Genomic DNA, 59645 nt, shown 5'->3' with positions numbered 1-59645 from the left:
TGACAACGATGATGAAGGATCTGGAGCACCATAAGAAAGTTTGGAATCCATGAAAAATTGACGAATGGAGGGGTAGAATGCACAATTCAGAACCCCCCTTTATTTAGGGTGGGCCTCATTTGCTTATTTGGATTTGCATGCCACCTAGGGATGACACTTCATTACTATAAATTAAATATTGTTCTAGTATATTATTAGTTCTCACAATAAGATCAGAAAAAGTAAGAATACTATCTTGACATGATTTATATATTTCAATCTAGCCATAATAATAAAGAGAATGATAAAAATAAAAAAGAAAATATAAGAAGGGAGGAAAAACCTAAACCAAGCCATACACATCCTTAGTTGGGACCACAAACCTCAATGACTCCAGGATCTTTGGCAACTTCTAAAACATCCACACAAATTAATAACTTCGAAGATGAAGCTAGTGCAGGAGTAAGACTGCGGAAGTGATCCTTGAGCGAGCCAATGTGATCAAACTGTGAGGCTTCCGCAGCCAACCTGATGCTAGGGGTGCACCAAGCCATACAAGCCATGAACCCCGACTTCCAGAAGCATCACAGCCTCTAGAAGTCATGAAGCAAAGATTCTGTAGTGCTAAAACTGCAATGTTTATGAGTTGAACCACCATTAAACTATCTTTCACAAGACTTTGCTATCTTACTGTTTTTTATTAATTTAAACATTAGTGATAAAAAACGTGAGAGAAAAGTTTAAGAACAGAAAATCACAACCGTTGGATTGAAAAATATTCTAAAATATACTTATGATCTTCATTTGACGTGTTTAACATCTAGGCCTATGCACGTTTTAGAGCTCTAGTTCTAGAATTCTCTTACTATTGCTCTATTCAGAGGAAAGGTCACCACTACTGGAAAGCTGTATTAAGGTCTTGGCTTTATTTCAATACTCCCTGATTGATTAATCGATAACTTTATCTGTGTACTATCCTCTATTCAGTACCATTCCAAACTAGTAAATTGATTTCTATTTATTCCTTAGTTTATCTAAAGTTTTTGACAGAAGCAATAGCATTTGTCAATGTCATACACCATCATGACACTACTACCAGGACCACAGAAGTACATGAGAACATACAGCCCACCTTCGGCAAGCACAATCCTGGGACTTGTAACCTGGACGTGCAATGGATTATACATTACACGCCTTCCACGTTAAGAGAATACCCTTTGTCCTCGATTGGCAACTCCCCTTTGGACAAGAAAAGGTAGACGATCCGAGACCCAGCCATGACGTGCCAGGCTTCACATCAGGCTCGTCAAGCATGACAAAGAGCTTGGTCAACGGGTTGACTTTGATGCGGGAATCATAGGAGACGAACTCAAGAGGTGTGACCGTAGCTATCATATTCTTCGCCCACTGGAAAGGGCTAATCCTGCGCCTTCATATGCTTAAGAATAATTGGCCTCGAATCCTATAAAGGCAATTATAGGATTGCCTTTAATTGCCTTTAAACAGGCTGTTTCTCTGGTGCCCTAGAACAGTTTGACCCTTTGTTGTTTGTAAGATCTAAATAGACGGCTGTGATGAGCGTAGAGATGTCTCACGGTTGCGATGATCGCCGCCAGAAAATTGTGCCGTTGGAGCTTTTGTATACATCCGCTGTGAAGAGCCCTAAAATCACTCTCGAAGCGACTCAAAGCAAGTGATTGTCCAGCGATCTCGGGAAGACGCAAAGCGATTCATCGGCCAGTGTTTCGATTGGTTTGATTGCGTGCATTCTTGTAGAGCTTAGATCTCTCCTCTCTCGTCGGTAGGGTTTGTTGTGTTCTGTTTTGCAGGAAAATGGCCGCCCTGATCAGCTCCAACGGCGGCAAAGATCCGGCTGCAACGCCCGCAAAGAAGCTGCCACAGATCGATCGATTCATTCCGGATCGCAGCGCCATGAATTTCGACGTCGCCAACATGCTTGTTCTTGGAAAGGAGAATTCGCAGCTCCAGCAGCAGCCGCTTCGATCCGACTGCTCCCAGGAAGAGTACAAGAAGCAACTGGCCGAGAATCTCTTGCGCGACGCCAATATTTTCCAGAAGAAGAGCCGGATCCTCGCCTTCAAGAGCAAGCCGCCGCCGCCACCAGAGGGGTTTGAGAGAGAATCGAGGCTGCTCTACTCCGAGAACACTGCTCCAGGCGCGTCCAAGCCCCGGAGGATGTTTAGACAGATCCCTCAGGTAAGCTTCCATCGATTTCTTTGTTCGATCGTTTCTTTTTTTCCGCTGATCCAATTACCCTTTCCAGGCTCCCGAGAGAACTCTCGATGCGCCAGAGATTCTAGACGACTATTATCTCAACCTTTTGGACTGGGGAACGAACAACATACTCGCTGTTGCTTTGGGACACACTGTCTATCTCTGGAACGCTACCACCGGTGGTATCGAAGAGCTCATGCAAGTAAGCGAGGATGATGGTCCCGTCACCAGCGTTTCCTGGGCGCCGGATGGCAAGCACATCTCGGTCGGGTTAAACAATGCGGACGTTCAACTCTGGGATGCGTTTTCTCTACGCCAGGTACTTTTCGTTGCTCGTTTCCTGTAGATCTTTGCCTTCTTTACTTGCGTGTGATTGATTCACGTATAGAGTGGAAGCATTTGTACTCACCAAACGGTTTGTTCATGCAGGTGAGATCTCTCAAGGCTCATACCGCCCGAGTTGGAAGTCTTGCTTGGAACGGACCCATCCTCAGCACCGGCGGTCGCGACAACGTCATCTTCAACCACGACGTGAGGATTCGCGAGCATGTCACTGGCAAGATGGCGGCACACCAGCAGGAGGTTTGCGGTCTTAAGTGGTCACCCTCCGGACAGCAGCTAGCGAGCGGTGGCAACGACAACCTTCTCTACGTCTGGGATGCCGCCGCGGCCGCCTCACGAGGAAACAGCACTTATCTCCACCGTCTCGACGAGCATCAGGCAGCGGTGAAAGCGCTGGCGTGGTGTCCCTTCCAGAGCAATCTCTTGGCTTCCGGAGGAGGTACCGCGGACCGGTGCATCAAGTTCTGGAACACGCACACTGGAGCTTGCATCCAAAGCGTGGACACGGCCTCTCAGGTGTGCGCATTGCAGTGGAGCAAGCACGAGAGGGAGCTTCTGAGCTCTCACGGCTTCAGCCAGAACCAGCTCATTCTCTGGAAGTACCCGTCGATGGTGAAGATGGCGGAGCTGACCGGGCACACCTCGAGGGTCCTGCATATGGCACAGGTCTGCTCCCTAGTTTTTCTTTCTTTCTTAGGAAAGTGCTTGAGACATACCTTTGTATTTGCAGAGTCCCGATGGTTATACTGTGGCATCGGCCGCTGGCGACGAGACTTTGCGCTTCTGGCAGGTGTTCGGGACACCCGACACAACAAAGGCAACAGCAGTCAGGACGAAAGCCTCATCCAGTGCGCTAAACAGCCGCTGCATTCGGTAACTCTTGATTGATTTCTTTTTTCTTTTTAGTTTTTGTGCATGCGGTCCATGCTCTGGCGCGGTAAGGCCCAGATCATGGGCCAAAATAAAGCGGCGCTGGCCGCCGGGTACTAACAGCCGTGTGCAAGTGTTTGCTTTGCAGGTTGAAGGAGTTCCACCCTCCCAGGCCCCCCCCACAATCACAGGTCCCAAGTTTTCGTTCAGAGCTCTTTTTTACTTTCTTTGAGTTTCATCCTGTTAAGATCTTGTCTTGCCTCTTGGCAGGGATGGCTATGGCAATTCTGGAAAAAGTGCTCGTCGATCCTGGTAGCTCGCTTTCGAAGAAGGAGATTCACGGGGAGAATTCTCACAGATACGCTCCCTCCAACAAAAGCTCAAGAAGGAAAGAAGGACGCGATCAAGGGCGAAGTGTTTAACACTCTGAGAAATACTCGCTTTGAAAAGAAAATAATTTGTTTTCTTTCATACATTTTGTCCTTTTCATTGAATTTCAAAGCACGTAAAACTTTCACTTTTTAATTTTTCGTTCGCCATGTCCATAGTGCTTGTATAGCTCATTGATGCCTGTTTTCCATCCGGCGCTATAAACATATGCTCTGGAGACGTCGAGGGATTAGTCACGAGCATTCTGTGGTTATCTCCGGTGAGCCAATTGAAGAGAAACTGTGCACAGCCAGTGAGCAATGGATATGCCTTGCTGCGAAGACACTCCTGAAGCAAATAGAGCCAAGCTAATAGTTCTACAAATCCAAGACGAAAATGAAAAGTTTAAAAATTGCAACCTTGTCCAGAGAGAATCAATAGTGCTCCCATAAATGGAAGCATTCCTGCTGCATCTTCAAACAAAGCTCTACCCATGGGAAAGAGAGCATAGATAGGATCACCACCAATTGGTGCTGTTTGCACCCATATATCTCAGTGACCGCACCAGGTTTACCCTCATTGTGGATGCTGCGTTCAAGGATACTGTCAACTTGAAGCAACTCTTCCAAGTAAGTGCCCTTCCTCTTCCTTTTCTTCTTCTTTTGGTTTTGGTTTGTTTGTTGCCAGTGCTGGCTGACTTGATGATTCTAATGCAAGATCCGTGTGTAGGTCGCTTGTTCTATAGAGCCAAGCTACAGCCCTTTGATTGGAGACGTGGTGAACTCTCTGATCGTGTTGGTGGTGCTTTGAGGGCGATTGATCCGGCAGGAGCCACTAGCGTGTAAAACACAGGATGCATGCGTCATTCAAATAACGAATGTTCTGAAATAAATTCAGGTTAGGGCTTCCGTCTTTCACAAGATCGTCACCGTCGATCAAACGCGATTCCAGCCGTCGATTTGTACCCGTTAGCGAGAAGCTGTGTCAAAAAATTGGCGAGCGATGGTGGCGTGCGAGTTTGGGGAGGACGACTGTGGTGAGCTCCTCAAGCTGTACAGGCGGGGCGAGAAGTTGGGATCTGGCAGCGAAGGGCAGGTCTATTTGTTGAGTGCTCGTCGTAGGGCTGGCAAGAAGTATGCGGGAAATTGATTGAATCGATGTGGAATGCCGAGAATGAAGCTCGGCTCATGTCCAAGCTTCACGTCTGCCCTATAGTCGTCGCCTTTGAGGATTTTGTGAGGGAGAGAGAGGCCGGGAGGTGCTATGGGACCATCATGGTGGAGCTTTGCAGCCCTAGTTTGGCAGAGTGATTGATCGAGGGTGGGGTAGTGACTGAGGAAGAAGCAGCCAAGACTATTAAATCACTAGCAGAGACACTCAAGTGGATGCACTCGAGAGGGGTTGTTGACCGCGATCTCAAGCCTCACAACATTTTTGAGAGGCTCAACGCCACTGCAGTGGATGAAGTGGTGATTGGAGATTTTGGCATGGCCACGGACAAGCAGTGGGATATGCAGCAGTATTGTGGAACAGCAAAGTACATGGCACCCGAGGTGGTAATGGTGAAGAGTAATGGAGCCCAAGGATGAGTGAATTACATGGTGGCCGTGGATGTGTGGGGGCTGGGAGTCGTTGCGTATGAGCTGCTGAGAGGGTATCAATCGAGAGTTGAACTTGATTTTCTAAGAGCCAGAGCATTCCCGAGTGGTTTTGCGTCTTGTGAAGCAGAGGATCTCATCCAGGGAATGCTAGCTGTGGAGCAGAGCAAGAGGGTGACTCTAGATGCCATGCTTGCACATCCTTGGATTGTTAAGCATTGTGGTAATGGGACAACGATGGCACACAGGAGGAGTCATTATGGAGTGAAGAGAAGATATTCTGGCATTGGTGGGGACTTTGATTGCGAAAAATATTCTCATGCTTTTTTATTTTACCATTTAATGGTTGATATGCAATAAAATTAATCTTGTATTTAAACATGCTTATAATTATAATAACTTTATTTGATCAATTGGATTAACAAGTAGAAATAACACTACTATTAAGCAAACCAACCGTTGCTACTTGCAACACATAGCAAATTATTAGTACAGTTTTTTAAATATGCTATGAATATTCTTTTTTAATAAATTAATATTCAAAAAAATTTCCTCATTATAACTATATATTAAATAATGTAATTACTACAACTATACTTTATATAGTAACTATAAACTATGATATAAATAGCACTTGCTTCCTATTAGTAAATACTATTTTGAATGTCATAGTTATAATACAAACTTCTCAAGACCATTTTTGGAACTGGAATTAGAGTATTTTAGAATTTCTTTTAGAAAACATGGAGCAAGAATCAAACTCAACAAGAAATTAGTGGAGGTAAAAATATTTAATATAAAACCTCCTTATATAGTATGTTGATGGTGAAAGTAAAAGGACTCAAAGGGAATAATTACCCTTGGAGTGACTTTACTACCTAGTCTTATTCGTGAAGTGCATCTTGATAAAGCCACATAAAGCTGGCTATGGGTGAAAATTGGATATGGTTAAATGTATTCTAACTTGCTCAAATGTTTGGCCTTGACACTGGCAATGCCCTAAACACATTAGAAATTGCCTTCTGGACATTTTTAAATGAATTTTCTATGTTTGAAGGTGTGATTGTGATTTGAGGGATACAATATCATGTACTTTTGAATTAACCTAATATAATTTCATAGTCTAGAACTGTTGGTAATGCATATTTAAGTATGAGATATGTACCATGACATAGTCCAGCCAATGCATATATATTCCTTAATAGAATATGGATAACACCTTGTTTAAGCAAGAGTTTATATGGTGGAAGACCAAAAAATAATGGAATTTAGGAATTCAACTGGAAAATCTTCTGAGTGTTTAGCATCAACAAAATCAACACTTTTATGAATATATATATCACTAAGTAAAGAAGAAACCATAGCATTATTAATGGGAATATTATTATTATTAAGTGGGGTAAGTATGACTCTATTAGACAATATAGAGGTTTAAAATATCCTATAAAGATGAGAAAAAAAAATCAACAATAAAGGACATTATTATTTATGTGTAAAGTAATATAATAGATTCTAAAAACAATGTTGATAAATATAGAAGTAGAAGTTTCATATGAGGTGTGAAAGTCATGTGTGATGTTTAACTATTATATAGTAAAGTGCTTGCAATACTTGTTTAGGCTATATTAATTACATTTTTGTTTAAAAGTTAAAATGTATATATAAGAGTGTTAAGGAGAAAGTTTTACCAGTATCAGTAGGACCATCAATGAAAATATATAGATTTTTCTTGGTTGGGTTGTTAATTGTGTTGAGGATATCATAATATAGAACTTGTTGTTCATTATTAAATTGAAGTAATTTTTTTAAACATAATGATTAAATTGTGTCAAATTAATATAACTATTTGTATCAAAATTTATAAAAGATAAAGAAAATAAATACGTTTGATTGGATTTTCCATATAGACTGAATTTGCTATTTATATCATATAAAGCATGTTCAAAATAAAGTAATGCATCTGTTAACACAAAATATTTAGAAAAATAGTTTTTTAAATTTTCCCATAAGGAATAAGGATATTTTAGACTATAAAAGACACATTAAAACACAAATAATTTTTTAATTATAATGGCATTTTGAAAGAGTAAGCATCTTTTAAATATTTTTCCTATTTTGTATCATCTACAAAAAGACCCATAATGAATGTATTAAATTGGAATGTTTTGAAATAAGTATTATAAATTATTTTAAATCATTAACAAAAGTAGCCCCTCTTCTGTGAAGCATTATAAAGCATAAATGATAAAGTTGAATATTAAATGGGGACACATAATACATTTGTGAGATAATATTTTGTCGATGTTTAATCTGCCAATGATGAGTGTGTTTATTATATGTATAATATAAAGGAATTCAGGATATGTATATTATCTTGCAATTGGATTATATATATTTAATTCAAACTATTTTGTCAACATAATACTATTTTGAGTAGCTCTTTAAAGTGAAATTTGCTCATTACCTTTGATAAAATAAATATTTTATATATTTTCTAGATAAATAAGAAAACAGATTATTAGTGTTGAACGGAGAAGCATTTTTAATTGAAAAAGTCTCCATATAGCTTTTGGAGCAGAAACATAATAAGTATTTGAAAACCTTGAAACTTCATCCCAATATAAACTATTATCATATTGTTGAGTTGCTGAATGAATTTCAATAATGACACAATCATACCATTTGGAAAAATATTGAGATAGATATTTAATACTTTTTATAGTTGTACATATCTTAATATTTATATAAGATTTATATTTTTACAAAGGTAATCCATATGACAACCATTTTTAAAAATTATATATCCATTGTCTGGTTTATAATAATTTAGATATGCATTAACAGAAAATATAGTTTCATAATTAAAGTTTTTTGGAAAACCTTTCAAGAATTATTAGGATAAAAGAGTCCATATGGTCCATGAATCAAATGCAATTTAACTATTTCAAAGAGTTAGAGTTTAAGGATCTAGTAATCCAGCCATGATATATTGATTAATTTTACCATGATGTCTAATTTTATTTTCATGGGCTAAAATTCCTAGAAAATGACAATATCAGAGACCTCCTTTTTGGAACTCAATTATATATATATATATATATATATATATATATATATATATATATATATATATAGACACACATACACTATACTATATATTTTCTAAATATATGTCTTTTTTGTTATGTCATTCAAAAATTCTTTAGTTTACCAAATTAGGACAGTCTTTTGGGCCCTCATTTGGATATAAATTTTCTATAATTTCTGGCCATTTATCATTGTAAGTGAAAGTAATAAAAATATCCAGTTTTGAGTAATGAACAACAATTGTCATTACATCTTGATAATTTTATTGCATTGCTCAGGTCCACCATCAAAATTTGAAGGTAGTATAACAATCTTACTAAGGTTCATATTTTCATTTGAAGCATGATTTGCACCATAATCCATAAGACCAGTATACATTTCTATTCATAATTGTTTTGGTGGGTATAATAAGAATATAAGTTATTACTCTCAACTTTAATATAGGCATTAACATTGTATTGTTGAGGAAGCTTACCAGCATGTAAGATTTGGTTGAAACCTAATTGCAATGTGTCTCTTTTAGATAAACAATATGTATAATATAGAAATAATGTACTTCAATGTTATCATATATTCAAAATATTTGCGTGCCATCCTTTATCACTAAAAGGAAATATCAAAGGATAAACATCAAGAGTTAAAATCTTTCTAGAAAGATTTGCCATAGGATATATATAAATTTCATGTCTATGTGGGGGTTTTCCATTGTCATTAACAAGAATAATAGCAACATAATTTTTTTACTGTATATTATAGAATCGATTATCAATTTTTTCATTACTTAATAACATATAAACACCACATAAAGGACAGCCTGTAACTACTACTTTATAAAGTTCTTTTCGTTCCATTTCATACATCATTCTATAAGTCTGTGCATATGGATTAATATGACTGAAGAGTATATCAAGATGTAATAATAAATCTCACTTACAATTTGTATTAAATGGGTTTTGATGCTTTATACTTGTGGCTCCTTGTATATCTGGTATATAATGTTGCCCATAAGATGGATTTTGATCACCAGAAAAGTGTGATGACATAATATTATGGTAAATCTATCCATGAATTCTAAAGTAGTAAAGACTGTTACCCCTTAAAGTGTCAATGTTAGTAGCTATTGATGCAAATGCAAGGGCACTATTGTAGTGTCTAATATTAGTTCTGAAATTAGAGTATTTGTTTTTCTTGTAAAGTGTAAGTAAGTTAGTGCAGTTGGGGTTCTAGTGAATCCAGTGGCTCTTCTTGTAGTTTAAGAAGGAGATGTAAGTTTTAAACAGCACAAAGTATCACTGAAGAAAGGGATTTTGTGGGGAGTGAGCAAGAAGATGATGGTGGCCTTGTAGTACCCCAAGTATGGCAAAGCCCATTAGACTTATCTCTGGAGGAAATAAGTTCTCTGTAGTGTGCTTCAGGTTGGCTGTGAACTGCGAGTTTGGCTCCTGGAGTGTTTGAGAATTCACACGAACTCAAAGCTGGAGACAATGAAGGATTTTATGAAGGTATGAACTTACAGCTGCAGCCAAAGAAGTAGCACTGCTTAGAAAAGAAATTGAATTGTAAAACTTTTCACCTTTTCACTTTTTAAGTTTTCGTTCAAGATTATACAAGAAAATAGATAATCTGTTTAAAACGAAAAGACTCAAGACTATAAATAATTAAAGATTGGAATAGATTCTTAACATGGAGAGATTTCAGATACTTATAATGATTGCAATAGTTCTAACATCTTCTTGGTGTCCCGTGACGCATTACTTACATGAAGAGCATGATCAACAAGACGACTATAACAACAGCTAACTACAACTTCCAGCCAGGAGGCACACAACAAATCCAAGAGTGTAGAGATCCAAACAAACAAAACGCTATCGCTCGGTGGCTCAATGTGGAGTTTCAAGAATGGGAAATCAAAGATCCAACTCCAAGCACAAGCTTCTTTGAAGAGAGCCTCCAGTGCTTTCAAGTTGTATCTTTCAATGGGTTCGCTTCCTTCAAAACCAGTGGATGGTACGGGTGGAGGTATTGGGTTTTCACTGGAAACTTCAAGCAATCTATAGATCATGTTATCTTGAGTTCTCTTAAATCGTACCTCTTAAAAACGCTTGATTTCCTGAAGAGATAATAGAAACTAGTTTCCAGTTTATTATCTGGACGCAAAACCAATCAAATTATTGGAAAGAATCAACTTAGCTCTCTTCACAAATGCTTGCTTCCGCCACGCCTAGAGGAGCCAGAGCCCGGGAAAAGTTTCATTATCCAGCCCAGTACACGATCAACAACCTGGGGAAATAGGGGAGGAAACAAAACAAAAAGAGAGACTTTAGAAGATGAACTTTGTGTGTGTAAAGCTCTCACCTCGTCTCCCTCGTCAATGTAATCCAGTTCCTCGTTACTTTGGTGAGAAGCTATAGGCGACACCAAAGGTGCAGAGCGAGCCATGCTTTGGGCCACTGCGAGCTCCAGTTGCTGCGTTTGGCTCTCTAATTTTTGCATCAACTCGGCGTTCTCAACCTGCAGCACCAGCACCGATTTTGATTAGACAGCAAGAAACAGTATCCACTAGTTACACCTTTAGTTGAGTGACCGCATTCGATTCATTCCTGAGTAATCTTAAGAGTGCCTCCTTTTCTTCTCCCAACTATTAAAAAGAAAAAGAAACCATGTTTTACCAGCGAGGAGAAATCTTTTTGGCGTACCTCTGTTACTAGAGCATTGATACTTTCTATAATTCCCAACTGGTCTTCAGGCAGTGAGGTTGGATACGCGAAGACGGACGGCTCTTGATCTGAATCCGATGCCTGAGGCTCGCGCTCTATAACTGCAAAAAGAAACAATCGGAGACAATATACTAGCCAAATCTTGCAGAAATAATTACCGAGATCGTCGGTTGAGGTTGAAGCGTCTTCTGTGGATGCTGACTTGATAGGATACGTTTTATCTGCCGCTTCACGAATGCGAGACAGCAGGAGCTTCTTTTCTGAAATATAGCCAGTCAGCCATCACACAAGTAACACGTGATCGAGACAAACCTTCCTGCAATGCGTCATTCAAAGAAATGGCATTAAGGCGATCCTTTTCTATTGATAGAATCTGCCTTCTGCAAAAATTAGAGTATTTTGATCAAAACAAAGGAACTGAAATGCAATTGCAAAGCTGACCTGCATGATTCAACTTCCGCACGTAAAGACTGGACTTCTTTTTGCGACTTTAGCTCTTGCGATCGAGTTTTCAAAATCTGTACAACAAGATGACTGACGATCAGAATCCAAATGAAACATGTAAACGAGCTGACCTTCTCTTCAAGGCCAACAATCTCTGCAGCGAAACCTCGAGAACGTTCAATTGCTGAGGTGCTCTCCTGAACTGCTCTGTCCCTCTCCGCCTTTAGATTTTTAAGCACGGCCTGCAACAATAACACAGGGTGTGTAACTTTGCTCACATGTGTTCGGTGCATGCATACCTCTTGCGAGCGAAACTCTTGCTGAAATCTTGCAAGTTCATCTTTCAATTCGTTTACTTTGGCACCCTGCAAAGCACTGAACCGACACTATTATCACACTGGATAGCAAACAGCTGATCTCGATGCAGCAAGATAAAATCAAGAATAGCTGTTTGAGGATGATTGAAACAACCTGCTGATTATAATCCTCCGTGAGAGCAGAGTTGGCTTGAGTCAGTGTCTCCACCAACGCCTTAGCCTTGTCTAGACCGCGTAGCAAAGAAAACTTCTCCTGCGTCAAGTCCTCAATGTGCTGTAAAAAAAATGCATTTCAGTCAATAGCAATCGCGGAAGAACCATATCTCTTACCTGTTCCAATGCAGCGAAGTCATCTTTGCGGGAGGAACTCAAAGGTGTCTCATCATTCGCAAAAGGCGCTAGTGGTCTCTGTGCCTCGTACCGTGGCTCGTCTATGTGATGTCTTGTCACTGGCGTGGACTTGACAGCCGCATCACCATTCGTTACTTCGGGCACAGCAGCACGAAGAGGTCGAAAGAGAGAGTCCGAGGAGTGCGAACGAGGTGGCTTTTGTTTCGCAGCGGCAAAATTTGACGACGGTTGGAATAGAGTTGCTGGCCGTTGTTCACTCCCGGCAATGTTCGTTCCCGGCTTTTCCTTTCCCAAGTGGTCACCGGAAAAAGTTTTCTTATACCTCGAGTCTTCTTCACCCTCCAGTGGAAGAGCAATGGTGGAGTGTGGGAGAGGATCGGTCGTTGGGTGTGGAAGTTGGTCGATGGTGGCGTGTCGAGCATCCACGATCGAGTGTACAAGGTCAGTGGAGTGGAAGTTGGAATTCCCAAAGGTGGTGGCATAGCTCGGTGGGTCGGAGTTCTCAGCTGGAGGTGGCTCGAATTGATCTGGAGGAAGAACGCTCGGAAAATCCGTTTGGACGCTCGGAAAAATCTGAGAGTGTTGATCCTGGCCAGCCGCCGGTGGAAAAGCCGCGGTGTAGATATCCCCATTTGAATCGACCGGTTCTAGAGCTTCGAAAGTGGAAGGCTGTTCTTCAGAAGCTTGCTTGGTAGCTTTCTCACGCTTGTTCTTCTTGAATTGCTCAAGCTGAGAGAAGAAACAAAGATCAAAACTTCCGCAAGAAATTTGGAGGAATCACTCACCCGGCGCCTCCCGGCGGCGTGCAAATCTTGCTTTTTGTTAGATCTTGCCGACATCGCGGAAGCTCTGGCAGGGGCGTCTTGAAGCGCGATCGCCATAGAGGGCATCACGGCAGCCATTCCAACGCTCGCGGCCGTGATTCCATGGCTCACTTCAACCTGGTGCGAAGGATTACGACGCTGGCATTCCACTGGATCGTCGAATTCCTGCTCTCCGCCATGATTTCCTACCCTAAAGCGTCAGATCGAGCGAACGCAGCGCTGGATCAGCGCCCTAGCCCCGCCCCCGGCGCCGCCGAGCGTGATCTGTTACCTGGATCGCTGCCCGGCCATATGATCCTTGGGAAATGGAGCTCCTTTTCTTCCAGTCGTGTGTTTCTTCTACTGGCCGCTTGCCCGTCAAAATGCAAAGGCCAGCCGTCAACCAAACCCGTCAGCGTCCAACGGCTAGGATCTGCCTGCTATGTCATTGCGTTTTTCTCAGCCGTCGATCCTGTCCGGCCGAAATGCCTTCGTGTGTTCGATTCGAGTTCTATACTTTATTGTAAGCCCTAAAACTATTTACCATTTCTCCAATGAAGCGAGGGCTGCTCGTGGCGGGATTCTTCTCGCTGCTCGTCTTGATCGCTTCGCTGCGATCGCTTCCGAGATCCAGGATGTAAGTGAAATGCGCATTCTTCGTGAGGGAGAAATCTTTTGATCTCTTGCTTGTCAGCGGAGTGTCCTACAATCAGATCTGGTGGAGTGATCCGAGAGCTAGGCGTGATTTCGAACAATGCTCGTGGTGGAATGATCGGCAGCATGGTAGGATTGTGAGATTGTGCAAGTTTGGTTGAATGGATGGATTTTTCTTGCAGCTCTTCCCGGTGTGAGCAATGGCTACATTATTGTGGATTGCAATGGGGGCCTCAATCAAATGCGAAGGGATGTAAGTGTCACAGTTTCAATGCGTGTTGAGAGCTCACGAGTTTCGTGCAGTTTTGTGATGGTGTTGGAGTTGCGCGTCTTCTAAACGCGACACTGCTGCTACCTCAATTTGAAGGAACTCCGTATTGGAACGATTCAAGGTGTGTATGCTACTCAAAGCAACGAAGACTCATAGTTTTTCTAGAGTTTCTCTCTTTCAGACAATCAATCTCTGACTGTGTGATGGTTTAGTGGCTTTTCAGACATTTTCGATGCGGATTTTTTTATCGAAACTATGAAGGGTTACGTTCGCTTTGTAAAGGAGCTTCCTCCCTCTTACGCTTCCAAGAAACCGGTGCTGATCGACTGCCAGAAAAAGAAGCTCTTTGATTACGTTGAGGCTGTTTTGCCCGTGTTACTCAAAGAGAAAGTAGTAATCATTCGACCCGCGGCAAGCCAAAGATCGGACAGGTGAGTGGTTTTCTCTTTTATTTCTTCTCGAGAGGCTTCAACTGCTTCCCGTATATGCATGCAGGTATCCACTATGGGCCAAAGCGTCACGGTGTCAAGCTTGCTATAAAGCTCTCCGTCTCGTGCAGCGTCTTGAGAACACAGCTCAAACGGTCTTGGACGCGATTCCCCGTCCGTTTCTAGCACTCCATTTGAGATTTGAGCCGGACATGATCGCGTACAGCAGGTGCACGTATTCCAACCTCTCGAAGGCCTCGCTAGACGCCATCGAAGCCGCTCGCGACAACAAAGCACCTTTCACCGGCAGCCTCGCGGAATCGTGGAGAAACAGGGGAAAGTGTCCGCTTACTCCCGGAGAAGCTGCGTTCGTCCTCCAGGCACTCAGGGTTCCCACCACCATGCCAATCTATCTCGCCTCCGGCTCCGGCCTCCTCGAGGAGACGGCCTTTTACAGAGTATACCCCAACATATATCGGAAGCTCGCCATCCTCGGCCCCGACGCCCTGAAAGGCTTGCACGGCAACAGCAAAGCGGCAGTGGACTACTACGTAGCCGTCCACAGCGACATTTACGTGGCTACTTACTTCGGAAACATGGACAAGATGGTGGTGGCAATGCGAGCAATGCACGGCAGTGGCAAGACGCTGGTACTCAACAGGCAAGCTTTCGCAACCTCAGTATCGTCGGGACTTAGCGGTGCCGAGCTCGCTCAGCGAATGTGGGAAGTTCACAGCTCAAGCCTCTTCACCGGGAGAAATCTACCGTTACCGGATTGCTTCTGCCGTAGTACGGGAAGGACAAGAACAAAGAACAGCGACTAGCTAATCATCGGCAAGGAGAAGTCTGGCCACTCTCTTCGCAGCGAAAGATCATCTGGTACAGTGGGCGGCGAAGTTTTTGGCGACACAAAGTAAAGGAGGAAAAGGACGAGATTCTTTTGAGTGGCAACAGCACTATCAGCGCGGGCAAATGCATCGGCGAGCACAACTTTAGACGAGTCGGCTTTCCGCAGTGACGATCTCTTCGTGTTTGAGGATGGCGACAGCAAAACCGTCTAGAGCTTTGGCGCTGCGAGCGAAGGAAATGAAAAGATGGTCCTCGAGCTCGTGGACGGCATCGGGCCGTCGAGCTCCGGGGGATCCGACGGTGGGCTGGCCGGCTACGTGGTCTCTCTATACGTGCGTGGTTTAGATTGGCCGCGCGACGTGGCCGGTTCTGTGATCTTCACCGTCTCGGCCGGTGCCGGCCGGTTGCTGCCGCGTGGGTGAGTTCGACGCAGTCGCGGGTGACCGGGTGGAACCGGGGCCGCCGGTGAAAGACAGCTTATAGTCACGTGAAATATCTTTCTCTCTTGGCGGAGAAGCTGAAAGCGGTCCAAGAGCTTTCGGTGTCCGGATCGAGCTAGTGCTTGGGGGAGGCGGTGAATTTTGGTTCCATCGCAATGCGGTGACTCGGGGGTGTGAGGAGTATCTATTCAGTCATGCGATCGGCGTCCGCGGTGAAGAGGCCGGTTGCGAGTTTCAATCCCGGCAGGGTGGAGAATTTGTCGCGGAAGAAAGGCTCGATTGGCGGTGAAGCAGCGGAGAATGCCGAGGTCGTGGATGATTTGAGCAGCCTCAAAGGTGAGTAGAAGTTTAGATTTTTTTATTCGTTTCTTGATCCTGATGAGAGCTCTTCTTCCGTGTTTTGGTTTCTTCAGCTGAGTGTGATATCGAGTCTGTTGGATACGAGAGCCAGGCGGCGGCCAGCATTGCGAATTTCGGCTGCAAGTCGTTTGCAGGGGCTTGGAAGCCCGTCATCGACGGAAAAATCCAACCTTTGGAGCCACCAAACAGCGCCACCAACAGCATCACCTGGAATTGGACGAGCGAGTCCAACAGGACGAATTCGTCATCGAGGCATGGATCAGACAGGCCCTCTGTTTCGAACATCTCCGGCTCATCGGATATGAAGAAAGACGGTGCGTGACTGTTGGTCTTTCGTTTTCTTTCTCCTGTTGCTCGCTTGTTTACTCGCGATCGATTGAATATTGCAGACGAAGGCAACGATAGCGACTCGGACATCAGACGAGTGCCCGAGCTGCCAGAGAAGAGCAGCAAAGGTCGCTCTCAGAAGCTTGTCGGTGGAAGCTCGTCGTCGAGAAGGCGATCCGGAGGCTCTTCCAATGACAAGGAAGGCAAGCGACTAAAGAGGTAATTTTCCTTTTTAGAAGTTCCAGAAATGTCCATATTAAGAAAAATATCTCTTTTTTTTTTTCTTTTTTTTCTGGTGGTTTGAACAGGTTGCTGAGGAATCGCGTGTCGGCACAACAGGCCCGAGAGCGCAAAAAGGCTTACTTGGTCGAGCTGGAGCAAAAGGCCAAGGATCTGGAAACTAGAAACGCTGAGCTGGAGGAGAAAAACGCGACGCTTCAAAGAGAAAACTACATGCTCCGACAGGTACGCTACGCAATCTCTTCTTCTTCTTCGGATGCCAATGTTTTTGCATGACTAGATTTCTTGTCGACAATAGATACGTATTGACGTGTAATTCTTTTCTCCAGATTGTCAAGAACACTACCATCCGGGGCGGTGGCGATTGATAATCCAAATCTTCCAAGACGAAAGAAACAGGAGTAAACAAGATCTTTGGCCATTTTACAACATACATTGGCTATATAACAAGAGAAGTTATGGTGTTACAACAAAAATAATTTAGCTATGACTAAGATAGGAGGAAGAAGATCGCTCACTATGCACTGAGCAGCTGGACGAGGCTGGCGGCCTTTCGCGCCGCGCGGCACTCCCCATTCAGTCCGCGCGCCATCTCCCCCGCCACCGCGGCGGCCCCGGCGTCGCGCGCAATGGCCGTCCACGTAGCGTCCTCGCAGCACACGGCATACAGCACGGCGGCGCAGCTCTCCCGCGCCCTCAGTGGTACCGCCGAGTCACCAGCGGCGCCTATCACCCTCACCAACGCGGGCACCACGCCCCGCCGGAGCCTCATCTCCGCCCTCCCTTCCGGACACGTGGCAAGCACGTCGAGCAGCGCCAGCACGGCCTCGCCCTCGGGCGGTGCCGCAAGGTGTGCCGCGCAGTACCGCGCGTCGCTCTCGACTGCCGTCAGCAGCACGGACACGACGCCGGCGGATACCGCGCGGCGCCGGTTGTCGGGCAGCATGCACAGGCTGTAGAGCGCGATGGCCGCGTCCTTCTTACCGCGCGGACTGCCCGAGCTAAGCAGCCGGACCAGGCCCGGCATTGCGCCCGGGTGCCGCCCAATGATAGCCTTGTTCACGTCCACCATGGCGAGGCTGGTGATTGCGAGCGCGGCGCTGGCCCTGGTGTCGATGGATGCCTGGTGGTGGTGGCGCGAGAGGATGTGGAGGATGGCGTCCACCGCGCCCTCGGCGACGAGGCCGACCTTGTTCTCGTCGTCGGCGCAGAGATTGAGGAGCGCCACCACCGCGTTCTCCTCAATCTCGTTCTGGAGGTCGGGAAAGGCTGGCCGGGATTTGCCGAGGAGGAGGTCGAGGAGCTTGGCGACGCCGCCGGCCTCGCAGATCATCGCGCGCTGGGTCCTGCTCTCCTTGGCCAGAATCCGGAGCTCGCGGACCGAGTCCCGGATCAAGGACGCGGGATTGGCGGCCAGGATCCCCCTGACCAGCGCCTCCACGGCCTCCTTCCTTGCGCGATTGGAGGAGGAATCGCTGCTGCAAATGCTGCTCTTCTTGCTCTTGCTACCGCCGCCACCCCCGCCGCCGCCACTGGCGAGCTCCACCGAATTCGCCGCCGCCCAGCTCTGGATCAAGCTCCGCAGCGCGTAGTTGGGAATGAGGCGTGTGTCGTCGTGGAGCTCCTGCTTCGTCTTGGGGCACGTCGTGTGGCCGGAGTCGAGCCATCGCTGGATCGACTGCCGATCATACGTCTGCCCCGTCCACAAGATCACCGGCTCGGCCATCACCTCCAGCGATATCGGGCACCGAAAATCCTCCGGAGGAGCTGGAATCCCCTGACTGCTCGTCTCCATCGCCAGGAACTCGACCTGCGATTCCCTGGCCCTCACTCGCGCCTGCATTCCACGGATTCAACCAAGATCCATCGAAAATCCCCGCTACTCACGAAATCTCGCCGCGGCGATGGCGCATCGCCAGCTCGTCGTCCTCCTCGTCACTCGACGAACAGCCTCTCCTTCCAGGAAGAGCGCCATCGTATAGGGTAGTCTTCTCTCGCGGTATATCTCACGCGAATATTCGCCGCCACTGACGTGTCCACTAGCCGTACACTGTACCGCAGCGCGTGGAGGGGTGCGGAAGCTCGATGTGGGCCGTCGGATCACACACGTGAATCTTACGCTCCACATTCAAACCAAACTGGCGTTTGTATGTACACAAAAGCTCCAAATCAAACCATAGAAAAAACTCGTTTTTTTTCGCCTTCGTTTCCGTTCTTCTTTCGCGTTCGAGCGCACCAAACTCTAATGCCTGTAAGTCTTCACAATCTGCTCGATCCGACGCCGACACAATGGGCAATTTTGCAGCTGAGCGGAGCAGGATATGCAACAACACATGTGACCGCATCTGCGAACAATCCAGGACACGCGAATCAGTCACAAGTTCTTCCAAGAAAACTTCACTTTCCCCCGTTTGAGAGAAGAGAAAGCAAAAAAAAAAAAAAAAGATCTTTAGGTGCGACAGAACTTACGGGACAAAGACAGCGTTGTATTCTTGCTCCAGACAAATCACGCATAGGTCGGGTAGGCGCCCGTCTCGTTTTGTTGCGGTTTCCACCTTGGCAAACTCGCCAACTTCTGATAACAGACAAGAAAGCAAACGAATCAGTGCAAAGAAAAAGAAAAAAACAAAATAGAGGACGGGCTTTGCCTTCGTGCTCTTTCCGTTCACGCCTTCGTGCAGCAGCTTCCATTACTCTGGCAAGAAACTAATTTTGTTAGTCCGGCAAGCGAGAAAGGTTGTGAGTTTAGAGGAATACCTTCTGTTCAAGGCCGCTCTTCTCCGCTTCTCCATGACATATCTGATGGTATGTGAGGCCACAAGGAAAACACCGAATAAAGTGAAGCCCAAAGACATGTACTTGTACCATCTGCAAAACACATCTGTAAATCTCATACATTGCCAAACGATGGCACACACTCACCTTGACCACTTTCCCAGATTCGCGATCAGCTGATCGATGCTTTTTGGAGTAACGTAAAATGGTCCTTTATGTGGCCTCTGGATTCTCAGCGTTCCTTGATCGTCTTTGATTGCCTAAAAGTTGTATTGAAGAAAACCATTAAGGCTACCATGAGTACTTACTTCTCCAACAACTGTAAGAGCAGTTCCAGTCGGTAGAACCCTCTCCACACGCTTCACTCCGAGCATCTGACAGAGCGTAGCAAGTGAAAAAAACAATCGGGAAAGAAAATCGAAAAGCACGAGGCACCTTGAGACCTTGCAGATAATCCAAAGTTCCCCGAACGAGGGACCGACCGGACTCTTCAAAAACCTCACTAGCGATCGTGAGTTCCAGGCCAGCAGCTCCCCGTGCTCCAACAATGAAGACTCGGCCACTGGCATCCTCCTGCAATTAAAACGTGAGACGCTCGACAAGGTGTAACCTGCAGGAAAAATAGTTTAAGACAAGGAAAAAAACACTCACCAAGAACCAAGGAACCTCCTTGTTGTTTGAAAGCATGAGAGCCGAGTCTTGAATCCAGGAGCCGGTGTCATTGTGCTTCAAAAAATGCTGCTCTGCCTAATGCAACGACGCACTCTCAATGCTTCTGAACCGATCCACGGGAAAGTAAAAGAATTAAATCGGAGCACCCACCGTTTCTTCCAAAATGACACACCTCAAGCTGCTATGGTCGCAGCCGATCGGCGTCTCCGAGCCAACACGACCCGCGACAGTGACGACCAGCGGCACAGCTTTGCAAGCCGAGTCGAGCAAATGTGCTGCCAAAACAACCAAATTTTCCATAAGCAAAGAAAGTGTCGTGACGAAATCCAGACTACAGACCTAAGTCTTTCAATTGATCGACCCTTCTGACCGCTTTCAGCGTGGCAGCGTCTCTGTAAGGAGAACAAAAAATGGAAACCTATGAATCGCGAATCGATCGATGAGAAGAAAGATCGAAGGTACCTGCCGCTGTTGCGGCTGAGAAAATAGAGCGCCACACCGCTCAGGCACATTGTGATGCCGCCCCATGGTAGCATGCTCCGCTACTCACCAATCTTTGCCCTGGGAATGTAGCCACGCCCTCATAATCTTCGCTCGATCCCTCGATTGGATTGCTCGATTCCTCGGACCTAGCGATTGGATCGATCGCGCCGTGCGGAGAATCGGTAGAGAAAGAATGCGGCGACCGCCGCAAGACGCACAGGTCGAACAAACAAAAGAGTGCGGCACAAAGAGAGCCCTAAAACGTCCGTACCTATAAGTCGTACAAGAAATAATGCAAGCAAATTCCTTTCGAATCTAAACCGTCCGTATCAGCGAATCGACGGTGGATCATCACGGTCATGCATCCATGAGCACGGCTATGGCGACCGGAATCAAATAGGGCTATGGCGGCCGCGCAAAGAAACTCGCATTCCTGACCCACGCCACGGGAGTCGCCGGTCGGCATTTGCCAGGGATTGGACGGATCGGCGCCGTGCACCGCGGAAAATCGCAAGATCCGTCGGTGATTCTCGCAGCTGGGGCCGCGATTTCGCTCGCTTCTACCGCGGCCGAAGGTAACCTAGGATATTTCCGCGGAGTTCCTCGGATTTCTTCCACTTCTTCGTCGTCGCCGTCGCCGTCGCGAATCATCAATCTCGATGAGGCTGGAGGAGGAAGAATGAGCTTGGATTTCCATGGCACGGGCTCCAGCAGTGGCATTACAGCAGGAAGGTGTTGTGAGCAGCACGCCCTCGAGATCGCGTAGTGTGACGGAGACGAAGAATGGGTCGCATCATTTTACGATCAACGGATATTCGCTGGCCAAAGGCATGGGCGTTGGGAAGTATATAGCCAGCAACACTTTCACGGTCGGCGGCTACCAGTGGGCGATTTACTTCTATCCAGATGGGAAGAACGCCGAGGACAATTCTCTTTACGTCTCGGTGTTCATCGCGCTCGCCAGCGACGGCACCGACGTCCGGGCGCTGTTTGAGCTCACGCTGGTGGATCAAAGTGGGAAAGGCAAGCACAAAGTCCACAGCCATTTTGATCGATCTTTAGAGGGAGGTCCCTACACTTTGAAGTACCGCGGCAGCATGTGGTACGTAGAAGTTTTCTCTACTCTTTCTTGGTGGGCTTGTTTAAGATTTCTTGGTTCTTTCTTTGTGTTCTTTGTTTCTTTGTGTTGGTTGGGAGAGTTTTATACTTCTGCTTTGTGTTTGTTTCTAGAGTTTGTAGCTCGTGAAGATTCTTTAATCATTTTCGTGGATGGTGACTGTTTGTATAGAGGTTTTGTTCTTCCTTTCTGGATTCGTATGGTACAGAGGTGTCAAAAGCTTCCTTTTTTTCGATCCTGCGTGTTTGTGTTTGTTCTCGCGCTTTCTCGAGTTGTTTACTCAGTGATGTTCCTAATTGATCTTCCACATTTGTTTAATTTCCTTCTTATATTCTCGTACTGTTCCAGGGGATACAAGCGTTTCTTTAGGCGAGAGGCGCTGGAGATGTCGGACTATTTGAACAACGACAGCCTTGACATAACGTGTACCGTTGGCGTCGTCATGTCGTGGACACAAGTCACAAAGATCTATTCTATCCAGCCACCGGAGCAGGATATTGGTAAGCACTTTGGAGCTCTTTTCGAGAGCGGAGAGGGCGCCGATCTCACCTTTGACGCGGACGGGGAGACGTTCAAGGCTCACAAGCTTGTGCTTGCGGCCCGATCTCCTGTTTTCAAGGCGCAGCTTATGGGGCCCCTCCGGGAGCGCACCAGTGATGTTCTACGAGTAGAAGACATTTTAGCTCCAGTCTTTAAGGTACGCAAGTCACGCTTTATTTCTTTCTTTTCGTTCTTGACGATCGATGCTAAGCTAGACTGAATGAGTTGCGATATTGTTGCAGGCAATGCTACAGTTCATGTACACGGACGCTCTTCCTGACACGGCCGAGCTCTCGGGAGTTTCGTCCTCCTCGTCCCCGACTCTCCTCTACCAGCACTTGCTAGCAGCCGCCGATAGATACGGACTAGATCGCTTGAGACTCCTGTGCGAGGCCAAGCTCTGCGAGACCGTGAGCGTGGACACAGTGGCGACAACGCTGGCTCTCGCGGAGCTCCACCACGCTTCCCAGCTCAAAGGAGTGTGCCTGAAGTACGCCGCGGACAATCTCTCGGGTAAGTTTCTAGTCTCTTTTCATCGACCGATTGTTTCTAAATCTCTTACTCGCGCTTCCAGCCGTGATGCAATCCGAGGGATACGACTATCTCCGCGAGAGCTGTCCAGTGCTGCTGTTTGATCTGCTCAAGACTGTAGCTGGAGTAGGGAAAGATTTATTCGTGGGAAGTGGTGGTAAAGGTGGCTACATTTGGGGCCAACTCTCCGACGGTGGCGACGTGAATGGTAGAAGAGTGAGGCAAAAAACGTGAAAGTGCAAAAAAAATCCATCCAAACATTGAGCAGTCAATGTCTCGCTAGTCAAGACGATGGTCAAATGTTTGTTGACCGGATCTATACATAAAGCCTTTAGGTTCATTTACTCAAAAACATTTTCGAGCTGGCTAGAGCGTGCAAAGCCATCAACGATTTCAAGCTCGCAAAGATTCTCGGAGCGGACTACTTGCCCTAGAATTGGTGGAAAGACGATCCGTCTGAGCAAAGTTCGTTGCCCCACTTGTTTTCATGTGTCTCAATGTGCTGTTTTCCAGGTGTTTATCAACGAGACTGCACACTTCGGAATGCGAGAAACACTGACAAAACTTTCTTTTTAATGATTCAACCGTCCCTGGTGTCGTCTTCCATGAGCACTCCACCAGGATCGGAATTGCCTCCATCTTGTAGTGTATGTTCCCGGGTAAAACTGTTTGTGGCTTTTGGTGGATTCAATGTTTCTTGTGGAGTCCCAGGCCCGATTTTTACTAGCAAGGCTAAATCCATCGGCGACTTATAACAGAGCACCAGCTGGTGCCGAACTCATATTCACACACAACGTCGTGAGCACAAGCGAGGATAATGACATTCAAATTTGTTATAGGATAATGTTCCCACCTGAGGGGCTCTTTCTCATACCTTCACTGCATTCTCTTCTAGCTTCCAAAATGTAAACATATAAATCATATAAAACATATAGGAAACTAGCCAACCTTTACAATAATCACGTGAATACTCAAAAAGTTTCTTCGTTTTAATATTAAACAACAAAAATATATTTTACATAAAAGAGAATATCTGAATTAGACAAAACCTAGCAAGGCTAAGCTACTTACTAAAAATATGTTACTCATAATAAATAGAAAATTACAATAGTGAATATGCTTTAAAATATTAAATTTATTACCTTAATTATTTAAAATATGGTTTATAAATGTCTTTGGGATAAATAGTTACTATATTTATATATCTTTGAAATAATTAGCAAACAATAATACATAAATTTTAGGAACTTCAACAGTCTCAGAAATTAATAAAGAAATCATTTGGAATCAATTTTCCTTCACCATAAGTCTCTCTTAAATTAATTCTATAATTTATCATCCAAGTATTTATTAAAAATTATCATACAAATAATAACTAATAATTATAATTTAATATTATAAATTTTAAAAATAATATTATTTAATAAATTTAGTTTCTATAAAGACACTTTGCAGTTTAGATAGTCATTTAATAGCTTAATGTTATTATAATTTAAAATTTAATACATTTAAATATCAAATTAATGGAACATAATAGCATTATGAGGTGCTAGATGGCAAAACTCATAACGATAATTATTTTGTGAATTATATAAATCATAATATAGCAATGTGTTATTATTTTGGTAAAAATCAAAATAAGAAAATTAAAGTTTCTGCTGGAGATGAAGATATCTAACATTCAAAACACAGTTTTCTTGGCGTAAATATATAATTGCCACTTCATTATGATTTTGATTGGTGAACAACAGCTTGATTATTGTTTTGGTTTGAAAAATTTTAAATTCTAAATTATCAAATTTGTAGCTAATATCCAAACAAAGATTATAGATCCAAAAATAAAACTAACTAAAAAAATATTCATTAAAATAGGAATAATATTTTGATTATTCCAACAAATCAAGCTCCATGCAATTCAACCCTGCATATGCCAGGAAATATCCAATGCACCCCAAAAGGTGTTGGAATGGACCACCACTCGCCACCTTCTTGATGCGCCACATTTTTTCCTCCCTAGGGCCGAAAGAGAAAAAGAGCGTGGTCTCCATCCATCCATCCATCTCTGTCACTAGCCGTGCCCACCCGTACGTGTACATCCCCGTACTGGACTGACTCTCTCACAAAAGAATACACGAGATTAATTTAGTCCAAGGCGATCCCGCTAGATGCGATTTCACGAGTTCCATATTTTCTCCATGCCATTGAAATCCATCCAAGAAACCCGGGCAGGAAAGATTTGACTCCCCCGGCACAAGCCCAGCAGCGGGCGCCCGTGATCAAACACTAGCCCTAACAAGTCAACGACAAATGCCCAGGAGGATTTCTTTGTGAGATCAGCCAAGTTGCAACCAAAACAACTTTTACATACAAGTTGCAATGTTTCCTCTCTTATCTTTGAAGGCTCAACTTGCTCGCGGCTATTGCAAGGAAAGTTTAGCGGAGTATTAAAAAATAACGGTGATTTTTTAGTGCGTGGTTCGTGCATGACATGATCTTGTAGGGGAGGAATCCCAGCAGTTGGTGCCGGGCATCCGACGGTGACGGCGCGCGGGCCCACACTGGCCGTGAGATACGCGCAAGCGACGGCGGAGATCTATATGAGCGCGAGCGAGGAGTTTAGGGCTCTTGGACGAGGAGGAGGAATGGGGCTCTCTCTCAGCGACGATGTGTTTGAGGCTGATTGACATGGATGATCAGGAAGGCGAGGGCGCGGTGTGAGAGAGGGGGATTGGAATACTCCTCTGTCGTGTTCTTGCAGTTGGATTCTTTTCTTTCCTCTTCTTCGTCTTCTCCTCCATTCTTTTCTGGCGATGGCGCGCGAGAATCCCTCGGAATCGGCATGGCTCGGCCGCTGCAGCTTCTCCCGCTCCGTCTGCCACCGGATCGACGCTCGAAATATCCCCGATCTTTGCTTCCCGCATCAAAAGATCGGTAAGCCGCCGCTGCGCTCCAGGTCTCACGAAGAAATCCCGCTCGAAATATCCAAGAAGCGGCTGTTCATCGATTCCTCGTCGGATTACTCTCTCCCCTCCAGCAACAGGAGCTCCCCCTTCGCATCGCCCGCGAGAACCGTGGAGGAATTCGTCCACGGGAACGCACCAGGGAGAGCTCTCGTCCCCAAGCGCGTGGAATCGTGGTCGCAGTACCTGGAAGGGATTGGCGAGGTCAAGGCGGTAGAGCGATCGGAGGAATGGGTAGTGGACATGACGCAGCTGTTCCTGGGCCACAAATTCGCGTCGGGAGCGCACAGCCGGCTCTATCACGGGATCTACAAAGGCAAGGCCGTGGCTGTCAAGGTGATGAGGCAGCCGGAAGAGGACGAGGAGGTGTCCCGGATGGTGGATAGGCAATTCGCGCATGAGGTCTCGCTGCTCTCGCGTCTCCATCACCGTAACATCGTCCAGGTCGATTCCTTCTCCTTTTTCCTTTTCGATTGATCTTGACGAGCGTTTCTCTTAAATCTCTGGCCCCTCCTCGCGTTCTTGATCGAGAATTCGTGCTTGTCGGCATTTTCTTTACCTTTTCGATCGAGTGGCATGGCTGAGATTCGTGGCTTCTTTCTCTCTCTGAGAATTCATGGCTTCTTTTCTTCTCTCCCGAAGAAAAGAAGATGATCTAGCAGCATTTTGGTCGTGACAACTTTGCGCGAACGCTCGCTCACTTTCTTCGTTCTTTTGCATTGCAGTTCGTCGCGGCTTGCAAGAAGCCACCCGTGTACTGCGTCGTGACCGAGTACCTCGCGGGCGGCTCGCTGCGCGGATTCCTCCACAAGAACGAGCCCAGCTCGCTGCCACTCAAGGTGACGCTGGGCATGGCCATGGACATCGCGCGGGGGATGGAGTACATCCACTCGCAGCGCGTCATCCACGGCGATCTTAAGTCGGAGAACCTCGTCCTGGACAGCGATATGTGCGTCAAGATCACGGACTTTGGCGTCGCGCGGTGCGAGGCGGACGCCCCCAGCGTCGGCAAGGCGGACGTGGGCACGTACCGCTGGATGGCGCCCGAGATGATCAGCGGCAAGAACAAGTGCTCCACCAAAGTCGACGTTTACAGCTTCGGCATCGTCCTGTGGGAGCTCGTCACCGGCCAAGTCCCCTTCCAAGAAATGCAAGCCGTGCAAGTCGCGTACGCTGTTCTTCACAAGGTGTGTAGCTCTCGCCTTTTTTTCTTTGCTTCTTTTTTGTTCTTCGAAGTCGTCGTCATCGTCTTCTTCCTTCCAGCCCTGATCGAAGTTTCTTTGCCTTTTATCTAGGACGCGCGGCCCGAGGTGCCCGAGAACTGTCCAAGCGCACTGGCCGCGCTGATGCGAAGATGCTGGTCCGCTAATCCGGACAAGAGGCCCGGCTTCCCAGAGATCGTCAACACGTTGGAGCAGCTCGACGATTCGTCCAGCAAGGCCATGTCTTACAACACTTGGCACTGGCCCTCGGAGCGAACCAAGTCCTTCCTGGGATGCTTCTCGCGCTGCAAGAAGTGTACGCCCGTCCGCTGCAACTGTAAGTGACACACCACCACTCCACAGGTCAGTCGATCGAGAGGGACAGCGAGAAGAGGGGGGGGTCGTCGCTTAGAGTTTAGAGAAACTTAGGAGTTGAGTCGATGATCGATGCTTACTTGTAGTGATCGGATTGTTCAAGGGGGGGGCGCTGCTTTCTTTGTTTTTACTTGTTTTTCTTGCGTAGCGTGCTAGATCTCATATTGGTGGCCCCCCTGACGATCGACACAAGATGATGAAGAAAGAACGTTTTTATTTTCACACCACCCAGAGCGAGCCACAAGAGCGCTGCTTATTTGGACTTTCCCTGCAACGAGAGTTGACAGGCGGATAAGCATGAAATCGTTTACACACAGCGTTGTTCGTTACCTCTTTTTCGTAGTGTGTTTCGCGATCTCGTTTGACTCAGCCGTAGCATCTGATGGGATCCGTGCAGCCCTTGGCAGCCGATTGCTTGCGCCCACCTCGCCCGCCTTTCTCGAGATACTGCTGGTGGTAATCCTCGGCGGGGTAGAAGGTTGTGGCCGGAAGAAGCTCGGTCACGATTTTCTTGCCGAGTCGTTGCTGCTCTTGCTCGAGAGATTGCTTTGCGAGCTTCTCTTGCTCGGGTGTGTGGAAGTATATGCCGGATCGGTACTGGGATCCTAAGTCATTTCCCTGTGAAAAGACGAAAAGAAAAAGTGAAAAGAGAGCGTGGATCGATCAATCGCTGTCTCTAAAACTTTTACCTGGCCATCGGCCTGTGTTGGATCGTGCTTCTTCCAGAACGCGTCCAGCAGCGCTGTGTACGAGACCTCCTTTGGATCATACTCGACGAGCACGGCTTCGGCGTGGCCGGTCCTGCCAGTGCAAACGTCGTGGTATGTGGGAGATTCCTTGCTTCCTTGCGTGTACCCGACGGTCGTCTACACAAGGAATGCGAACACAATCACTCCCTCTCGGAAAATCCGCCGCAATCGATCACCGATTGATCGATCGATCGATCGAGACACTAAAGGAGAGAAATCACAGATCACGCACCTTGATCACGCCGGGAATGCGCTGAAATGCGAGCTCCACGCTCCAGAAGCATCCCGCTGCGAATGTCGCCATAGCCATTGCCGATGGAGCAAGAGCAAAGACCTAAATCAATGACGTGTCCTACGCTGACTTGTCCAGTTCTCCTGGTGACGCTTTATGACGTGGCATGGCATCTTTATGATGCCATGGCATATTTACGGCATTCGCGTTGGTGAACAAACAAAGTGATTGCTACTTGAGTCTCGTGATTCGCCCTAAAGAAGCTAAACGGTTTTAGGTTAGCGCGAGCGAGCAGCGAGCGAGTGGCGCTGGCGCTGGCGCATCCGGTAGGGAGAAGCTCTTCAATGCAGGGATTTTCATCGAATGCTTGCTTGTTCCAGCTGCGCTGCAGCCGATCGATGCGTTTCCTTGCGCTCCTCCTCCCGATCCTCTGCTCGCGGCTGTTTTATCCATCGCTTGTCGCGAGCGTCGGCAGCGTGTAACGCTTGGCGAGGCGCTGCGCGTGGAGCCTATGTCGTGCTTCCCGTTTAAAAAGGTGCGGCATTCTCGGCATTTCTTCTCCTCTTCTCTCATGCGATCGATCCCAGATCTCGAGCAGCATTAAGGTCGGAGCTATGGCGGCATCGAAGATGGGTTGCATGGCTGTTCTAGAGGCCAAAATACTCCGCTTCGATTGCGACGAGGAGAGTCGCGCGAAGTGCTTCCCTTCTCTTTCGTTTGTGCCGGCCGAGAGGCGGGAAAAGCGCTTGGAATCGACTGTCAAGCCGCTCTTTGTTCCTCTCTTTAGCCTGGACGACGATTCCACCCAGACAGTAATCCTAGCGGTATGATATCCTGTGGATTCTATCTTTTGAAAGCTCTCACTCTAAATTTCCAGCTTCCTTCGGGAGCTTCGTTCTATGGAACGGGAGAAGTCAGCGGGCCTCTAGAGCGAACAGGAAAAAGAGTAAGTTGGATTAGACTTAAGTGAAGAAACTAAGTTTTTACTTGCGTTTTGCAGATGTATACGTGGAACACCGACTCTTGGGGCTACGGAAAGAACAGCCCCTGCCTTTATCAGTCACACCCTTGGGTCTTCGTTGTCCTTCCCAGTGGCGAAGTACTGGGGGTACTGGCCGACACTACCCGAAAGTGTGAAGTAAGCGATCTAGAAATTAATGACGAAGATGATCCATTGTGCTTCCTGTAGGTGGATCTTCGCAAGGAATCAACGATTCGATTTGCTGCCGATTGCTTCTATCCAGTTATCGTATTCGGACCGTATCCGGCACCAGAAGATCTACTGGTGGCACTGGCAAACGCTACTGGTAAGCTTTTTTACTTAGTTCTTGGTGGTGCTGATGTAATGTATTATCTCAAAGGGACCATGAATATGCCTCCGAAGTGGGCCCTGGGATATCACCAATGCCGCTATAGCTACGAGCCAGCGTCGAGAGTTGACGAGGTTGCGTTTCTAGTTTTCACGTGGCAATTGACAAGTTCTTTATATTAGATCTCCAGGCTTTTTCGCGAGCACAGAATACCTGCTGACGTTGTTTGGATGGATATCGACTACATGAACGGATTTCGTTGCTTCACATTTGACAAAGTAATGCGAGACGTTACCGTGATGTGCTTAACTCGTCCATTTTTCGTTACTGTTTCAGGAAAAGTTCCCGGATCCTATTGGTCTTGCAACGACTTTGCGTGGGAGGGGATTCAAAGCTGTCTGGATGATTGACCCGGGGATTAAGAAGGATGAAGATTATTTCATATACAATGAGGGGTGTTCTGAAGATGCATGGGTTGTGGATGCAAGTGGAAAGCATTTTGTTGGTAAGCTCATTTTGCTGTAATTTGGTTCTCTCTTATAAACGCAAGCTGCCTTCAGGTGATGTCTGGCCTGGACCTTGCGTTTTTCCGGATTATACCCAAAAGAAAGTCCGTGCATGGTGGAGTAACCTGATAAAAGACTTCGTTTCTAACGGAGTCGATGGCATATGGAATGATATGAACGAGCCCGCTGTTTTCAAGGTACAAATGTATTTAAAAAATGAGTTCAAGTTTAAAACTTAAGTAAACTAATGCAGTCAGTGTCGAAAACAATGCCTGAAGATAATATGCACAGTGGAGATCCAGAAATCGGAGGGACACAAAATCACCGTCACTATCACAACGTATGAAACTCTTTGCAAGCATTCTGCTGATTGGTCTTTGAATTTTCAGGTGTATGGGATGCTGATGGCCAGAGCGACGTACGAAGGAATGCTGCTTGCAAACCCCACTAAGCGGCCATTCGTTCTTACTCGAGCGGGCTTCATGGGAAGCCAGAGATATGCTGCTACATGGACAGGCGACAATTCATCCAACTGGGATCACGCACATATGAGTATAGCAATGGCCCTCAATCTGGTACATGAATTTTTGTTCGTCTGCTGTGGCTAACTTTTTTGCTTCACAGAGCCTGAGTGGATCACCACTAACTGGACCTGATATCGGAGGTTTTGCGGGCGATGCAACTGCTAGACTTTTTGGTAGATGGATGGGATTCGGGGCACTGTTTCCATTTGCTCGAGGACATTCTGAGAAAGGGACGGTTGATCACGAACCGTGGTCGTTTGGTGATGAGGTAAATGCCGGAGATACGTTACTGCTCATAGAATCATATTACTGTTTTGTTTTAGTGTAAGAATGTCTGCCGTCTTGCCTTGCTACGAAGATACCAGCTGCTGCCTCATTTATACACGTTGGTATACTTTGCACATACTAAGGGACTACCAGTGATGACTCCAATTTTTTTTGCTGGTTTGTCCTTTGTTTATGGTAATAATATTGTCAATGCTTGTAACCGTTTTATTTCTGTTCTAGATTGCAAAGATCCAAAGCTACGGAAAGTCGAGACAAGCTTTCTGCTAGGTTCTCTGCTAGTGTCCGCAAGGTATAGCTGACTTTTGCTTTTTCTCGCCACGCGTTTGACTTTTATTTACTACAGTACCGATCCAGACAAGGTTGTCGATCCAAAGACAATTGTTCTTCCTTCTGGGATATGGCAGCGCTTTGATTTTGATGACTATCATCCTGTAAATCAGAATATATTTTTTTCTTTTGATTTTTACGTGGATTCGCAGGACCTTTCACTTCTCCATTTGAGAGGTGGTTCCATCATACCTGCTGGTCCCCGAATTGAGCACCTAGGCGAAGCGCACTTTGAGGACCCAGTAACACTTATTATTGCTCTCGACAAAGACGGTAGGAAATGCTCCATTTGCTGCCAAAAGGTGACGTAGAGCTGCAGGTAATGCCGAGGGTGTACTTTACGAAGACGACGGAGAAAGTTTTGGTTACCAGAAAGGACAATTTTTACTAACGCATTACGAAGCAAAGAGCAGGAGCAACGGAAGTGAAGTGTTGATCAAAGTGGCAGCCGTACAAGGCGCTCTGAAGAGACCAAAGCGACCCCTTCGTGTTCGTCTGTTAATTGGCGACCGTGCTGAGGTACTTACACAAATTTTTCTATGTCCTGCCTATCTAACCTCTTCGTAAATCTTGAAGATCAATGCTGACGGCCAGGATGGAGATGACCTGTTGATGAAGCTGCCGGGTTCCGAGGAAATGCGGAAGCTTGTAGAAGCTGCGGTCAAGCAAGTCGAAGAGAAGAATGGTATGTATGGCTTTTATATTGAATTGGTCTGGCTGATGAGTTGACAATGCAGCGAAAGTGAAAGGTTTGGCAGAATACGACGTCACACACGATAAGCTCAAGGGTGTTGGTGCTCCTAGAGTTTTAATTGAACTCTCAGGCACAGACTTTCAGCTTAAGGTGGTACCTTGGATTGGTGGTCGCATCATTTCAATGGTCCACAAGGAAACAGGTCTGTCTGTGTTTTCGGCCGGGATTTGGTACTGATGGTTGAAACGCAGGTATTGATTTTTTCCCAAGCCGGGTAGAAGGTGGCGGCTACGAGGAATACAGCACTAGCGAACACCGCGGCCCTGGTTGCACCGAAGAATACAATGTTCTGAGGTTGGTGACATTGTTGTGTTCTGCCACTAACTTGCACGTCTGTGGCTGCCAGTCGGAGCCTCCTAGAGATAAACGGGGAGGACGTCCTGTCTATGGAGTGTGATCTTGGTGGCGGACTGGTTATGTCCAGAGAGATTGCCATTCACAAGAAGTCCCCGAAAGTTGTCCATATTACCTCCCAGATTGTAGCGAGATCTGTTGGAGCTGGCGCTGGCGGATACTCAAGGTACTGCAACAAAACCTCGATACACTTCACATTATTTTGATTCTCTTGGACCAGGATTGTGTGCCTTCGGGTCCAGCCATCGTTTCAGGTGCCGCATCCCTCTGAAACGCTTGTCAAGTTCACGGCCGTCAACGGGGCCAAGAAAGAACTCGGCGCCACGTTTGGAGAGACGTTCTTGCGCGGAGACGACAGACCAAACGGTAGAAATCGTCAAGTTTTTCTGAGAGAATGGTTTCTAGAGTTCCATTTGCTTGTTTTTCCAGGCGAGTGGATGCTCGTGGACAAGGAATCAGGCTACGCAGTAGTGAACCGATTCAACGTCAAGGAAGTAAGTGTTTGCCTTGTGCATTGGGGCGGCGCGGAATGCAGCTTGGGGCTGTGGTCGGAAGAACGATCACTCTCCAAAGAAACCCCGCTCCAAATCTCACACCATTACCAAATTATCAAAGTGTAAGTACAAATGGTTTTAATTAATAATGGCATAGTTTAAAAGATATGATCGTGTATTTTTGCCCCGTAGAAGCCAAGCTTATAAAATAGATAGACTTTGGGTTATAAAAAAAATTCATTTGATCGTAGTTGCAAGATGATGGTGATGAAGAAGCTTGTGGTTTTGATTCTCATTGCTTTGTGTCTCTCTAGTTTTTGCGATGCAAGGAAAGCACACAATGGCAGAAAGAGTAGACATCACCACCGCGGGCATGGGAGTAGACTAGTTGGACACCACCACCACCACCACCCGCCGCCATCTCCAGCTCCTTCGCCATCCCAGGCTCCGCCGCCGGGTCCTCCATGCAAGAACGCCAGCGCTGGAGTCCAGGGATTGTTTGTGTTTGGCGATTCCATCGTGGATCCGGGGAACAACAACAATCGCAACACTCCGGCCAAGGCCAATCACTTGCCGTATGGATTCAAGTGGACGGGGCACGAGGCGAGCGGGAGGTTTTGCGATGGAAAGCTCGCAGTGGATCTGGTCGCCGAGCACCTGGGCCTGCCGTATCCGCCACCGTATTCGTCTGATGCATCGGCCGCTGCGCAGGGGATGAATTTCGGCTCTGCCAGCTCGGGAATCCTCACCAGCACCGGACAGGTATGCAAATCAATCGTGATCTTCTCAATTGCAGTGGAGCATTGGTGGTTTTCTTGGCAGGGATCGATTCTTACGCTGCCGGATCAAGTCGATTTGTTCACTCAGGTGGCCAAGGGTCTCAGCGCGGACGTGATCTCCAATTCGATCTACTACATAAGCACTGGGAACAATGACATGATGTCGATTTCGTCGACGGCGTCGATCATCTCGCAGTTCCAGACGCAGCTGGAGGTAAGCACAAGCAAGCAAGAACCCTAAAAACATTTTTAAACTCGCGAATCTGGCGCGCTCACTGGGTGCTCTCGCAGCGACTGTACAACGCGGGCGCGCGCAAATTCGTGGTGGTGGGCATCCTGGACGTGGGCTGCGTGCCCGCGACGCAAGTGAACGACAAGTGCACGGATCTGGGCAAGTCGATGACGCAGAAGTTCAACTCGCAGCTCCAGGCGATGCTGCAGTCGATGCAGCAGGCGCACCAGGGATTCACGCCCGTGTACGCGAACGCGGCGTCGATCATGGAGGAGGCGATCGCTGATCCTTCGAGCGTGGGGCTGAGCAACGTGCACCAGGGGTGCTGCCCGGGCACTGGCAACTCGATGCAATGGTGCTACGCCAACGCGCCCCACTGCGCCAACAGCGGGGAGTACATGTTTTGGGACCTGGTCCATCCCACCGAGGCATTCAACACCATCGCCGCGCAGAGATGGTACAATGGAGGCGCCGAGTATGTGACGCCCATGAGCATCTCGGCGCTTGCGGCTGCTTGATAGCAACTCTCCTCTTCCTATATATTTCTTTTGTGTTCTTCCTAGATTGATCTTTCGCGAATTAGCTATTTCTGTGTTGTTCCTTGTGTTCTTGTTGCTCCACAAAAAAGTTATGAGAAACCCATCATTAGTGTCAATTCAATTAGACTTGCCCTAAATTCGACTAGGGCAAGTTTTAGGGCAGCCACGATTATCCCACATGCCCAAGCGTGAGGGTAAAACTTTTGTTTAAATAGAGTCGAGATTAGAAACTTGTTAACTTGTTGGGTCGTAGAGTATGCATCTGATGACCCGTCTGTGTGTCTCGAAGTATAAGTCATATTCCGATCCAATAAGTTTTGCGAAAAAAGGGTTTAGATTCTGTTATTAGGAAGATTTCAGTGATTTCAATCGCTTGAAAGGTTCCCGTTCTCTTTTGTTTCTTCGGCGGCGATTTCCTGGCCTTTGTCTTCCCGAGTGGAGCGATCATCTTCCAAAGCCTCTGCTACATCTGTCTGAATCTCCACATTTACCAGCTCGTTTCCAGCTTTCTCGACCGCCTCCAGTATACTGCTCATCCTTGCCGATTTGCGCTTGTTCGTCTTCTTAGCAAACTTGTTCGCAATTGCGAGGCGTCTCCAGAGACTGAGCTGAGAACACGCTCCCTGTTTGCCAAAGAACAGTCGCTCGTTCCAACTTTAAGAATATGGAAGGAGGAATACCTTCAGTGGACTACCAGCGTCGACGTGATTCGTTGCATTGTGTAGCATCCAGTTCGACTTCGAGGAGTCTGGGCAAAAACTTCCAGAATACGTGCAGCACTCTTTTGGCAATGATATTTGCGGGGTTAGAGGAAACAAATGACCTTCCGTTGAAAACAGGTACCTGGACGGGAGCCGCCACATTGTCAGGCCAAGAGTTAGAATTAGATCAACACTTACGGGTAAGGTCCATTTTCTACAATGTTATCACCGCCTAAAGCAAGATCAAACAATAAGTACAAGTATTTTACCTACATAGAAGGAAACAGGTTACATAAATGAATAATGAAAAGATCTGAAAGTTTTACGTACAGTTTCAGAGAGAAAAAAGCTTTCCATGTGATCGTCCTGTTGGTGTGTTTCAACGTCCGCAATATGGCAGTAGCCGCATGGACAGCGGCATCCATACTGAATGCTGGCCAAAATATCGCGACCTGCATCAAGGTAACTAGTCGGCCAACTTCGAATTAGAGACCAAAACGTTTCTCCAAAACTTCGATGCCGTACATTGGATCTCTGGTCGCTTTGTAAAGCCAGTACGTGCTCTCAATTAATTCTGGCCGCAAAGGATAGCTCCTTTGACCTGGCTGCAAGAATCCAGTTAGAAAGCATTTTTCTGTTGAAACTAAATGAGGAACAATAAACCAAACCTGTATGCTCATGCTTGCAAGATTAAATCCTTCTGGGGTGAAGCCAAACTTCTTCCACACAGAGAAAAATGCTGTGTGAGTTTGAGTAGCGGGTTCTACATCTCCTGCCAAGACCTGATTATGGCGATCGGAATCAAAATGTTAAAACATTGGAACACATCATCTTTACCTGTAGTCCAGGCCAAAACGCTTGCAAACTATTGAAAAGAGGCCAAACAACAACAGCGCTGTTCATGTTGACCTCCATATACCTGCAGTGTTGATATTTCAAAGAAATCAAAACAACACAATAGAAAAAATACCATGGATCTTTGAATAGGTAGCGCATTACTGCCTTGTATGATTCTTTGAACATATGCAGGTACTCATCTTCTCCAAAAAGCAAATAAGCCTATGCATAGGAGCAACAGGCTCAATTCAATATCCGAGAAAATTAGAGAGCCATTCTTTACCTTCAAAAGATATTCGTAGAACGAATCTATGCTCGTTCCAATTCCGGAATCCTGGTATAAAGCAGGTTAAACGACAAAGGTGGAAATGCAGTAAAGACGCTTACTTTATGTGTCCACTCTCCGGAAAGCACATTAATATGAGCACCAACAAGACCAATGTGAGAACGTTGGGCCCAAAGTCCACGGACTGCATTTCGAGAGACTTCCTCAAACACTGAATCAGCCGGACAAAGTCAGTTTCCAAAACTGGATTAAATTCTACATCACCAGGGTCGCCAGTCAATCGACTTAGAACACCGAATTCCATGGTTAGAGTTCCTCCACCCGCTGTTGATGTTACCTGTCATTACCAAACTAAGCCGCAGCACTCAGACAATTGCGTCAATACCTGACTTTCGTCTTCGCTCACTCCATAGAGAAGATTTACAGAACCGTAAGGTATTCCTGGACAAAGGCTGTCAGCAATTCCGGATACAAGAAAGAAAAACACGTACCAGTAGGTGTGTCGAAAGCAGGAAGAAGCCTCCGACCAAGGTCTTCTGCAAGATTAAGTAGCTCGTCATTGTAATCATACATTACCATTCCCTGAATGTGGTCGTGAGGATAGTAAGCAAGAGAAACAAAACTAAGGGAAGAGCTCTCTCACCGTGGCTTGGTCACTGACAAGCATATGAGCAGAAAGAAGGCCTCCAAGCACGCGAATCGTAGTCTCAAACACGGATACAGTCTTATTCTACAAAATAAAGAAACAAGTTGGCGGCGTTCGTGAAAAAAAAAAAGGAGAAACAAAGAAAAAGAAAAAAACATCAGCCATTTTATAGAGTTACTGTACTTTGTCGAATCGTAAGTGTTTACCAATCCAATTCACAGCGTCAAAGAATTTCTCTCGATCACCCAGCACGGCTAGCATGTCCAGAGAATCAACCTGTAAGAAATAAACAAACCAAACAAAAAACTCACTACTAAAACCCTCGCAAAATATCGCTACTACGTTACCAAAGTCAGTGCATAGCCACCGAGAGAGTCCTCTCCAACGCAGCTCATCGGCCGGAGCTCGTCTAGAGGAAATGCGTGATCCATGTAGCCATTGTATGCGTGGTAGAACATTTCTTTCACCTGGAAGCGGGCAAAATACGAGCGATCGATCGCCTAGATCCAAAATTTCCACACGAATTACCTCGTCACGAAGCTGGAGCGCCTCCGCGGCCGTGACGCTCGCCGCGGAGGCGCCATCGCTGATGAGAATGAGAAAGGCCGCCATGGCGAGCAGCGGCATCGCCGCTCTTCTTCTTCCATTGGCGTTGTGCTGAATCGAACCCGCAACCATTTTGGCATGACCTAATGCTTTAAAACAGGAATCGAACCCGAGTTATCCAGCCAACGGGAAACACAAGGATAAAGAAGCCTAGGGTTTGTGAGTGGGATGGAAGGAGAAGGCGATGGCGATGGCGCCGTCGCTCTCGGCGGAGCTGATGAAGAATTCGCCAGATCGGCGCCACCGGACGAAGGTATGGCATCAGCGGAGCCGGAAGGATTAGCCGCAGAAGTAGCAGCAGCAGTGCCTCAAGAAGAAGGAGAATGGGATCGAGAAAAGGGATCTCAGCAGCCGGAGTCTACTCCGCTAAACAGTGCTCTGAGATCTGAGGTTGAAAGGAGGGAGGTGCATCGATTCCGGGAAGATGCAGGTTTGGGCTAGAATTTCGCTTTAGATTGCTTAGAGGACTGTTTCTACGGGGGCTGCTTAGTAGTGGGTTGTCTTGTGTGCTTGCTCGGGAGTAGAGGAGGGTCTGGGAAATCTATCTACTGGAGGGGTGGGATTTTTTGTAGCCTTTAGCTGGATTTTAGAAGCCAGTGAGTATGGATCTCTCGCTTCAAGTTGCATTAGTCCTGTATTTCTCCTCCACGTAAGTGCCTGATTTGTGTTTCTAAGTTGCATTCTTCTGTTTGAGGAGGCTTGTGAGTCTATATAACGCTTCGTTCTTTTGCAGATATGATCCACATCTCCAATCTTCCCGACGGAGTGATGGAGGAGAATCTGGTGGAATTGCTCGCTGAAGCTGGAGAGCCGAAGGTAGAAGTTTTCTTTGCTGTGAATAAAGCTGATGAAACGTTTTGAATAGGTTGGTCGAGAAGGTATTAAAGTTTTCAAGACATATCGTGGCGATTGCGAGGCCGAGGTCGTTCTGGAGGATCCAAAAGCTGCAAAGGGATTGATCAAATGGTTCGATGGTACGTATGGAATATGTAGGCAGTGGTTGGTTTTGTACTAATGTCTTTCAATCACCAGGCTATGAATACAAAGGAAGCAAAATCCAAGTCTCTCTGGCACGTAAGAAAAGTGGAAGCCGAAGCCGCAGTCCCAGCCTCAGTCCTCGCAGAGGAAGGTTCAGTGACTTCCCTTTTAGAGCGGCGTTTAGAGGAAGAGGCCGGAGATACGATGGACCAGGACGAGGTGGAGGATTTGGTCGAGGCCGGGGGCCTTCTGACGACTTCCGTGCGGACGGCTTTGGACGTAACAATCCCAATGTTGCTCCGAGAGAAGGCGACTGGATATGCACAGAACCAACGTAAGCTCTCGCTGAGTTAAGCTTTCCTGTTTCGTTCTTTACGCTTCTCTCTCTTTCCTGCAGCTGTGGAAATCTAAACTTTGCTCGAAGGACCGCTTGTAACAACTGCAGCCGGCCCAGGAGAGACATGAGTCCCTTCCGGATGGATCCTCCAAACTTTCGGCCACTGCCACCTCCGTTCCTCGATGGACCGCCGCCTGTAGGCATGGACAGACCGATTGGTGGTGGATTCGGGCCGCCGGGACCGATGTGGGAGCGCAGACCCTTCGACGACTTCGGTCCCCCGGAGCACCACTTCCCGGACAGGCACTTCCATCCGGGCAGGGACGTGAGATCTCGAGAAGGCTTCGACCATCGATACGAGCACGAAAGATTCGACAGGGAGAGATTTGATAAACCAGGAGGCTTCGATAGAGGAGGAAGTTTTTATGGTGGTGGACACAGGGAGAGGGAAAGAGACTACTATCACGAGAACAGGGGGCCGCCCCCAGGAGGCTTTAGAGACGAGAGACGACCGCCATCGCCTTATGCTCCTCGCTGGGGAGGAGGAGGACGAGACTATCGAGAGAGAAGCCGGTCTCCAGTTCCAGTTCGCAGGGACCGCTACAAGTCGGAGTGGTCACATTTGGATCACCGCGATGGTAGCAGTCGAAGGGACAGCGGCGGAGCGAGACGAGACCAGAGAAACACGATTCGAAGGTGAATCACTTTAGATGAGAATTTGTTCCTTTTCTTTTACTTATTTACCTCACATTCTAACACATAGTCAAGTTCGTTGCTTTTTGGAAACTCCAGTGGTACTAGTAGCAGCAACTTTGGTTGACGCAGCGGGCTTGATCGAGCTCGCTTTGGTCGTCGCGGCTCTGGATCTCGATGGAGCTGGAGCTGTCGATGGTTTGCTCGATTTGAGCGGCGGATCGAACTTTCCCGGCGTTGGTGTTGGTGGTTTGCTCGCAGCCTTCTTCAGTCCTTTGGCGGCAGTAGCAGTAGTGGCGGCGGTGGTTCCTTGCTTTGACGCTGCGCTCGCGAGAGGTTCGTCCTTGGGCTTTGTTGTTGCTTTGCAAACTAGCTCCTGCTCGGCCTTTTTGACCTGCTGCTCCAATCCCACCAGCTGTTTGTCCAGATCTATCCTCTCGGATTTCTCCCTCTCGATAAGGATCTTCAGTGCTGCCGTGTGTTCCTCCAAGTCTTTGAATCTCTTTGCATTTCTTCTCGCCTCCAGGCCCGATTCGATCATTTTCTGGTTGAACACAACCATGTCGTGGCTTGTTCTTGCAAGCTCCTTGTTTACGGCCTGATAGAACGAATATCAGAAGTGTTCCTAGTCGATCGAATCTGGTTTACTCACGTCCATGCATTTTTCCAAAGTATGGTTGACTTCTTCCAGCTCGTCTGCCTTCTCCTTGATGCAAAACAAGCCTTTCTGCTCGCATTTGAGAGCGTTTTGGACTGCTTTCAACCCGGTAACGTCTCTGTGCAACCTGGAAATCTCAGAGTGCAGCGCGTCTCGGTCCATCTCCATTTCCTGAGATTTTATGACAAGCCTAATGTCTCTGGTTAGTTTGAAACGTTCTGAAGTAGTAGTAGTTCGTTCTTACTTGAATCGCCGTTGGCCGTGAATCCCTTCGCATCGTGGATAGCTCGTCAAATTGCGCGTCGCACACAGCTCGCATGTCTTCGTATCTTATCTTTAGTCCTGCGTAAGAGAGAAAAAAAAAGAGAACAAGGAGCATTGCAAGTTCTATGAAAAGAAAAAAACCTCGAGCTACGCTAGATTTTCCTTCTACCTTTAAGTCTGGTACGTATGCTTCTTCCACGGGGTGGAGACTTGATGTTTCCTAGCGTTTCCATATCTTTGATATCAAACCCGAGCTTCCTGTCATAGAAGCTCGATTCGTCAGAAAAGCCAGATAAGAAATCCAAACTCCAAGTAGCTACCGATTCTCAATCTCCACAGTTGAAACGTGGACCTTGTCCCGGCGAAGAAAGAAATCCTGGCAGTGGATCGCTTGCTTCAGCCTGATCGACTCTTCCAGCAAAGCCTCCTTGTCCTTGGCATTGAGCATGAGGTTCTGGACGCCAGAAGGACTGGCCTCTCGCGGAGATCCCACCGGACCGGCGGGAAAAATCTCTTGAATCCCGCCGCCCTCGCGATCCCAACGCACCGGCGTCCTGGAAACCCATGCCCCGCCTCCGCGATGCTGATTATCCTCCCAGAAAAACGGATCGAACGTCGGGCCCCCCGGGGGGCCGGGCCGCCTCGTCCGATTGGTGAGATTTCGAAGAGCTCCGCGGGAAGATCCATACACAGCTTCGATTCCATCCATCGCCGTGAGAAATCTTGCAAGATACCTAGAATGCGGCTCTTGATCGATCGAAACCTCAGCGATCAGTCGATCGCTCCAGCTAAGCCGCGCCCAAACCCTAAGAATCCCGCGCACACATAACAGAGTTTTTTAACGGGACCGGTAAAACACAGGATTTTAACGGAACTTCGGCCGGAAGAGATCTAAGCCGTTGAAATCCAACAGTCCAGATGTGTTCTCGGTGATGTCACACCAGCCGGTGGTGGTTCGATATCGGGCCCCAGATATATACCATACACCCCCTTTCGTACAGTCACCTAACGATGTTGGGCCACTGGCCACGAATCTCACTCGCTTTCGTACGCTTTAGGTGGACAACAGTCGGTGTTTCCTTCCAGCCCTCTTTCTTTCTTGTTCATGCCAAGCGCATCGGTATGATCACGGCGTCGTCCAGGTAGAATTCCCGTGAGGAATTCTCGAGCGGCAGGCTCCAGGCAAGGTCTATCGCTGGATCGTCGCGCCCTGGGGACAATGCAGGCGTGAATCGGCAAGATCTGCGCGAAATTCCGGGGATTCTCGCGCAATGCGGGCGTGATCCAGCGGGATCTGCATTGGAATTCTAGGTAATCTTCGGTTCTCGGCCCAGGGATGGGGGATTTCCAGCTAGGGCTGCGAGGAATGGGCGGGATTCTGGCGCTGGCTGTGGTGGCCATTTGCATTTGGTCCACAGATGCGTCCGTCCACGAATACGTGCACGAACACTTTGTCGGGCAAGGGAATGCCTACATTTTCTTTGGCGGCAGCGAAGGAATCTATGCGAGCACGTCGAATGCTAATAGATCTGGGATTGGCAACGGTCGTTCTTACATCAGGTACTATTGAGCTCCAAGAAGCCTGGAGTTTTTTTTTCTAGTCCATACTCACATCGTGCTTTCGTTCCTTTTTTTTTCCTTTGTTTGTGCCAGGTTTGATCACTCGGTGACTTTCACTCGCACGGAAGAAGCCGCTGCCAAGCATGCAGCGTCAGAGCACAAATCTGGGCTGGTCCAAGCTGTGGTTTTCGACGTTGCGGACAGAGATTTGCTCGGGGGTTCTCTGTACGGTGGTCACCTCGCGCTTTGCTGCACTCCAGATCTCGCCAGGGACGTTGGCTGCAACCAGGGAGAGGTGATACTCCGTCACAACCCCGAGAACGCGGGATCTCCGAAAGCCATCAATGTGTTCTTCCGCGGCAACGATCTCACCACCACCATGGGAGTGGAGGAAGTCAAGATCACAAAGTCAGGCATGTACATTCTCTACTTCGTCTACTGCGATCCTCAGCTCGACGGCTTGATGATCGATGGCAAGACCGTGTGGAAGAACCCGCACGGATACCTGCCGGGAAGAATGGTGGCTCTCATGACGTTCTACGGGTTCATGTCACTGGCTTACTTGGCACTCGGGCTGGTATGGTTTCTTCAATACTCGAGGTTCTGGAAGGATATCTTGCAGCTTCAAAACTGGATCACGCTTGTCATTGGGCTTGGGATGACCGAGATGTCCTTCTGGTACTTCGACTACGCCAACTTTAACATCCGAGGCGGCAGGCCCATGGGTATAACTATATGGGCTGTGACAATCGGTGCACTCAAGAAGACCATCGCTCGGCTTTTGGTGCTGGTTGTTTCGATGGGATACGGTGTGGTGCGTCCAACGCTAGGTGGTCTTACTTCCAAGGTTCTGCTCCTCGGCACGACTTACTTCGCAGCCTTGGAGACTATGGACGTGGTCGAACACGTTGGGAGGATTGACGAGATGTCAAATAAGACAAGGCTGCTGCTGGTTCTGCCTGTGGCAATACTGGACGCGTTCTTCATCCTATGGATCTTCAACTCGCTCTCAAAAACTTTGGAGAAGCTTCAGGTAAGAACAAAGCTGCTGTTCTTTCATCCTTTGACGATCTCTGCTGTCAATCTAGGCGAGGAAGCTCGTTGTCAAGCTGGAGCTCTACAGACGCTTCACGAACTCATTAACATTGGCGGTCATAGCCTCCGTCGCATGGATTGGCTACGAGGCTAGTTTTTTCTCTTTCTTTTGTTTTACATCCTTGTTTTGTTTGGAAACATGCTCACAATCATCCTTACATTGCAGTTGTACTTCAAGGCTTCCGATCCATTCGGCGAGAACTGGCAAAACGCGTGGGTCATCTCGGCGTTCTGGAACGTCGTCTCGTTCCTCCTGCTCTGCGTACTTTGCGTCCTCTGGGCTCCATCACAAAACTCAATGCGGTATGAAATCATCAAGACAAAAAACAAACTCCCGGATTGAAATCGAATTGACACTTCCGTGCTTTCGCAGCTACGCATACTCGGACGAATCCACCGAGAAGTTTGACGAGGACGAAGCTGTCGGCCTGACTACGGGGACACTAAAAAACTCGTTTGACATCGAAAAGGCTGTTCTCAAGCCAGACAAGGAGAAGAAGTTTGGCCTGGACGATACAGAGGAGGACAAACAGGAGTAAAGAGAAAAAGAAGGGGAGAGAGAGAGAGAGAGAGAGTGTTTTTTTCTCCATTCAACGTGTCGGTGGAAGAAGATCGCTCTCTCTCGCTCGCTCGCTCGCTCGCGCTGGAGGAAAGAACAAACGTTTTATAGTTCTACCCGTAGAAACTTTAGCTGTGGCATTACAAAGAATGTGTCAATAACTTTCGCGAGAGGATCGAGTCGTCGATCTTTGTCTATAAATCCAATCCACTATACATTTTGGACAGGGCGACAGCGAAAGGAAGAAATCGCCCAGCCACTACTGGCAAGAAATTATTATCGCTGACGTGTCTGTACGGACGGGACAATCGCTTATTAGGTCCGGGCAAGCCAAGCGTGGGAGGGATTGAGATCGCGCGGCGCGCGGGCGGAAATGCGGTATGGATTGAGCTGAGCGATCGAGAATCTAGGCTAGGGCGCGGACGTGATCGGGCGCTGGCGCCATGGATTACCTGACTGACATGGGGTTTAGCCGTGAGCTCGCGGCGCAGGCGCTGGCGGCCACCGGGGGGAAGTCGACGTTCAAGGCCACGGAGTGGATTCTCAACCAGAGGAAGTCGGATGGGATCGTCGGCGCTGGGAATGCCGGTGTTGCTACTACTACTCCCTCGCGGCAGCAGCACCAGGGACGAGTGGATCAGTTCTTCGCGGCCAGCACTTCGAAAGCTCTCGTCGCCATCACGGATGGAGAGAACGGGGGGAAGGAGGCTCCATCGCAGAAGAAGATTGGGACTCGCAAGAACAGTTTTTTCAAGAGCAAGGACGACGATGCTACTACTACCACGCGGACAGTTCTTACGATCACCGATAGAGTTTTCGAGAGCGTGGATGCGGATGTTGGAGGTGGCGTAGCGAAGATCCAGAAGCAGCCAGCTCTGGTGGAGCCTCCGGCGAAGAAGCTAAAGCAAGACGAAGAACAGCAGCCATCGCCTCAGCAGAAATCTTTCCCGTTTCTTTCGACAAAGGTGGCGAAGAAAAACTCCAAGGCCGCGGTTCCTCTTGCGGAGAGGATGAGGCCGACGAGTGTGAACGCCATACTCGGGCAGGATCATCTTCTTGGGCCTCGAGGCATCTTGAAGAGCCTCTTGGAGGGCGATTCACTGGCTTCGGTGATTTTCTGGGGTCCTCCAGGAACAGGGAAGACGACGCTTGCTCGGGCGATTGCTTCGACGGTTTCTTACCGGTTTGTGGCGCTCTCGGCGGTGACGAGCGGGGTGAAAGAGGTCCGGGAGGTTTTAGAGGAGGCCAAGAAGGCCAAGAAGTATGGGCAGCGAACTTTGCTCTTCCTGGACGAGGTTCACAGGTTCAACAAGGCTCAGCAAGATGCGTTTCTTCCATACGTGGAAGCTGGGCATGTTGTCTTCGTGGGAGCCACGACTGAGAACCCGTCCTTCGAGATCAATGCGGCACTGCTTTCGAGGTGCAAAGTTCTCACAATGAACAAGCTCCTTCCCGAGCATCTGGAGAAACTTATCAAGCGCGCTGTCTTGGACAAGGAGAAAGGTGTTATAGTCTCCGCTGGCATCAGCTCGCCAGAGATGCTGCGCGTGGAAGACGATGCCGTGGTTTTTCTAGCGGCGGCAGCCGATGGAGACGCTCGGGCAGCACTCAACACTCTGGAGATAGCCGTTCTAGCAGCGAGCTCCAGGTTCCAGAGTGGCGAAGCCGCCTTGGAGAGTGCTCTTCCAGCTGCGAAGATGGACAACACACCGTCGCCTTCTAGACGTGATGCTGCTACTGGCAATGCTGTTCCTGGCGAGTGGGATAACAGGACTGGAACTTTGAGGAAAGAGCCCAGTGGAGTGGAAAAGATCATGAAGCGAGATTCTTTCAACATCTTGGAAGTTCTAAAGGAGAACGTCCAGCACTCGCAGCAAGAGTACACAAAGCCTTTCAAGAAATTTGTTGGTGGGAAGAACGTGACTGCCGCTGCCGGAGTGGCATTCGCAGCGTCAGCAACAACAGTGATAGAAGCTGACAAAGAGGCCGATGGAACAAGCATGGACAGAGAAGTGTTGGATAGACGAGTTGCGACGCTAGAAACAGAGATCGACAAGTCAGTCATGGTGGTCACGCTAGCAGATGTTAAGGACGCACTGCAACGCTCCCACGTCTTCTATGACAAGACCGGCGAGGAGCACTACAACATCATCAGTGCTCTCCACAAGTCGATGAGAGGAGGCGACGCTGATGCTTCTATTTACTGGCTTGCACGGATGCTGGAAGGTGGTGAAGGCCCGCTCTACGTCGCACGAAGGCTGGTCAGATTCGCGAGCGAGGACGTTGGCTTGGCCGATCCACAGGCTCTACCACAGGCCATTGCGTGCTATCAAGCTTGCCACTTCCTGGGAATGCCCGAGTGCAACGTCCATCTCGCGCAGTGCGTGGTTTATCTGGCCTTGGCTCCAAAGTCCGTGGCGGTCTACCAAGCGATCCAAGCAGCACAGCAGTACGTGCGTGAGAAGGGCCAGAACGAGCCGGTTCCACTCCATCTCAGGAATGCTCCGACCAAACTCATGAAAGATCTTGGATACGCGAAGGGCTACATTTATCCTCCGTCCCACAGTGGTCCTGTGGAGCAGGACTACATGCCCTCGAGCTTGAGAGGACTAAAGTTCCTGCGTTGGCCTCCTACATAGTTCGCCCAAGGTGAGACTTCTTTGCGCGATCGTCCACTCCACAGTGCTAATGGTTTTTCTTTTTCGTGTGGAAAAGGTCTTTTAAGTCACCGACGCATAGCGTCCTACGATTCTAGTGTGCTTGCCAGTAGCAAGTATGGAGCAGAGTTTTCGGGATCCAGCTTGGTGAAATGCGTTATTGCTCGTCCTCCTCTCTCGGGGTCCGAATGAATCTTACAGGCTCCCAGCAGCGCTCCCCAGGAAGCCGAGCTAGCCGACGAAGAATCTGGACTGGTGACGAACTCCTCGGCGTCCTGGAGCTGCCCCACTCGCCCGAGAAGATCGACAATGCAGGAGCAGTGCTCGCGCCGAGGTGCCAGACCAAAGTCGCTACTCATCGAGTGGAAGCGGCTTAAGCTCTCCTCCAGGCCTCCAACGTAGCTACACGCCGTGAGAACGCTCCGGAAAGTCATCTCGTCGGGCTGGAGTCCCTCGAGCAGCAGGGAGAGGAAAGCTTGCAGCGATCGATCGGTGTCACCTCTCTGGGCATAGGCTGCTACCATGGTATCCCAGGAAACGACGTTCCTTTCGGGCATCCTCTCCAGTATCTTCCTCGCAGCGCTGATATGACCGTCTTGGGCATACGCCGCCATCACCGAGTTCCAGGACACAACGTCTCGCTGCGGCATTCTCGAGAAAGTTTCGAGAGTTTCTTGGAGGTGGTGGCACTGGGAATAGGCGGAAAGCATTGAGTTCCAGAGCCGGATATCTCTCTCGGGGGCGGTCTCTACGATCCATCGGGCTTCCTCGAGACGTCCTCGGCTTCCACACGCAGAGACCATCAAGGTCCAGGCGATGGCGTTCCACTCGGGCATCATGGTGTCAAAGACGAGCTTTGCTCGCTCCAGGCCGCTGCCATCCTCGCTGAGAAAAACTTGGAGAATCGACGTCCAAGTTACTATATCCTTTTGCTCCATCGTTTCAAAGACTTGCAACGCTCGAGCTTCGTCATGGACGAAGGCTGCTATCAAAGTATTGCAGGAAACTACATCGTGGATTGGCATTTCATCGAAGATGAGCTTTGCTTGATCGATCAATCCTTGCTGCGTGTAAGCCACGATCATGATGTTCCAGGTCATGACGCTTCGGTAAACCAAGTTTCGAAACATTTGCTTCGCTTTGTCGGTGAGACTGTTTTGGGCATACATTGCTATGATAATGTTCCATGACATAGTATTCCATTTGGGCATTTTATCAAAACACTCCTTTGCTTGAAGAATATGCCCGTTTTGGGCATATCCAGCCACAAGAGCGTTCCATATGATTATGTCCTGTACAGGCATGCTATCAAACACGATTTGGGATTCCCGCATATGCCCAGCACTGGAATATGCCCGGACCATAGTTGTCCATGTCACCAGATCCCATTGCGGCATTCCATCGAAGATTCGTTTACCTGATCCCACGTCCTCTGCATGCGCCTCTAGGAATATATTCCATGATACCACATTCCTCTGTGGCATCTTTGAAAACATAGCGTGCAACTCGGAAATATTCCTTGATTGGGCATATGCCAAGAGCAGCACATTCCAGGAGATTAGATTCTTCTCGGGCATGGCCTGGAACAAGCCCCCAGCCTTGTCCAGATGCCCAATGTGGGAATATGCCGTGAGCATCGCGTTCCAAGAGACTGTGTCCCATTCGGGCATCTGGTCGAGTAGACAGTGGGCATCTCTTACATTCCCTGCCTGAGAATATGCTCCTAGCAGTGCTGTCCAAGATACCAAGTCCCTCATGGGCATGCTGTCGAATATTCCTTGAGCGGCTTTTGGATCCCCGTTGTGGGCATATGCCTGGACGAGAATGTTCCACGAAAAGAGATTCTGTTTTCTCTGCCCGATGCCGTCAAAGACGAGATGAGCATCTTCTAGGCTGCCGCATTTGCCGTACATTTGGATGAGAAGATTCAAGACGAATACGTTGTCACTGTGCTCGTTTTGCAAGATTGTTTGGTGGAGTCTCCTTGCTTGAGCAAGATGGCTACATTGGTTGATAAGCTCAATGGTTAGCATTTCCTCCATCACCTTTTTGAGTGTTAGGTTCTATAACTTTGTAAAAGGTTAATTTTAGGGTTTATAGCGCTCACATAAAACCCTAGATCATCTCTCTTGGGCATTGTCTCGAACACTACTCTCGCCTCCTCGATGCTCCCACACTTCGTGTACGCATCCACCAGTGCTGCCGTCACGATCGAGCAAGCTCGCGTGTCCACGAGTTTCTTCTCCAGGAGACCGTGGATTCTTCTCACCCGATCCGAAATGTTTTTCTTTTCTTCTTGATCCGCGCCTGGATCCACCGCCAGCGACGCGCAAGCCCCGATAGCGGCCAAGAAGCTCCTCTCGTCCGGCCTCACGCCCTCCATTTGCATCGAATGGAAGATCTCCAGAGCTCGATCGCTCCTCCCGGCGCGAACATAGCCCAGGACGATGGCGTTCCACGCCAGAAGCGGCTTCTTCCTCGCGCCCATCAAATCGAACAGCCGCTGCGCCTCGCCCATCTTGCCGCATTTCGCGTACATCGCCACTAGCGATGCCGCGATGGTGTTCTTGGAATCGTTCGCCACTCCAATCTCTGCGTGGATCCTCTGGCCGGTTTCCAGATCCCTATAGCTCCCGCACGCCATCAGCGCCGCGGAGACATCCCAGGCACTGGGCGATTCCCCTTGCTCGCGGAGCTCCTCGTAATTTCGCAACGCCTGTGAACGCGAGATCTTCGCCTTGGCAGCGGCCGCGGCCTGGAGCTCATCTGGTGTGAGGAATCCATCCTGTTTGATCCGCGCTAGCAGGCGCAAGACCTTCCTCGACGATCCTCCCATCGATCGATTCTCTTCTAATCCCGCACTGGGATATCTCCAAATGCCTTGAAGAGCCCTAAAAATATTTCACTTGTTCCTGCCAGATGGCGAGCAGCGATGGCGCCGTGGCTAGCAGCGATGGCGCCGTGGCTAGTAGCGATGGCGCTCTGTTGATTTCTGCCCTGGAGCACCGGAAGAAGCATCGCCAGCAGCGCCGGAGATCGGATTTGGTGCTGGATGATCCTCCTCCGGTTGTTGTAGTGAGCGATTTGGATCCCTGGACGGCCTGGGCGTATCATCCACGCACGATCTCCGTGCTCATTGCCGGTGTTTGCGCTCTCATGTAAGAAAGAATCTCCACAGCTGCTATTTTCATCGATCATACTCGTTTTTCTGGAAATTTTTTCTTGTAGATGGGCCAGCGGTGCGCTTCAACCGGAGATCTCCGACGAGAATGCCGCTGTCAATGGTACGAGGTAAGCTCTTTCGTTTCCTTCACTCTTTCTTTTGGTTGAAGTGGAGTGATCGAGTTCCAATTTTTCTAGAGGAGTATGGGCCATGATCGCCGTGTTCTTAGGATATTGCTTACTCCAAGCTCCTCCCACGTAAGCATTTTCACTGCTGCGATTTCATTCTTCTTTCTTCGTCTTTTATCACTTCACAGGATCTTGATACGACCGCATCCTGCGTTTTGGAGAATGATCCATGGCGTCGCAGTGGTTTATCTAGTGTTCCTCACCTTCCTTTTGTTCCAGGTATTTGACACTAGTTTTTATTCCTCTGAATGGTTTGCTCTTTCTGCAGAAAAGAGACGATGCAAGGCAATTCATGAAATATATTCATCCGGATCTCGGAATTGGCAAGTCTTTTCTTTGCTCGTGTAGCTGGAAGTTGTCTTACTTTTTTTCTTTTTTTTTTTGTTCTTTCAGAGCTTCCCGAAAGGTCATATGGAGGAGACTGCCGAATCTACACACCCGAGGATCCCAACAAGTTTAAGAATGTCTATGTATGAATGTCATAACTATCGTGAAGCTGAACACTAATTTCTGTGTGTTTGTTCAGGATACTCTGTTTGATGAATTTGTTATTGCTCATGTCCTGGGATGGTGGGCAAAAGCTATCATGCTACGTAGTCTTCCAATTTTGTGGATGCTTTCTATCGGCTTCGAGATGATGGAGGTAAATATCGAAAAGAGTAGCGTTGCCAAAAACCTTGGAACATTTTCTTTCAGGTGACGTTTAACCATATGCTACCGAACTTCAATGAATGTTGGTGGGACAGTATCATTCTCGACGTTCTTATTTGCAACTGGTTTGGTACGTAATTCTCCTTTGTATGAAAATGTCTGGTTTTAATTCTGTGAGCCACAGGGATCTGGTCTGGCATGAAAACCGTCCGGTACTTTGATGGAAAAACTTACGAGTGGGTTGGATTGAGTCGTCAGCCAACCATAATGGGGAAGGTGAGAAGTGAAACATCGGAGATCTAAACATATAAACATTCATAACTTTTTCAGGTGAGACGGTCACTAAGTCAATTCACTCCAGCGAACTGGGACAAAGACGAATGGAATCCTCTCTCTGGCCCGTTACGTTTTGTCCAAGTGCTGGGGCTTGTTGTCATTGTCCTCACCGTGGAGCTCAATGCGTTCTTCCTCAAGTTTTGCCTGTGGGTGCCTCCACGCAACCCGCTAAACTCGTACAGGCTCATCTTGTGGTGGCTTATAGCCAATCCAGCCATCCGGGAGTACAATTCATTCCTTCAGGACAGGTACTCCAGTTTCACCGCTTTTCTCCTGATTTACTTCTCGTGGTGTGTTTTTTTTTTTTTTTTTCAGAAAACCAATGAAAAAGATTGGCGCATTTTGCTGGCTATCACTTGCAAATTGCATTGTCGAGGTACTCATCTGTGTCAAGTTCGGCCAAGGTAAGCATCCTTTATTCATCTTCGACGACGAAAACAGCAATGAGCGCGCTCTTTCTCCGTCCAGGTCTCTATCCCAAGCCAATGCCAAAGTGGATCGTCATCTTTTGGTCCAGCACTGCTGCTTTGCTGGGAATTTTCCTGGCCGGATGGATAGCTAAGCTGTACGTCGACAGGAACCGGCTCGTTTCGGCGACCGAGGTGTACGTAAAGAAGGTATCTTGACTCGTTTTACATTCTTGGGCATACTACCTTTGATCACTGCGCTGTATGATTGTGAGAAGAAAAATAAAAGCCGCAGGCTCTTTGCACAAGCCCGCCCGACTCTTATCCCGAGGTAAACGTCAGTTACTATCTCTAAACCAGGATTCGTTTCTCATGTAGGCGTCTCTGGCCTTCTCCCGTGCACTCGACTCACAAGCTCCCGAGCGTCGTCCAGCATTTGCCACACGTCCAAGTTCCCCGCCATGGCATTGCACTCCCGCAGCAGCTCGTCCATCCCTTTGCAGTTCTCCATGATAAACTTCCTCCTCCGGCACACCGCCGCCGCTATGGTGTAGAGCAGCAAGTCCTTAGTCGGGGGAGCCTTCTTCTTCTTCTGGGCCTCTCCCAGTCCCTTGCCCGTCCTCATTGCCGTCGAGTCCGCCCATATCACCTCCCACAGGCATATCGTTTGCTCGAAAGTCAGCTCCCTCCGGAACAGCACCACCACCATCCGGTACACGAAGGTGCAGTCCTCGGCCTTGATCTTCACCAGGTGCTCGTACAGCTCCGGGTCTGCCACCTTGATGATGTCCGAGGTCCCGTTTAGCTGCCGCCGGATTCCAACCTCGTCCAGCCGGAAGTTGTGCCGCGCGGTCCTCATGAAGCTCACGAAGCACCAGAAGGCCTGGTGGTCGTCGTCCATGAGCGCGACGAACGGCGAGAGCAAGTCACTCATCCCCTGGCAGTAGCCCGTGTCCGGATCGTAGAGCGCGTAGGCCTCGAGGATGGAGACGAGCCTGGCGGCGTGGTAGCGACGGCAAGTTTCCAGGTGCTCGTCGTCGGACAGGCCGGCCTTGCGGGCTACTTTGGACGTCTCCTCGTCGCTCACGTTGGCCTGGGACGGAGAGTATGGAACCCACTCGGCGTTCATCCGGACGGCGTCCAGGCGGATGATCCTTTGCCAGGTAACTATGTCGTCCACTGCCTTGGGTCCTTTCTTCCAGAACGCGCTGCTGTCGTTGATGCTGCTGAATGCTTCGATCTGGCTCTCGGAGAATGGCATGAGTTTGTGTTCTTCTTCTGCTTGTTCTTCCATGCCATCTTGTTGATGCTCTCCTTCTCTTCTGGACGTGAGTGATTGCTTGATTTCTTGGCAGTAGCTTCGTATCTTTTCGTATTCCTTCCTGCAGGCGAGTTTCCAAGCAAAGTTTAGTTTTTTTGCGTATGGGATCTTCGGAAACTTGCTCGTTACCTTAGCTTCGCATCTTGTTCCTTTCTTTCTGCCTCGGTGCTATCAACCTCGTATCTGATGGAAGGTATGACAAACTTTGAAACTTTGAACGTATGAAAGGATTTGTAACACACTTACATTCCAAGCAGAAATGGCCACGCTTGAGCTCGAATTCCTGGCTCTATGCCCTGTCACGACGCACATCACAGTTCTTCCTTGAGACAACTCTAAACACTGGAAAAACTGGTAAAAAAAGAAGAAAGACCTCACCCCCCAGCGAACTTTGTGAATGAGCTTTTCGGTGCTGTTATTCGAGAGACGGCCTTCATCCCCGAAGAAATCCTCCCATTGCTGCTGGGTGAGGGGGTGATGCCGCCTTCGCCTCCATCGCTTTCGAAACGGCCCCCTGGAAGAGAGAAAGAAACCAACAAAAGGATCAAAAAGATGGCCAGCCGCTTAGAGAAGAAATAAACACACAAGAAAGCAAGAAGAAAAAATTCGAGGGAGGGGAAGCTACTACTACCTCTTGGAGGAGAAATAGTAAGGCTTGCAATAAGCTTGGTTTCTTCTGTGAGCATTGCCTTGCCCCATGTCCAGTGGTCTCAACACCGCCACATCTCCACACATCTGTGGGAACAAAGGCAGCAAAGAGCTCCAGGAACAAGGAAAGCAATCCCAGGAAATTCATTCATCCAGTTCCATTCCATTCTCTAGGCATCGATCGATGGGAATTTTGCCTCAAATTCGCGAGAAGAGGGATTGTTAGGAAAGCTTACCGATCGCTCAAGAATCCAGTGCCCCCAACCGCGACGGCGACCGCGACCCCCGCGACGGCGGTGACCGCCACGCCCACCACAACCGCGGTAGTGAAATTCGCGGACGAGTGCCTGCCGGACATTTGGATCCCACCCAGCGTGTCATACACCACGCCGATCAGCTGGTTGAGCAGCTCCTTCTCCAACATCACATTCCACTCACTCGAGAGAGGGAGAAGCCCTAAAGAGAAACGAAACGCGTATATTCTGCCAACTGACCTGCCGCACTCACGGATATTCTGTCACTTTATTCGCCGCCGGTTTATAATAAGTAGGGTTTAGACCTACCTTATATAAGGTTTGTAGCATGGCACCAACGTGTAGGCGGTGGTTGTGCGTTTGCCACGGAGGGGCCATTTTCAAGGGGATCAGGGGAGAAAAAAGAGGTTAGAGTTGAAAACGCCATGAATTTGGATACTAGGTGTGTGACGCTCTGGAACGAGAGCGAAGAGAGCAAGAGTGAAAGTTCTAGCGACGAGGACATGGAGGATGCTAAACTCCTCAAGGAGCTTGACAGATTGCGTGCTGAAAAAAGGAGGAGGAGCAAAACGAGGAGCAGTCAGTGCCAAGTATCCCATTGATCCTTATGCCCAAACACTGTGGCAAAGATCTAGCCACATAGTATAAACTATGTAAATAGTAATCTTGTCGATTAGCGAAAGATATTTGATAATTTTGTAATCTATCACACAACTTTCCCAGTCTTTGTCCACTGTCATCCCAAGCTCATGAGGGCAGATCATCCGCATGTTGTCCCTCAAGACCACAGTCAATGAGCACCACCCTACAAGGTTTTCGTGCTGCAATGCGCAATTAACCATCAAATGCATGTAGTTACTTCCCACGCCTTTGGCTACGATGCTGGTGGAACAGTGTGGCCAACCAACCTTGACGCTGGTTGGAACAGTGTTACGAGGATACACACTAGCACCCACATACCATGCGAAACCAAACCTATCATGGCATGTCCTTCATCCAAGGTGTGGACTCCTACCTTGCCTTCGTCAAGTGAAATTGGAGCGAGCATGACATGGTGATGGTGTTCAAGTTGTCATACCAAGAAAGAGTAGGGCCATTTTATGTGCATTCCAGCTCTCCCTAAGCCCCTCTGCTGCCAGTAGGGAGTGTGATGTACTATGATTCCAGAGGTATTCCCAAATATCAGATTATTCCAGATTTTCCAATGGCATTTTCCAATGAGAGATAGAGTTTCCAATGGGATTTTGAGTGTGCAGCAAAGTTGGTGACCACAATGGGATGACTTACTTCTCAGCTGAGGCATCATGTGGAGTACTAGCAGAAATGCCTCAGAGTGCAGTCAAATTATGGAATCACACCACTCCCAGAATTGGAGGCACCTACTCCACTGGTGCTGGTGGAATACAGTCACTAAAAGTGCAACAAGGTTGCCCAAAGTTATTAGCTATTTACACACTGGAAACAATGATACAAGGAGAAAACCTGTATCAACTCTCTGGGATGTATCTCTTTCTTCTCCTCCAATGATCTTTTGCTGCCAGCTCTAGATGCCACCATTATGCAGTAACTCTTCAACACGTTGGTGCATCACAGCGTTCGACAAACCTTTTCACCTTCCAAAGCAAAAATCCTCCTCGAGTTTAACCTCCAAGGATATTTCAAAATTCCCAGGATTAAACCTTCTAATCAAAATTTTCTCAAGTAAAAATCCTTTTATTAAAAAAAACATAAGGTTAAACAAGCTTACAACTGTGAGAAAATTTGCCGATAGTGTGCACTTTTTTTCCAGTGGTCCACAACTTCATCAAAGTTAAACTTCTGAATTTCAGGACTTTCAACTGAAATCCTTACGAGAGCATCAATTGTTTCAGTACTCATCTGATTTCTGTACTTGTTCTTGATCAAGTTTATTCTGCTAAAACCTCACTCGCAACTTGCAGTGCTAACACACTACACCATCCCAATTTCACCAACTCGAAGCAAGTTTGGAAAGCTCTCTGCCCAACTTGCTTGACTATGTATGATGCTCCACATATCAATAAAATTTCGTCCTTTCCATTCCTCTGAGGCAAGCAGCTTCCAAGTTGAATACTCTTCCATGAAGGCTGAAGGATCCACAATGCCTTTAACAAGAACTCCATCCACCTCTAAATGCCTTCCATAAAATTCTGCAAGCTCCCTTGCCTCTGTAATCCCAAACCGTTTGTTTTCCTTGACAAGGATTGGCAAATTAACTGGAGCCAGAACTTGCATCTTGGAGAGTATCCCTATGTCTTGTAATCGTTGTTTAATAGCTGCAATGAGAGCAGAAGTAAAGGAGATTTGAAACTGCATAGCTTCTTGAAGATCACTTCCATCTTCTGATCGGATCAATTGCATAGTTCTGTAAACATCTCCTTTAACTGAAGCTCTCAAAGCATGGAGGAAGCCATCCTTACTACCACCATCAGGGATGCATGGATATGATTTGCTATCCATGGGATTACTGTTCAAATCAATCTCATCACTGATGTAATATTGGTTTAGCTTCACAATAGTCTCTCGGCACAAGGGTCCAACCATGGTGATGTCGATTAGCTTCTCTTGGAATTTCTGATTGAGACTACTATCACCTGTAAAATATCAGCCAGAAAATGCAAGACGTACATGTTCTTGAGAGTTCTCAGCTTGTTGTAAAGTTGCAGCTTGCCACTTCGTTTGAAAAGCTCAGCTACTGGCTCCAAACATTCGCAAAGCTTAGAAAAAGCCCCTCCACGACTTAGCCACCTCATATCCTGTATGCACTGCAGCTTAAGCTTGGTATGATTGTGTTCCATCTCAATTTCCATTAGCTGAGCCAACCTTTTCAAGCTTTTGCTGAAGTAAGCTGCTACCTTGTTCACTAGTTTATCAATCGTCATGCATTGTGTAGCACATTCTCCATCCCCATAAGCATCTTCCACACATAAATTAGCTCGATGTGCCATACAGTGAACACTGCTTAAGAAGGGATTAATCTCCTTTAGCTTGGTTGCTACCCCTGTCCTGCTACCAGCCATGACATTACATCCATCTGAACCAAAACCCATGAACCGCTGCATATCTAAGTTCCACTACTTAAGCATATCACTAATGCAGTTAGAGATACTTGCTACACCACTATCACCAATGTTGACAATCCCCAAGTAGCTCGTCTTCACAGAACCACATTTGATGTAAGTCACGTAAAAGATCAAATGCTTCATAGTGCTGAAAATAAATCAAATCATAAGAAAACTAATAAATCCAAATTAAGGAATACCTTATATCAGTCGATTCATCCACCATCAATCCAAAATAGGGACTTTCCCTGACTTTTTGTAAGATATTTTTAACCATAACCTGAAGTGAAACATGAACCATGTTAGAATCAATTAACATGGTCTCATAAACATACCTCGTTAATAGAAGTTATCAGTTGTGAACAACCTTTGTCACTGTCATAATATCTTGGAATGTTCATCCCATTAAGTCGATGAAGTTCAATTAGCTCTGGAAAATGAGTGAATGGAGCAAATCCTTTCGCAATATAATAAACAAAATAAAATAACACAAGCACCCCTTGTTCAACATGGTGTAGATGTTAAGTTGTAGCTTCTAAAATTGATTGTTGCTTCCCACGACGCACCTCCTCAGCAAATACAGACTCCTTGTGATCTTCAGAGCTAGCATGACTGCGTAAGGCACTCTTTCGAAAATTACTACTACCCTGTTTGCCAAAAATATTCTTAGTTCGTGGATTTGCCTTGCAAATCTTGTAAAACATTGTGCCTTCAGTTGCATCAAATTCTAACCAACGGTAGCTCTGCTTCCAAGGCTCCTTAAAATGCCCTGATGTTGCATCATCATCTAGTTCCTCAATATCATTCTCAATCTCTGTTTGCATAGTAGCTTTTCACAAATTTAGAGTTGATTGCCTCCCAGAAGCAAGATCAGTAGCTAAGGGATGCTTCTTTTTACTTGGAGGTAGTTTTGGCATTCTACCACGTTTACCTAAGTAGCATATAGCGTGTCACCAAGTGGGCTCTCGCTCCTGAAAATGACCTACCTACTCCACTGACAGGTGGTATGTAGTATATTCTACTAGCATCTTTAACACTAAGTTAAATGTACTTATATTTCAATTAATTAATATGGGTTAACAAAAAAATCCTTTTCTTATTAAAATACTCAAGATAAAATCCTCTTGATATCAAATAACCAAGGTTAAATCCTTATACATGATTTTTTTCCCGGGCCGTAGATCCTTCATGGTTTGATCTACCCGGGAGTTTTTAAAAAGTTCCAGGTTTTTATATGGGAGAAGGAGGCATTTGTCGACCACTGGTCTAAATGTTTTTCATTTCTAAGTTTATACCATTAGTATGCTAGTCTTTTATGCTAAGGCTATATCCATTCTTACTATCTCATTAGTAATTCAAAACCATATATACCATAGACCAAACAAAACCATCTATTTTATAAGTGATCACTCTATGACCATTTTTTAACATCCTTAAAATGCATCAAGATTTATAAAATATTATCCTCTAATATCTTTTATTTAATCCTCGTTAAACCCCTTCTATTCACTAACATAGCTATTGAATGAGCTTAAAAGCTTGTTCAGTAAGTCCCACTAACTTTTGAAACTTCATTATGTGACTATACCCTTGATTACTAAGCAAAAAGATCACTTTTTTTCCTTTTCAAAATCAAGGATTTTGGGATGATATTTCAAAATATTATAGTTTAACAGAAGTATTGTAGATGCCTTCAACCATCAAAATACCTAACCATGTGGCTAAAATGAAGTTTGATTAGCCATATAAGGTATTTAAATATGTAATGTTATTTATACTTAGATTAATAGTATCAACTATTTAATCTTTTGAAAGAGATAGAGGCAATTGTTGAATACTTCACTAAATCACTCCATTTGTTCATTCATGCTTAGTTTAACCTCAAACTCCCCAATGTTCATATTATCACTTATTATATAGATATAACTTTCCTTTGTCACACTAATTTCCTTAAAATCCTTCCCTATTGATAATTGTTTTACAAATGTTTTTTAAAGAGTTCCACTCTCACTTTTGAATTTTTAAGTCAAAGGTTTTGGTCTAAACATGTTATATTTATGTTTTGCTATTGCCATATGGTAAATTTTTGGCTCCATGTTAAGACTTAAAGCTTGTGTTTTACAACTCCCATATCTTTATTAACTCTTAATTTATTTTCTAAGGATTACCATTTTATTTTTCTCATAAAGACACTATTCGTCAATGATTAATACTGAATGTATATTATATTTTGCACATTCTTTAAAGAAAATATATCCTCTGACTCTTGGGCTTAACCCCTAAATTCCCTTTTTTTGTGGGTCTAAATCCTATTAAATCCCCTAACGATATTTCTCTATCTCCACTTTACTTCTTACTCTAGAGTAATTTCAAATTATATTAATAGAAAACCACCATTTGGATTTTTGACATATAATTCCTTGAATCAATTTTTTAGATGTGTTATCAATATATTCCTATACACATTGTATTATATACACTTTATTTCCCAAGAAAACTATCCTCTTGTTTATTTTATACCTAATTTAGACACTAAGTTCCACCCACCACATAGTAAAATTTTTTAAGTAGTTTTCTCCTTTGAAGTTATTTATAATTCAAGTTTAACAATTTCATTGCTTATACATATATTTTTTCAAACTGGTTGCATATGTTAAAGATGGTTATTCAACCTTTACATAACAGAATTTACCTTAAAATATTTTAATTTTTTATTCTATTCATTCATCAAGTTTTATCACCTCTTAATTTTGTTACTTATAGCTTTATCATTTAGTTATTGTTAAAGAATTTTTTTTTCCCCAAAGCACCAAAGTTTTCTTTTCCTTGGAAATTAATGATTTTTCCCATCATTTTATTGGCATCCACCTTTTGATGGTTTTTTAGTTAACTTTTCCTATTCACTCTTTAAATATTATTTTAAACTCATTCTTGATCAATAATTGTTTTTGCTCCTATTCTCTATTTACTGTATAGTATCATTACCCCATTTTACTTTTACTTTCAAAAGGTATTTAAAAGTGTTTTTCTTCTCTAACAACTAATGTTTAGCCAATTTATATTTTGATTAATGTACTATTTAATTTGATTAGGAGTGTGTCATGCTAATCATCCTTTTTACATCAAAACATTAAAAAACACAATTTCGGGAGAATGTTGGCGTGTTGTAGTGAAATAAGAGTGATGTTAAGGTGTAATAATGGAAATTATAATTAAGTAACTAATTAAGTACTTAGGGATAAAAACACTTTACTTTTGAATATAATGGTGGAATGAGATAAAAAACTGAAATTTTT

General features: G+C 46.8%; 20 protein-coding genes and 1 pseudogene across 25 annotated transcripts; 12 read left to right on the top strand and 9 right to left on the bottom strand.

The window, feature by feature from the left end:
• Positions 1–1664: 1664 nt before the first annotated feature.
• LOC9646241 (cell division cycle 20.2, cofactor of APC complex) lies at positions 1665–3951 on the top strand. The gene is made up of 4 exons (XM_002970021.2): positions 1665–2196; positions 2264–2533; positions 2644–3222; positions 3287–3951. The coding sequence occupies exons 1-4, from the start codon at positions 1813–1815 to the stop codon at positions 3431–3433; spliced, it is 1380 nt and encodes a 459-aa protein (XP_002970067.2). The 5' UTR covers positions 1665–1812; the 3' UTR covers positions 3434–3951.
• An 846-nt stretch (positions 3952–4797) lies between these two features.
• Positions 4798–5384, top strand: LOC9645562 (calcium/calmodulin-dependent protein kinase type 1). Its single transcript, XM_024674648.1, has 2 exons — positions 4798–4921; positions 5125–5384. Exons 1-2 carry the CDS (start codon positions 4798–4800, stop codon positions 5382–5384), a joined length of 384 nt encoding a protein of 127 aa, XP_024530416.1.
• Positions 5385–10586: 5202 nt separating this feature from the next.
• LOC9646240 (protein BLISTER) lies at positions 10587–13494 on the bottom strand. The gene is made up of 12 exons (XM_002969760.2): positions 13095–13494; positions 12289–13038; positions 12113–12232; positions 11941–12006; positions 11773–11883; positions 11639–11715; positions 11510–11577; positions 11356–11457; positions 11177–11298; positions 11050–11118; positions 10836–10991; positions 10587–10760 (listed from the first exon to the last, which is right to left on the bottom strand). Exons 1-12 carry the CDS (start codon positions 13209–13211, stop codon positions 10677–10679), a joined length of 1842 nt encoding a protein of 613 aa, XP_002969806.1. The 5' UTR covers positions 13212–13494; the 3' UTR covers positions 10587–10676.
• Positions 13495–13666: 172 nt separating this feature from the next.
• LOC9646239 (O-fucosyltransferase 13) lies at positions 13667–15691 on the top strand. Its single transcript, XM_002970019.2, has 6 exons — positions 13667–13749; positions 13807–13895; positions 13949–14019; positions 14070–14158; positions 14250–14468; positions 14533–15691. The coding sequence occupies exons 1-6, from the start codon at positions 13667–13669 to the stop codon at positions 15287–15289; spliced, it is 1308 nt and encodes a 435-aa protein (XP_002970065.2). The 3' UTR covers positions 15290–15691.
• Positions 15692–15790: 99 nt separating this feature from the next.
• LOC9645561 (transcription factor HY5) lies at positions 15791–17168 on the top strand. The gene is made up of 5 exons (XM_002970018.2): positions 15791–16090; positions 16168–16428; positions 16504–16660; positions 16750–16906; positions 17011–17168. Exons 1-5 carry the CDS (start codon positions 15949–15951, stop codon positions 17047–17049), a joined length of 756 nt encoding a protein of 251 aa, XP_002970064.1. The 5' UTR covers positions 15791–15948; the 3' UTR covers positions 17050–17168.
• Positions 17076–18711, bottom strand: LOC9645559 (U-box domain-containing protein 8). 2 transcript variants are annotated; one of them, XM_024674742.1, is made up of 2 exons: positions 18569–18711; positions 17076–18518 (listed from the first exon to the last, which is right to left on the bottom strand). In XM_024674742.1, the coding sequence occupies exon 2, from the start codon at positions 18474–18476 to the stop codon at positions 17199–17201; it is 1278 nt and encodes a 425-aa protein (XP_024530510.1). In that variant the 5' UTR covers positions 18477–18518; positions 18569–18711; the 3' UTR covers positions 17076–17198. The 2 variants fall into 2 exon arrangements, with proteins under 2 accessions (XP_024530510.1, XP_024530509.1); XM_024674741.1 differs by having other exon boundaries at positions 17076–18711.
• A 70-nt stretch (positions 18712–18781) lies between these two features.
• LOC9646238 (E3 ubiquitin-protein ligase SP1) lies at positions 18782–20867 on the bottom strand. The gene is made up of 11 exons (XM_024674745.1): positions 20591–20867; positions 20468–20520; positions 20279–20403; positions 20108–20203; positions 19892–20029; positions 19765–19830; positions 19604–19716; positions 19439–19549; positions 19330–19376; positions 19151–19256; positions 18782–19026 (listed from the first exon to the last, which is right to left on the bottom strand). Exons 1-11 carry the CDS (start codon positions 20662–20664, stop codon positions 18924–18926), a joined length of 1032 nt encoding a protein of 343 aa, XP_024530513.1. The 5' UTR covers positions 20665–20867; the 3' UTR covers positions 18782–18923.
• A 73-nt stretch (positions 20868–20940) lies between these two features.
• On the top strand, positions 20941–23143 carry LOC9646237 (BTB/POZ and MATH domain-containing protein 2). The gene is made up of 4 exons (XM_002970017.2): positions 20941–21713; positions 22077–22425; positions 22511–22781; positions 22843–23143. The coding sequence occupies exons 1-4, from the start codon at positions 21307–21309 to the stop codon at positions 23031–23033; spliced, it is 1218 nt and encodes a 405-aa protein (XP_002970063.1). The 5' UTR covers positions 20941–21306; the 3' UTR covers positions 23034–23143.
• Positions 23144–25273: 2130 nt separating this feature from the next.
• Positions 25274–27556, top strand: LOC9645558 (serine/threonine-protein kinase HT1). Its single transcript, XM_002970016.2, has 3 exons — positions 25274–26203; positions 26485–26946; positions 27055–27556. The coding sequence occupies exons 1-3, from the start codon at positions 25610–25612 to the stop codon at positions 27304–27306; spliced, it is 1308 nt and encodes a 435-aa protein (XP_002970062.2). The 5' UTR covers positions 25274–25609; the 3' UTR covers positions 27307–27556.
• Positions 27531–28424, bottom strand: LOC9646103 (peptide methionine sulfoxide reductase A1). Its single transcript, XM_002969756.2, has 4 exons — positions 28318–28424; positions 28026–28202; positions 27667–27954; positions 27531–27604 (listed from the first exon to the last, which is right to left on the bottom strand). The coding sequence occupies exons 1-3, from the start codon at positions 28393–28395 to the stop codon at positions 27703–27705; spliced, it is 507 nt and encodes a 168-aa protein (XP_002969802.2). The 5' UTR covers positions 28396–28424; the 3' UTR covers positions 27531–27604; positions 27667–27702.
• Positions 28425–28555: 131 nt separating this feature from the next.
• On the top strand, positions 28556–33040 carry LOC9646102 (alpha-glucosidase 2). 3 transcript variants are annotated; one of them, XM_024674725.1, is made up of 24 exons: positions 28556–28643; positions 28698–28852; positions 28905–29141; positions 29195–29263; positions 29318–29455; positions 29507–29624; positions 29679–29761; positions 29810–29905; positions 29964–30132; positions 30188–30330; positions 30387–30473; positions 30523–30708; positions 30758–30925; positions 30981–31101; positions 31165–31234; positions 31289–31376; positions 31425–31545; positions 31592–31791; positions 31849–31957; positions 32010–32168; positions 32218–32320; positions 32373–32546; positions 32601–32746; positions 32810–33040. In XM_024674725.1, exons 2-24 carry the CDS (start codon positions 28829–28831, stop codon positions 32998–33000), a joined length of 3000 nt encoding a protein of 999 aa, XP_024530493.1. In that variant the 5' UTR covers positions 28556–28643; positions 28698–28828; the 3' UTR covers positions 33001–33040. The 3 variants fall into 3 exon arrangements, with proteins under 3 accessions (XP_024530493.1, XP_024530491.1, XP_024530492.1); XM_024674723.1 differs by having other exon boundaries at positions 29507–29761; XM_024674724.1 differs by having other exon boundaries at positions 28556–28852; positions 29507–29761.
• Positions 33041–33132: 92 nt separating this feature from the next.
• LOC9645557 (GDSL esterase/lipase At1g29660) lies at positions 33133–34403 on the top strand. Its single transcript, XM_002970014.2, has 2 exons — positions 33133–33867; positions 33945–34403. Exons 1-2 carry the CDS (start codon positions 33133–33135, stop codon positions 34401–34403), a joined length of 1194 nt encoding a protein of 397 aa, XP_002970060.2.
• Positions 34404–34739: 336 nt separating this feature from the next.
• On the bottom strand, positions 34740–37572 carry LOC9646101 (alpha-mannosidase I MNS4). The gene is made up of 17 exons (XM_002969755.2): positions 37423–37572; positions 37242–37361; positions 37078–37170; positions 36892–36978; positions 36740–36830; positions 36634–36689; positions 36513–36585; positions 36350–36459; positions 36246–36296; positions 36096–36184; positions 35963–36044; positions 35794–35907; positions 35651–35730; positions 35456–35591; positions 35324–35394; positions 35105–35267; positions 34740–35047 (listed from the first exon to the last, which is right to left on the bottom strand). Exons 1-17 carry the CDS (start codon positions 37570–37572, stop codon positions 34790–34792), a joined length of 1824 nt encoding a protein of 607 aa, XP_002969801.2. The 3' UTR covers positions 34740–34789.
• Positions 37573–37645: 73 nt separating this feature from the next.
• On the top strand, positions 37646–39593 carry LOC9646100 (RNA-binding protein EWS). 2 transcript variants are annotated; one of them, XM_024674739.1, is made up of 5 exons: positions 37646–37930; positions 38234–38316; positions 38366–38474; positions 38533–38812; positions 38876–39593. In XM_024674739.1, the coding sequence occupies exons 1-5, from the start codon at positions 37669–37671 to the stop codon at positions 39513–39515; spliced, it is 1374 nt and encodes a 457-aa protein (XP_024530507.1). In that variant the 5' UTR covers positions 37646–37668; the 3' UTR covers positions 39516–39593. The 2 variants fall into 2 exon arrangements, with proteins under 2 accessions (XP_024530507.1, XP_024530508.1); XM_024674740.1 differs by having other exon boundaries at positions 37813–38149.
• LOC112346250 lies at positions 39521–41242 on the bottom strand. Its single transcript, XM_024674743.1, has 5 exons — positions 40751–41242; positions 40600–40688; positions 40411–40508; positions 40161–40337; positions 39521–40106 (listed from the first exon to the last, which is right to left on the bottom strand). The coding sequence occupies exons 1-5, from the start codon at positions 41137–41139 to the stop codon at positions 39579–39581; spliced, it is 1281 nt and encodes a 426-aa protein (XP_024530511.1). The 5' UTR covers positions 41140–41242; the 3' UTR covers positions 39521–39578.
• Positions 41243–41472: 230 nt separating this feature from the next.
• Positions 41473–43870, top strand: LOC9646099 (transmembrane protein 87B). Its single transcript, XM_002970012.2, has 5 exons — positions 41473–41990; positions 42084–43023; positions 43079–43174; positions 43252–43388; positions 43459–43870. The coding sequence occupies exons 1-5, from the start codon at positions 41767–41769 to the stop codon at positions 43622–43624; spliced, it is 1563 nt and encodes a 520-aa protein (XP_002970058.2). The 5' UTR covers positions 41473–41766; the 3' UTR covers positions 43625–43870.
• Positions 43871–43939: 69 nt separating this feature from the next.
• LOC9645556 lies at positions 43940–46454 on the top strand (annotated as a pseudogene).
• On the bottom strand, positions 46388–48343 carry LOC9646098 (pentatricopeptide repeat-containing protein At4g02750). The gene has a single exon (XM_024674646.1). The coding sequence runs from the start codon at positions 48341–48343 to the stop codon at positions 46388–46390; it is 1956 nt and encodes a 651-aa protein (XP_024530414.1).
• Positions 48344–48357: 14 nt separating this feature from the next.
• On the bottom strand, positions 48358–49137 carry LOC112346232 (pentatricopeptide repeat-containing protein At1g11290, chloroplastic-like). The gene has a single exon (XM_024674645.1). It carries the CDS (start codon positions 49135–49137, stop codon positions 48358–48360), a length of 780 nt encoding a protein of 259 aa, XP_024530413.1.
• Positions 49138–49177: 40 nt separating this feature from the next.
• Positions 49178–51354, top strand: LOC9645555 (CDP-diacylglycerol--serine O-phosphatidyltransferase 2). Its single transcript, XM_002970010.2, has 12 exons — positions 49178–49459; positions 49530–49592; positions 49662–49721; positions 49781–49871; positions 49921–49975; positions 50046–50122; positions 50179–50295; positions 50349–50433; positions 50488–50579; positions 50634–50887; positions 50955–51043; positions 51108–51354. The coding sequence occupies exons 1-12, from the start codon at positions 49221–49223 to the stop codon at positions 51263–51265; spliced, it is 1380 nt and encodes a 459-aa protein (XP_002970056.2). The 5' UTR covers positions 49178–49220; the 3' UTR covers positions 51266–51354.
• LOC9646097 (GTPase-activating protein gyp7) lies at positions 51249–53467 on the bottom strand. 2 transcript variants are annotated; one of them, XM_024674736.1, is made up of 6 exons: positions 53252–53366; positions 52999–53185; positions 52746–52881; positions 52614–52663; positions 52497–52550; positions 51249–52428 (listed from the first exon to the last, which is right to left on the bottom strand). In XM_024674736.1, the coding sequence occupies exons 2-6, from the start codon at positions 53100–53102 to the stop codon at positions 51417–51419; spliced, it is 1356 nt and encodes a 451-aa protein (XP_024530504.1). In that variant the 5' UTR covers positions 53103–53185; positions 53252–53366; the 3' UTR covers positions 51249–51416. The 2 variants fall into 2 exon arrangements, with proteins under 2 accessions (XP_024530504.1, XP_002969799.2); XM_002969753.2 differs by lacking the exon at positions 52999–53185 and having other exon boundaries at positions 53252–53467.
• Between the last annotated feature and the right edge of the window lie 6178 nt (positions 53468–59645).

The sequence above is a fragment of the Selaginella moellendorffii genome, unplaced genomic scaffold, assembly GCF_000143415.4.
Source record: "Selaginella moellendorffii unplaced genomic scaffold, v1.0 SELMOscaffold_13, whole genome shotgun sequence".
In the NCBI taxonomy this organism is placed as follows: Eukaryota; Viridiplantae; Streptophyta; class Lycopodiopsida; order Selaginellales; family Selaginellaceae; genus Selaginella; species Selaginella moellendorffii.
This window is presented reverse-complemented; position numbering and strand designations above follow the sequence as displayed.

What these genes read in the sequence shown, in the direction of transcription:
- LOC9646241 (XM_002970021.2), top strand. Translation starts at nt 1,813, where the DNA reads ATGGCCGCCCTGATCAGCTCCAACGGCGGCAAAGATCCGGCTGCAACG. An exon ending in TGTTTAGACAGATCCCTCAG is followed by an intron (nt 2,197 to 2,263) that starts GTAAGCTTCCAT and finishes TACCCTTTCCAG; the next exon opens with GCTCCCGAGAGAACTCTCGA. An exon ending in ATGCGTTTTCTCTACGCCAG is followed by an intron (nt 2,534 to 2,643) that starts GTACTTTTCGTT and finishes TTGTTCATGCAG; the next exon opens with GTGAGATCTCTCAAGGCTCA.
- LOC9645562 (XM_024674648.1), top strand. Translation starts at nt 4,798, where the DNA reads ATGGTGGCGTGCGAGTTTGGGGAGGACGACTGTGGTGAGCTCCTCAAG. An exon ending in GAGTGCTCGTCGTAGGGCTG is followed by an intron (nt 4,922 to 5,124) that starts GCAAGAAGTATG and finishes AGGGTGGGGTAG; the next exon opens with TGACTGAGGAAGAAGCAGCC.
- LOC9646240 (XM_002969760.2), bottom strand. Translation starts at nt 13,211, where the DNA reads ATGGCTGCCGTGATGCCCTCTATGGCGATCGCGCTTCAAGACGCCCCT. An exon ending in ACTTCGCTGCATTGGAACAG is followed by an intron (nt 12,233 to 12,288) that starts GTAAGAGATATG and finishes TTTTTTTTACAG; the next exon opens with CACATTGAGGACTTGACGCA. An exon ending in TCAATGCTCTAGTAACAGAG is followed by an intron (nt 11,119 to 11,176) that starts GTACGCCAAAAA and finishes TCTTTTTAATAG; the next exon opens with TTGGGAGAAGAAAAGGAGGC.
- LOC9646239 (XM_002970019.2), top strand. Translation starts at nt 13,667, where the DNA reads ATGAAGCGAGGGCTGCTCGTGGCGGGATTCTTCTCGCTGCTCGTCTTG. An exon ending in GTGGAATGATCGGCAGCATG is followed by an intron (nt 13,896 to 13,948) that starts GTAGGATTGTGA and finishes TTTTTCTTGCAG; the next exon opens with CTCTTCCCGGTGTGAGCAAT. An exon ending in CCGTATTGGAACGATTCAAG is followed by an intron (nt 14,159 to 14,249) that starts GTGTGTATGCTA and finishes GTGATGGTTTAG; the next exon opens with TGGCTTTTCAGACATTTTCG.
- LOC9645561 (XM_002970018.2), top strand. Translation starts at nt 15,949, where the DNA reads ATGCGATCGGCGTCCGCGGTGAAGAGGCCGGTTGCGAGTTTCAATCCC. An exon ending in TGATTTGAGCAGCCTCAAAG is followed by an intron (nt 16,091 to 16,167) that starts GTGAGTAGAAGT and finishes TGGTTTCTTCAG; the next exon opens with CTGAGTGTGATATCGAGTCT. An exon ending in GAAGGCAAGCGACTAAAGAG is followed by an intron (nt 16,661 to 16,749) that starts GTAATTTTCCTT and finishes TGGTTTGAACAG; the next exon opens with GTTGCTGAGGAATCGCGTGT.
- LOC9645559 (XM_024674741.1), bottom strand. Translation starts at nt 18,524, where the DNA reads ATGCAGGCGCGAGTGAGGGCCAGGGAATCGCAGGTCGAGTTCCTGGCG.
- LOC9646238 (XM_024674745.1), bottom strand. Translation starts at nt 20,664, where the DNA reads ATGCTACCATGGGGCGGCATCACAATGTGCCTGAGCGGTGTGGCGCTC. An exon ending in ATTATCTGCAAGGTCTCAAG is followed by an intron (nt 19,831 to 19,891) that starts GTGCCTCGTGCT and finishes ACGCTCTGTCAG; the next exon opens with ATGCTCGGAGTGAAGCGTGT. An exon ending in TGAACGGAAAGAGCACGAAG is followed by an intron (nt 19,257 to 19,329) that starts GCAAAGCCCGTC and finishes GTCTGTTATCAG; the next exon opens with AAGTTGGCGAGTTTGCCAAG.
- LOC9646237 (XM_002970017.2), top strand. Translation starts at nt 21,307, where the DNA reads ATGGCACGGGCTCCAGCAGTGGCATTACAGCAGGAAGGTGTTGTGAGC. An exon ending in AAGTACCGCGGCAGCATGTG is followed by an intron (nt 21,714 to 22,076) that starts GTACGTAGAAGT and finishes GTACTGTTCCAG; the next exon opens with GGGATACAAGCGTTTCTTTA. An exon ending in TTTTAGCTCCAGTCTTTAAG is followed by an intron (nt 22,426 to 22,510) that starts GTACGCAAGTCA and finishes ATATTGTTGCAG; the next exon opens with GCAATGCTACAGTTCATGTA.
- LOC9645558 (XM_002970016.2), top strand. Translation starts at nt 25,610, where the DNA reads ATGGCGCGCGAGAATCCCTCGGAATCGGCATGGCTCGGCCGCTGCAGC. An exon ending in ATCACCGTAACATCGTCCAG is followed by an intron (nt 26,204 to 26,484) that starts GTCGATTCCTTC and finishes TTTGCATTGCAG; the next exon opens with TTCGTCGCGGCTTGCAAGAA. An exon ending in CGTACGCTGTTCTTCACAAG is followed by an intron (nt 26,947 to 27,054) that starts GTGTGTAGCTCT and finishes CCTTTTATCTAG; the next exon opens with GACGCGCGGCCCGAGGTGCC.
- LOC9646103 (XM_002969756.2), bottom strand. Translation starts at nt 28,395, where the DNA reads ATGGCTATGGCGACATTCGCAGCGGGATGCTTCTGGAGCGTGGAGCTC. An exon ending in GCATTCCCGGCGTGATCAAG is followed by an intron (nt 28,203 to 28,317) that starts GTGCGTGATCTG and finishes TTCCTTGTGTAG; the next exon opens with ACGACCGTCGGGTACACGCA. An exon ending in CAACACAGGCCGATGGCCAG is followed by an intron (nt 27,955 to 28,025) that starts GTAAAAGTTTTA and finishes GTCTTTTCACAG; the next exon opens with GGAAATGACTTAGGATCCCA.
- LOC9646102 (XM_024674723.1), top strand. Translation starts at nt 28,829, where the DNA reads ATGTCGTGCTTCCCGTTTAAAAAG. An exon ending in CAGCGTCGAGAGTTGACGAG is followed by an intron (nt 29,762 to 29,809) that starts GTTGCGTTTCTA and finishes TCTTTATATTAG; the next exon opens with ATCTCCAGGCTTTTTCGCGA. An exon ending in ATCACCGTCACTATCACAAC is followed by an intron (nt 30,474 to 30,522) that starts GTATGAAACTCT and finishes TTGAATTTTCAG; the next exon opens with GTGTATGGGATGCTGATGGC.
- LOC9645557 (XM_002970014.2), top strand. Translation starts at nt 33,133, where the DNA reads ATGATGGTGATGAAGAAGCTTGTGGTTTTGATTCTCATTGCTTTGTGT. An exon ending in AGTTCCAGACGCAGCTGGAG is followed by an intron (nt 33,868 to 33,944) that starts GTAAGCACAAGC and finishes GTGCTCTCGCAG; the next exon opens with CGACTGTACAACGCGGGCGC.
- LOC9646101 (XM_002969755.2), bottom strand. Translation starts at nt 37,572, where the DNA reads ATGGTTGCGGGTTCGATTCAGCACAACGCCAATGGAAGAAGAAGAGCG. An exon ending in AACACTTACGATTCGACAAA is followed by an intron (nt 36,979 to 37,077) that starts GTACAGTAACTC and finishes TTTATTTTGTAG; the next exon opens with AATAAGACTGTATCCGTGTT. An exon ending in TCGATTGACTGGCGACCCTG is followed by an intron (nt 36,460 to 36,512) that starts GTGATGTAGAAT and finishes CGGCTGATTCAG; the next exon opens with TGTTTGAGGAAGTCTCTCGA.
- LOC9646100 (XM_024674739.1), top strand. Translation starts at nt 37,669, where the DNA reads ATGGAAGGAGAAGGCGATGGCGATGGCGCCGTCGCTCTCGGCGGAGCT. An exon ending in CTGAAGCTGGAGAGCCGAAG is followed by an intron (nt 38,317 to 38,365) that starts GTAGAAGTTTTC and finishes CGTTTTGAATAG; the next exon opens with GTTGGTCGAGAAGGTATTAA. An exon ending in ATTGATCAAATGGTTCGATG is followed by an intron (nt 38,475 to 38,532) that starts GTACGTATGGAA and finishes TTCAATCACCAG; the next exon opens with GCTATGAATACAAAGGAAGC.
- LOC112346250 (XM_024674743.1), bottom strand. Translation starts at nt 41,139, where the DNA reads ATGGATGGAATCGAAGCTGTGTATGGATCTTCCCGCGGAGCTCTTCGA. An exon ending in ACTGTGGAGATTGAGAATCG is followed by an intron (nt 40,689 to 40,750) that starts GTAGCTACTTGG and finishes CTTCTATGACAG; the next exon opens with GAAGCTCGGGTTTGATATCA. An exon ending in CACGGCCAACGGCGATTCAA is followed by an intron (nt 40,338 to 40,410) that starts GTAAGAACGAAC and finishes ATAAAATCTCAG; the next exon opens with GAAATGGAGATGGACCGAGA.
- LOC9646099 (XM_002970012.2), top strand. Translation starts at nt 41,767, where the DNA reads ATGGGGGATTTCCAGCTAGGGCTGCGAGGAATGGGCGGGATTCTGGCG. An exon ending in TCGCATGGATTGGCTACGAG is followed by an intron (nt 43,175 to 43,251) that starts GCTAGTTTTTTC and finishes CTTACATTGCAG; the next exon opens with TTGTACTTCAAGGCTTCCGA. An exon ending in CCATCACAAAACTCAATGCG is followed by an intron (nt 43,389 to 43,458) that starts GTATGAAATCAT and finishes GTGCTTTCGCAG; the next exon opens with CTACGCATACTCGGACGAAT.
- LOC9646098 (XM_024674646.1), bottom strand. Translation starts at nt 48,343, where the DNA reads ATGGAGGAAATGCTAACCATTGAGCTTATCAACCAATGTAGCCATCTT.
- LOC112346232 (XM_024674645.1), bottom strand. Translation starts at nt 49,137, where the DNA reads ATGGGAGGATCGTCGAGGAAGGTCTTGCGCCTGCTAGCGCGGATCAAA.
- LOC9645555 (XM_002970010.2), top strand. Translation starts at nt 49,221, where the DNA reads ATGGCGAGCAGCGATGGCGCCGTGGCTAGCAGCGATGGCGCCGTGGCT. An exon ending in TCGGCTTCGAGATGATGGAG is followed by an intron (nt 50,296 to 50,348) that starts GTAAATATCGAA and finishes ATTTTCTTTCAG; the next exon opens with GTGACGTTTAACCATATGCT. An exon ending in TCTTATTTGCAACTGGTTTG is followed by an intron (nt 50,434 to 50,487) that starts GTACGTAATTCT and finishes TGTGAGCCACAG; the next exon opens with GGATCTGGTCTGGCATGAAA.
- LOC9646097 (XM_002969753.2), bottom strand. Translation starts at nt 53,439, where the DNA reads ATGTTGGAGAAGGAGCTGCTCAACCAGCTGATCGGCGTGGTGTATGAC. An exon ending in TTCACAAAGTTCGCTGGGGG is followed by an intron (nt 52,664 to 52,745) that starts GTGAGGTCTTTC and finishes GCGTCGTGACAG; the next exon opens with GGCATAGAGCCAGGAATTCG. An exon ending in GAACAAGATGCGAAGCTAAG is followed by an intron (nt 52,429 to 52,496) that starts GTAACGAGCAAG and finishes ACTCGCCTGCAG; the next exon opens with GAAGGAATACGAAAAGATAC.